Here is a 72,089-nt window from a genome sequence, read left to right as displayed (position 1 = left end):
TCTGAATTGACACATGGCTATGTACTTAACTTTAATAATCATTTGTGTAAGTGACAACATCACTATCCTACTTCGCATAATTAATTACAGAATGAGTGGAGCTCTCCAAGTTTACATTTTTCAACCATAAATGACTTTAACTTAGAGAACATACCTTTCACACTTAGCTAACATAAAAACGAAATATAATTTAATTCAGTTATCTTTATAAGTGATAATGCAATTGTCACATCCTATACAATCAACAACAGATTTGGCAGAATCATCTAAGTTTATAATTTCAACAAAATATACCATTAGCTTTACAAACATACCTTAGGCGTAACTTAAAGGACCCTGCATATCACTGGACTTTTAACTGATCCTAGAGAATGGTGGAGCATCTGTCCATCCATGATTCCACACATCCTTTCCTTTAGCAGTAGATTTAAGGAATTGTAGATGATAATTAGCTTGTGACTGATTGTGGACACACTTGAAAATGCTTTAAGTAACGTACAAGTGTTTCCCTTCTCTTAGATTACCACAATGAGGATGTTGATTGAACATCATAGCTAGACTGGTTACTAATTTACCCAAGGCATGTGATTCAGGGAACCTGACATGGTCGAGGTTCTGTTTAGCATTTAGTTAAATTTTTGGCAGTCCTAATTTACCCAAGGTAGGTGGTCCGAGGAATCAGGCATAACCAAGAATCTGTTTAACACTTAGTTAAATAATAAGAAGAATTAATTTACCCAAGGTATGTGGTTCGAGGAGCTAGGCATGACCAAGGTTCTATTTAACACTTAGTTAAGTAATAAGAAGTATTAATTTACCCAAGGTATGTGGTCCGAGGAGCCAGACATGACCAAGGTTCTGTTTAATACTTAAGCAAATAATAGAAAGTATTAATTTACTTAAGATATGTGATCCGAGGAGCCAGACATGACCAAGATTCTGTTTAATAATTAAGCAAATAATAGGAAGTATTAATTTACCCAAGGTATGTAGTCCGAGGAGCCAAGCATGACCAAAGTTTTATTCAATATTTAGACGAATAATAGGAAGTATTAATTTAACCAAGGTATGTGGTTCGAGGAGCCACGCATGACCAATGTTATGTTTAATACTTAGAAAAATAATAGGAAGTATTAATTTCCTAAGGTATGTGGTCCAAGGAGCCACGCATGACCAAGGTTCTGTTTAATTCATAGACAAATAATAGGAAGTATTAATTTACTAAGGGTATGTGGTCTGAGGAGCCAAGCATGACCAAGGTTCAGTTTAATACTTAGACAAATAATAGGAAGTTTTAATTTACCCAAGGTATGTGGTCCAAGGAGCCAGGCATGACCAATGTTCTGTTCAATACTTAAGCAAGTAATCAATGCAACGAATAATATCACAAGTAAAATATGGCAGAAATTCCTTTCATTAATAGTAATACCTTCGCAGGTTATTTACATTCCAGGGGCATGGTACAACTTTTCCATCTAGATCTTCCAGGAAATATGCTCCTATACCAGTTACCGAGGTGATACAGTATGACTCTTCCCAATTGGGCCCTAACTTCCCCTATGCTGGGTTCTTTGCAGTACCCAAAACCTTCTGCAATATCAAGTCTCTAGTAGCTAATGGTCTTAACTTCACATTTGAGTTGTACCCCTGCTTAAGCTTTTGCTGATAATACACTAACTGAACCATGAAATTTTCTCTTCGCTCTTTAATCAAATCCAAGCTCTTCTCTAAGAACCTGTTATTGCTGTCCGGAGTAAACAAGATTGTTCTCAGTGTTGGGAATCCAGATTCTCGAGGAATTATAGCATCGGCCCCATAAGTCAAAGAGAAGGGAGTCTCCCCCGTGGACCTACGAGGGGTAGTTCGATATGTCCAAAGAATATGTGGCAGCTCTTCCACTCATTTGCCCTTAGCATCATCCAACCTTTTTTTGAGCCCATTAGTTATGATTTTGTTCACAGTCTCGGCCTATCCATTTCCTTGGGGATAAGCCGGAGTTGAATATCTATTCTTAATACCTATTTCACAACAATACCTCCTGAAAGCTTTGCTATCAAACTGTAGCCCATTGTCTGAGTGAGGGTGTGAGGAATCCCAAACCGAGTGACAATATTTTTCCACACAAATCTCTTAGCATCCATATCTCTAATGTTCACTAGGGGCTCAGTTTTAACCCATTTGGTGAAGTAATCAGTGCCAACCAAAAGCCATTTCTTGTTTCTTGCTACTTTAGGGAAAGTTCCCACAATGTCCAAGCCCCATTGAGCAAAAGGCCAGAGACTAGAGAGAGGATTAAGAACGCCCTCAGGCTGATGAATGTTTGGGGCAAACTTCTGACATTGGTCACACTTCCTCACATACTCTTGCACTCCATTTTGCATACCTGGCCACCAATATCCTTGAGTGAGGGCCCTGTGAGATAGTGATCTGCCCCATGTATGACCTCCATAAATCCCTTCATGTAATTCTTCTAGGAGGGGATCTATTGCCTCGGGATGGACACACAACAAATATGGCCCAGAAAAAGAGTGCTTGTACAATTTTTCGTCCTCGGACAACCAAAAACAAGAAGCTTTTCTTCGCACTTTATCAGCCTCTCCTTTCTCCTTCGGAAAAATGTTATCCTTAAGGAATATAACAATGGGATCCATCCAACTAGGTCTCACTCTAATTTGGGGAATCTGTGCCCCCTCTTTCTTCACCTCGGCAGGTTTATACAAATCCTCAACCAGGATGACCTGAGGTAAACTTTGGGTTGAGGAGGTTACGAGCATCGCAAGAGAGTCAGCATGAGTATTTCTGCTTCTAGGGATTTGCTATAAGGCGAAAGACTTGAACCCTAATTGTAAATGTCTGACCTGACTCAAATACTCTTGCACTCTCAGATCCCTAGCTTCTAATTCTCCCCCTGCTTGTCCACCAACCAGCCTGGAATATGAAAATACCTCTACCACCCTTCTTCCCATTTTCCAAACCATAGTCATCCCTACCAACAAAGCTTCATATTCCACCTCGTTGTTTGTAGCTGAGAAGTCCAACCTCAAGGATTTCTTAATAACAATCCCTTCAGGAGATACCATGACTAGCCCCACCCCGAATCCTCTTTGATTAGTAGCACCATCAACATATACCCTCTAGGATAATAGTTCTTGAAAGGAGACCATTCCAACTGAATTTCCATCCATGTTCTGCTTTTCTCCTCTTTCTTCCAAGGGAGGTTCAGCAAACTCGACCATCAAATTCGCAAGGACTTGGCCCTTAGTAGAGGTGCGAGGCATATACTTGATATCGAAAGCCCCTAGAATTATCCCTCATTTGGCAATTCTTCCTATGTAATTAGCTCTCCGAAGTAGAAATTGAAGAGGAAGTTAAGTCAACACCACTACCATGTAGGCTTGGAAGTAATGAGGGAGTTTACGCATAGCATGCACCATTGCCAATATGACATTTTCCAATAGTAGGTACCAAACCTCTGCATCATGTAAGGACTTGCTTACAAAATAGACTGGTCTCTGCATCCCATCGTCAACCCATATTAGTACCAAGCTAACTGCATGGTGAGCCATAGCAATGTAAGTAAACAAGACCTCATCCTCCTCGGGCTTGGACATGATGGGTGGTCGAGAAAGGTATTCCTTCAATAGCTGAAAGGCCAGGACACATTCCTTAGTCCATTCAAACCCTGTCCACTTATTCAACAACTGGAAGAAATGTCTGCACCTGTCTGCTAACCGAGAGATAAATCGGTTCAAGGTGGCAATCATTCCTATTAATCTTTGGACTTCTTTGAGGTTCCGAGGGGGCTGCAAATTGTTAATCACTTTAATCTAGTCAGGATTAACTTCAATTCCACGATGAGTGACCATGTATCCCAAAAACTTTCTTGAACCAACCCCAAAGAGCACTTAGTAGCGTTAAGGCGGAGCTTGTGCTTCCTTAATATTCCAACGATGTTTTTAAGGTCACCAAAGTGGTCGAATTCTAACTTACTCTTCACCACCATATCATCTATATAAATCTCAATATTTTTTCCTAGTTGTGGCTCAAACATCCTAGTTATCATTCTTTGATAGGTGGATCCTGTGTTCTTTAAACCAAAGGGCATCACCTTGTAGTGGAAATTTCCAGTAGGAGTAACAAAAGCTGTTTTTTCTTGATCATTCAAAGATAGGGGTATTTGATGGTAACCATGGAAGGCATTTAAAAAACTCATCCGAGGATGGTCTACAATGGCATCCACCAATTGATCTATCCGAGGCATGGGAAAGGGGTCCTTGGGGCAACCTTTGTTCAAATCCGTGAAATCTACACATACTCATCATTTCCCATTTTTCTTCTTCACCACTATCATGTTGGACAACCATTCAGGGTAGAACACCTCCTTAATAGCCCCAGCCTACTTGAGCTTGATCACCTCCTTCTAAACAGCCTCAGAATGCTCTTTAGATGATCTCCGAAGTGGTTGCTTTTTAGGGATGATGGCTGGATTGACATTTAAATGATGACAAATGAAATTTGGATCCACCCTAAGAGCTTCGTAAGCACTCCAAGCAAACACATCGATCTTCTTCCTAAGAAACACTATCAGCTCCTCCTTCTCTCGAGGAGATAGCTAAGCCCCAACTTGGAAAATCCTTTTCGTATCATCATCTATAAAAAAAATTTCTAACTTCTCGCACTTTGCCCCTTCCGTTGCCACATCCACAAATAACACCGACATTTTTTATTGCTATAAGTCCTCTCTAAAAGAGGTCGAGGACTCCATCAATCTAATGCCTAATTGTGGCCACCAAGCACTGCCTAGCCATAGATTGGCTTCCAACCACTTCCTCTACCTTGTCCCCTGATAGGTATTTCACCTTGAGATGTAGAGTGGAAGAAACGGCCCCCATGACATGAAGCTAGGGTCTTGCCATAATGGCGGTATAGGGGGAGTAAGCATCAACAACAATGAAGTCTACCTCAACCACCTTCAAACCTGCCTAGATCGGTAGTCTAATTTGACCCATTGGGACAACAACTTTTCCATCAAAACCTACCAAAGGTGAATCATAATATGCCAAATCCTTAAGTTTCAACTTTAGCCCTTGTACAAATCAGGGTACATGATTTTTGCTCCACTGCCCTAATCCACCAACACCCTCTTCATGTCATAGCTCCCTATTCTAAGAGTGACCACCAGGGCATCATTGTGTGGCTGTACGGTTCCAACCTTATGCTCATAAGAAAAACTCAATGCTGGTCGAACTTCCATCCTACTCCTCTTTGGCTCAGGGGACGAGTCCTCTGCGAGTGGCTGAGCTATGGACGGAACCCTAGAGGGGTGAAAAACAGTCCTTCCCAGAGTGGCAAGAATAACACTGATTGTGCCTAAAGGTGGCTTTGAAGAAGCATATCTTTGAGACCCTGACCCTGCCTGGCCTCTTTGCCCATTGGGGTGATATAAAAATTGTTTTAACTTACCACCTCGGACGAGCTACTCTAGGTGATTCCATAAAGTTCTGCAGTCCTCCGTAGTATGCCCTCGCTCCTGGTGGTATTGGCAACGAAGGCTTTGGTTGGGCTTCGTGGGGTCCCCTCCCATCTTATTTGGCCACTGAAAATATGGTTTATTCTAAATTGTTTTTAAGATTTGATGCACTGGTTCTCGGAATACCGTGTTAACCACTTGAGCAGCAGTAGACTCGAATTTCCCAGAAAAATCCCGTCGAGAATGATTGTTATTGTACTTGTCCGACCTAAAGTCCCTCTTATCCGAAGGGACCACCTTAGCCTTGCCTTTACCCAATTATTGGTTCTTCTTGACCTACTTATACTTTTTAATGCGGTCCATGAATTAACGCACATTTTTGACAGGATTTCCAGTCAAAGACTTCCTCAAACCGTGCTCGGCAGGTAGGCCGACCTTGAATGTCCTTATAGCTACGTTGTCAAAATTCTCATCTATTTCGATGAACATTTCCCAGTATCGATCAAAGTACATCTTCAAGGTTTCCTCCTTTCGCATAGTCATAGACAACAGGGAGTTCCGAGGTCGAGGAACTCTACTACAAGTGACGAAACGAGAACCAAAGGCTCTTGTGAGCTCTTTAAAGGAGGCAATAAAGCCTTCCTCTAGACCATTGAACCATATCATTGCCATGGGCCCCAAACTGGATGGGAACACTTTGAACATCAAGGATTCATTCTTGGAGTGAATAGCCATCTTCTGGTTGAAGTGGCTTATGTGCTTTACAAGGTCTATCCTACCATTGTAGATAGTGAACATTGGCTGAGTAAATCATTGAGGAAGCTTCCCTCTCTCAACTTTTCGAGTAAAGGGTGACTTAGAAATCTGATTCAAGGCCCTGCTCATAGCATTGTTGCCCAGGGCCCTATGAGACGGGCTTTTCCCTCCCCGCTTATAATGGTGCTCCTCGTCACACGAAAAGGACTCACTAAGGCGAGTCCTTGACCTAGGCCGGTAGCTGTTGTCACTATTAATGCCAAAAGAATGGTCAGAACTAGAGGGAGTCCCCCTATGTCGCTCATGGCATAACCTCCTACATAACCAATCAATCTCCAACTGCATGCTTCTAGTATTTTCCTTATGGGAGATATGACTCCCACTACAAGACTGGCTCCTACTAGTGTGTGCGGTGTGCACACTAACCTCTCGGTCCCTTCTCCACTCAAGATTGACGAAATGATCCTGGCGTTGAGACCCAACAAACTCCTTCTGGTTTGACCTCGTGCCTACCATAACTGAACGCTAATCTTACCAAAGCTCAAGTATTTTCCACATACGGCGCCAATTGTAAGGGCGTAGTTTGATGCCTAAGCCCCAAAAGGAAAATGATCTAGGTGTAGGATAAATACATGTTTGTATCTCATACGAAACATACGCAGTAGAAAATTAACGAATCTACTTAATTCGCTATTGTTAAAATGTACTGTGCAAATTTCAGAATTAAAGAACAAGAGAGCGTACCTTGATGTGGTGAATTTCAAAAATAAAGATTAGAAGTACTTGGGAACACTTTTAATCTTCACTTCAATTCCACTTTTCTCCTAAAAAGTGTGGTCTCTCAATCAGTTATATGTGTTTGTTCAAGAGAGAATGTCAAAGTGTCTAACACTCACATACACCATTTCATGTTCTTACCATTCATACAAAAAATTTTGTATGTTTCTCTCCTTTTAACTGATTATCTAATTGGTCTAGCCTTTCCAATTAGGGTTTAGTGTGTGGTTTGGAGTGGGACCAAAATGGACCAATAAGACACTAGCTCCAATGGGTCTTGGACTTTTCTGTCAACTCTTGATAAGTCCAAAGTTACCATTAACTATATTTAATACCACTATATAAATATAATTGCACTCTAGGCCTTATTTACAAATTATATCCTAAGACTTTATTATACATGCAACCCCTTCATAAAATATTCACAGTAATACAAAGTTATGAATGTAGACTGTCACTTTGTAAATTACTACATTTTAATCCTTGAGTACCCGGTTTAATCCTTTAAGTTATTCATCATATATTTATGAAATCCAACTCCATAAATATATACTTTAGTAACTCCTTACTAAAGTGGTTATGCCTTACATTCTGAATAATTAAACCCATTAAACTTATCTTAATGAAATATTTTATATCTCCGTTAAGAGACTATGAATTCTATCTTGAAAATATCTGTTCTATCAACACTAAATGTGGCTGTCCAATATACTGAGATTTTGATCGTGACTTTAGACCTCATTCCTAATATATCAAAGCAACCTACACTTCATGATCAAGTCCATTATTCTCTCAGGAATAAGAGTTCATGTAAATAGAAGTCGTTAGTTTATTATTCATTTAATAGTCATTAGGAGAATAATAAATCTCACAGCGGTCCAGTTCAATATGTTTTAACTCTTAAAACATATCAACATACCAACTAGAGATCTCCATTTCCATAATCAATACAAGTCATCTTAGTTGATTTGTTATAGTCTTCGCAGATGAAATGCCCAATTTCATCACCGACTACGAACTAAAATTTCGAGTTTACAAAGAACTTGTGATTTATATCTTTTGTGACTAAATCACATAAATCACATACTATGCATTTCATGGACTATATGATAATGTCCAAATATTTATGTTATCATTATTTTTAGATAATAATAAATCAACTTTATTAACCACAACATTAAGTCATACATAATGTCATACATAGTATCATACAAAAGGATTTAAGGGCACACATCCTAACAATCTCCCACTTTTCCTAAAGACTATTGTGCACTAATCTAACTCCCATTTCCTCCAAATATGACTTGAAAGTCCTTTAGGGCAAGGCTTTAGTAAAAGGATCCACTAGATTTTTTGTACTATCAATCTTTGCCACTACTATATCTCCATGAGTAATAATGTCTCGAATGATGTGGTACTTTCTTTCTATGTGCTTTCCTTTCTTGTGATTCCTTGGATCCTTGGATTGTGCAACTACTCCACTATTGTCGTAGAACAATGTAATACGAACTTGCTCAATTCTCACAACATCAAGATCAGAAAGGAATTTCTTAAGCCAAATGGCTTCTTTTGCCGCTTCACACGCAACAAAATATTCAACGTTCATGGTGGAATCGGTAATATAATATTGTTTAACACTCCTCCAACTTATGGCTCCACCTCCCATAGTGAATACACAACTTGAAGTGGACTTTTTGAAATCAAGATCTGATTGAAAATTTGAATCTGTATAGCCAATGGGAATCAAATCCTCACAACGGTAAACAAACATATAATCTCTTGTTCTCCTTAGATACTTGAGAATATACTTTACAGCTTGCCAATGTTTAAGTCTTGAATTTGATTGATATCGGTTGACCATGCCAACTGAATAACAAATATCCGATCTAGTACAAAGCATGGCATACATGAGACTTCCCACTACAGAAGCATAAGGAACTTGTCTCATCATATGTTCTTCTTCTTGAGTCTTAGACCTTTGGTCATCAGATAGAGGAACTTCATGTTTGAAAGGAAGTAATCTTTTCTTGGAGTTTTGCATGCTAAACAGTTATAGAAACTTATCTATATATTCAACTTGTGACAAGCCTAACATCCTATTCTTTTGATCTCGCCAAAGCTTGATCCCTAGAATATAGTTAGCTTCGCCCAAGTTCTTCATATCAAATTGGCTTGACAACCAAACTTTAACCGATGACACTACCCCTACATCATGTCCAATAAGTAGAATATCATCAACATAAAGCACTAGGAACATTACTACTTATCTCGATGTCTTTTGTACACACATGGTTCATCAAGATTTTGTTCAAAACCAAATGACTTGATTGCTTGATCAAATCTGATGTTCCATGACCTAAATGCTTATTTAAGTCCATAAATGGACATTTTCAACTTGCATATCATATGCTCTTGGTTCTTTGCTAAGAAACCTTCCGGTTACAACATGTAGATTTCTTCTTCAAGATTGCCATTAAGAAATGCAGTCTTGACATCCATTTGTCAAATCTCATAATCATAATAAGCAGCAATGGATAAGAGAATTCTGATAGACTTAAGCATGGCTACTGGCGAGAAAGTTTCATCATAGTCAATGCCTTCTTTTTATGTATATCCTTTCGCCACTAGTCTTGCTTTAAAGGTTTCAACCTTTCCATCTATCCCTCTCTTCCTCTTGTAAACTCAACCAACAGGTTTAATGCCGTTAGACGCCTTTACAAGATCCCGTACATGGTTAGAATACATAGAATCCAATTTAGATTTCATAGCTAGGACCCAATGATGTGCATCTATATTATTCATGGCTTCTTCATAAGTGTAAGGATCAAATTCAGCCTCTCCTAAGATAGCTTCATAAGTTTTTCCCAAACCTATAAATCTTATAGGTGGCCGAACAATCCTCCCACTAAGACAAGGCACCTGTGTACTAGACATCTCATGAGTAGTATATTGTGGTGTATCTAATACAACTACATCATCCGTAGTTTCATCTGTTGGTTGTTCAACTACAGGTTCATCTATTTTAGTCAAAACAACTTTACTCGTAGGATTAAAATTATTCACATAATCATCTTCCAAAATTTGGCGTGGGTACTAACAAACACTTTGTTATCCTTATGATTATAGAACAAATAACCCTTAGTTTCCTTTGTGTTAGGTTCTAAGACCTTTAGGTTTAAATGTATTAGAACTCTAATGTGTATTGTTGGAAAACCATGATTAAAATGCTTTAGTCTTGTTTAGACTGCTCAAAGTATGTGCCTTATATATAAAGTTGGAATTGAGTTGCTGTAGAATTTACTGTACAATTCTGCCTGGCTCGATCGATTGAGAATTAGACTCGACCGATCGAAAATCGTACAAATTATTTTTCTGCAAATTTTTCCAACTCAGCCCAAGCCCATTAAGGATTAGGGTTTCTGATTTACTTCTCCCACTATATAAAGGAAACCCTAAGCATGCTTTTAAAGGCTTCTAAGAGAGAGAAGAGAGTGCCTCTTTTTGTATCTAGGGTTTGTACCCAAAAGCACTCTAGAGCCTTTGTTGTTGTTATTGTTGTTGCTGTGTATGTGAATCTCTTGCGAGATCTAGAGGTGTTTGCCTTCACATATACTTAGGGTTATTAAGAATCAAGATTATGTCAAGACTTGATGATCATTCAGTTGCTGCATTAAGAGCTTATAGATATAGAAGCAGGAGTGCTTGTGCTTGCTGGGAATCCAAGAAGGAAGTAGTTCGTGAACTCAGAGCTATTACGTGATCATGGTAGTAAGTTTCCTACTCGAGATTACAATAAGATATTAGTGGTCTAAGTCGCTATTGTGTAAACTTCAATTTCTTCATAGTGGATTCAGTTTTACCTTAAGGATAGCTAGGTTAAATCCTCCCCAGATTTTTTACCGGTTTGGTTTTCCTAGGTCATCATATCATTGTGTTCTTTATACTTCCGTTACTTTGCATGATATGATATATTTGTGTTAACCTAAATTTGCATAATTTACCTAAGTTAATAATTTGGCTAAATAACTAGGTTAATCTAGTTGTTTTAAGGGGTCTAAAAATGTACAAGTGGTATCAGAGCGGGTTAACTCTAATGTTTAGATCTTTTGATCTGAGAGTTTATCCTTGATCCCTGATCCCTGTTATCAAGGATAATTTGAAGTGTCTTTCTGCTCATGTTTTTGATGATTTGAATAAAAAGGACACTATTGTTTCTGTTGATCTTATTGATGCTTCTGAAACTCTCTGTAAGGAATTATTGAAATATATGAAAATTTCTAAGAAATTCAAGGAAGAGTTAAAATTGGCTAATCTTGAAAAAGAGGAATTGGTTGTTAGACTAGATGAATCTAATAAAAAGAATGAATTTTTGAGAAATCAAATTTTCTCTCAAGATGAGAAGATGAAAAGCTTGGAATAAGACTTAGTTGAATCTAAGGCTAAAATTGAAAATTTGACTAGTACCAAGCTTGCTGTTGATAACAGAAGTGTTTCTGTTTCTTTTAAGCCTAAAGCTGAAAAAATTTATATCCCTCATTTCAAGAGCAATTATAAAGAAAATGTTTATTTTGTTAGGTTAGACAAAGGTAAAAGTTCTGATGTAGACGCTGAAGTTTCTAAACCTATGTCTAAACCTACCGTTAGGGAGCATAATAAATTTGTTTTTGTGCCTACCTATCATCTTTGTGGTGTTGTTGGTCATATTAAGACCAAATTGTTTTTGGTTAAGGCAAAAACCAAAATCTGAGACTAGATTTGCTATTAGGAATACTGATATTCCTAAATTTGTTCCTATTTGTCACTTTTGTGGTGTCTCCAGTCACATTTGTCCTAATTGTCATAAATTGAGATTTAAACAATCTGTATTTCAATCTAGGATATGTGATGATATTTTTCCTGCCATAAGTCCAAATAAATTGTTTCATATGCTTTTGAAAAATATAAACTTGTTTGCTTGAGAAAGGAAATTGCAGGATTTTAGTCTTTCTCAGAAGATTGGTGTAATCCATCAAATACACTCTGGTTCTCATGGATTTTCACCTACAAAGTCAAAGACTCGTGCTATATGGGTGAGAAAAGACTCTCTAAGGTGAGAGTTGTTTACTTGTCCTTGATTTAATTCTTATAATTATTTGTGGACATGTTTACTTTTAGTTTTTGGTTGTTTTATTTTCTTAGGTTGTTTTGATTATTTAGAAATCCAAAAGCATTGAAAAATTTTTAAAAGACAAAAATATTTTATTTTGAGTCTTGTTTTATTTTTCTTGAGGATTACATGAATTATGATATCTCTCTCTTGATATAGAACATGCTTGACATTGTGGAGAAACTTGAATAGTATGTGTTATATAAGTGCTAAGCTATTTCTGATTTTGTGTGAGTATGTACTAGTTTATACATGTACTCATAGGTTAATTAAGAAATTAATATTTCTTGTTTGTATACCCTCTATAGCTTAGTTTAGCACTGTCATGCAATGCATTTGCACTTTTAATCATTTAGCATAATGTGTGGTTTTAGTTTTGGTCATAAAATTTTTTTAAAACCAAAAAGATTTTTATTTCTTTTGTATTACATATCATGGAAATGTAATTGAGGTTGGCCAATTTATTTTTACATAACATGTTTATGTACCTTGTTTAGCTTGGATGAGCTTATTTTATTACACTTTACTAGTTTGACCTTTGTAGTGCATGTTGTGTGAGAAGATGTTTATAGTTTTTGATCACATGATCTTGATCTTGAAATCACATGCCTTTGATTGTCAGACTTGATCTTAATGAGAAAGGCATAAATAATCATCTCATCACTGTTTACTAGCCAATCATGAACACCATAGTGCATATTGTAAGATTTTGTGGTCGAGAAAGTGTAGCACATGCACAAAAAGAATATAAGGTGTAGCCTCGGTTTAAATGCTAAAATTGGTGTGTACATTATTGGACTTTAATAATTTCAATAAATCAAAATTGGTGTGTACATTATCCCGGCTAATTCTTAATAAGTTTTTGATAAAAAAAAATTGGTGTGTACATTATGAGGCAAAATCAAGAAGCTTTCATGATTGAAGCTTTTATTCTAGGAGATGTGAGAGTTATATGATGTAACTCTTTGAGGGATAGTCTCTTTCAACTGTATGTGATGGATTTTGTAGAAATTGTGATTGATTACTATCTACATATCACGTCACATGTATCTCAAGCTCTTGCTAGTTGCACACACTTCATAAGTTACTCTTTACTAAACTTGGTACATGCTATTGTGTGTGATTTTGTTGTGGCCATCCAAGATTATGTTTTCTATGGTGTTTGATGCAAAATATGGTTAAAAGTATGAAAATCTTATTTTTGGAAAATCAGGGTTGAATACAAGTGTTCTTTTGAAAAACTTTTAATCTCATACTCATGCATTTCATTTGTGAAACACTATGCTTTGAGGAGTTTCTGCATTAAATTGCTTTGTTTTTCAAAAATTTGATTTTTCCAGATTTTCGATCGATCGAAAATGCGTTAAAATTTTTGGTTAGGTTTTGCCCGACTCGATTGGTATTCGATCGATGCTCGATCGATCGAAACTGAAAAATTTTCAGTTTCTAAGTTTTTGACCAAATTTTTTTTTCATGTATCATTTGTGTTTAGGATTCATATGCATTGCATTGTTTTTTGTATTCATCTTGCAGTTTTGCAGTCATATCTCTCATTATTTTCACACATAACATGCATACACTTTGCTAAATTGAGTACTCAACTTGATTTAAAAATTGATTGATTAATTTTTGAGTCCTTTGTACATTTTAGTATATGCTATTTTTTATGTGTGAATTGCAGAAAATAATTTTCTTAAGAGATAGGATAGATAATCAATGTGCAAATATTTTCTCTACTCATGCAACTGTTTATGGGTCACATAGTGTCAAGTTTGCATATATTGAAAGTGAGTATTTTTCTTCATGTGAATCCTCATTTTTTTTTTTTGATCTATGTTTTTTTTTATCCCCACCTCCTAAATTTTCCCCAAAACTGTTTTTCCCAAAACGTGTTTTGTTTTTCTTATTTTTATAGGGGGAGAAATTTTTTTTTTTTTACCTTTGTTGTTCTTAGGGGGAGTTGTTGCTCTTTATAGGGGGAGTTGCCTCTATTTTCTATAGAGCTTGAATTTTGTGTTCCCTTTATTCTCTATTTTCTCTTATCCTTTGTTGCGTATGTTTTCTGTTTACTCTTTGATTGGGTTGTCGTTGTCAATACGTGACAAAAAGGGGAGAAATATATGAAATAGGGGAATCTTGTTTGTTTTGTTTAGCGGGAGTTGATATTGTTTTTGAAAGCGGGAGAATATAAATTTTTTTTTTGATGTATCTAACTCAGGGGGAGAGTTAGTTTGCATATTTGTTGATTTACTGTTTTTCTGTCTTTCTTTCCACACATGCATTTATATGTTTGTTAAGTGTTATAGGAATATATAGGTTGATTTAGTTGTGCTGCTATCTACACTTGCAACTGATGGATAGTAGTTAGGTTGAATTTGTTATGTTGGGCTTTGTTTTTGTAATGGACTATTTATATGTAAACTTTGAGCATTTTGTTGTGTTTGTGTTTTGTCACGGATTGCCAAAGGGGGAGTTTGTTAGGTTTTAAAACCTTTAAGTTTAAATGTATTAGAACTCTAATGTGTATTGTTAGCAAACCATGATCAAAACGTGTTAGTCCTGTTTAGACTGCTCAAAGTATGTGCCTTATATGTAAAGTTGGAATCAAGTTGCTACAGAATTTACGGTGCAATTCTACTTGGCTCGGTCGATCAAGAATTAGACTTGACCGATCGAAAGTCGTGCAGATTATTTTTCTATAGATTTTTCCAATTCAGCCCAAGCCCATTAAGGATTAGGGTTTCTGATCTACTTCTCCCACTATATAAAGGAAACCCTAGGCACATTTTTAAAGGCTTCTAAGAGAGAGAAGAGAGTGCCTCTTTTTGTATCTAGGGTTTGTACCTAAAAGCTCTCTAGAGTCTTTGTTGTTGTTGTTGCTGTGTATGTGAATCTCTTGTGAGATCTAGAGGTGTTTGCCTTCACATATACTTAGGGTTATCAAGAATCAAGATTAAGTCAAGAACTTAATGATCATTTAGTTGCTACATTAAGAGCTTAAAGATATACAAGCGGGAGAGCTTGTGCTTGCTGGAAATCCAAGAAGGAAGTAATTCATGGACTTGGAGCTGTCACATGGTCGTGGTAGTAAGTTGCCTACTCGAGGTAGCAATAGGATGTTAGTGGTCTAAGTCGCTATTGTATAAACTTCAATTTCTTCATAGTGGATTCAGTTTTACCTTAAGGATAAATCCTCCCCAGGTTTTTTACCGGTTTGGTTTTCCTAGGTCATCATATCATTGTGTTCTTTATATTTCCGTTACTTTGCATGATATGATATATTTGTGTTAACCTAGATTTGCACAATTTACCTAAGTTAATAACTTGTCTAAATAACTAGGTTAATCTGGTTATTTTAAGGAGTCTAAAAGCGTGCACTTTGAATACCCTAAAAATATGCATACTTCTATTTTTGCTTCCAACATATCAGACTTCCCTTTCAACACATGTGCTGGACATTCCCAAATGTGGAGATATTTCATACTAGGCTTGCGCCCACTCCACAATTCCTTGGGTGTGTTGTGAACAGATTTTGATGGAACCAAATTCAAAATATGCATTGCAGTTTTTAGTGCATATCCCCAAAAAGAAATTAGTAAAGTTGAATGACTCATCATGGATCTAACCATTTCCAAAAGAGTTCTATTCCTTCTTTTCGCTACACTATTTTGTTGAGGAGTTCCAGGTGCAGTCAATTGGGATACAATCCCATTTTGAACTAGATAATCCTTGAAATCCCCAAGAAGTTATTCACCACCACGATTATATCGAATGACTTTTATGTGTCTACCTAATTGATTCTCAACTTCAACCTTAAACTCTTTGAACTTGTCAAAGGCTTCGAACTTCCATCTCATTAGGTACACATACCATATCTTGAGTAATCATCCATAAAAGTGATGAAGCACTCATAACCTCCTTTTGCTTGGGTAAACATAGGACCACATACATCTGTATGAACTAATTCAAGCAACTCTTGGGCTCTTCTACCTTTTGCATTGAAAGGTCGTTTAGTCATTTTACCCTCCAAAAAAGATTCACAAACTGGAAATTCATCAAAGTCCAATGGCTCTAAGAGTCCATCTTTGATCAATCTTTGAATTCTATTTGAATTAATATGACCCAAACGCAAATTCCAAAGATATGCATCATTAAAACGAAACTTTCTCTTTAATGATTTTACATGAAAGTTATTATCTAATTCAGAATTGTATAATTCATGCTTATCAGGAGTTAAATATAAAGACCAACCACAATATTGCCAGAATAGATAAACACTTTATCCTTCTTTATTACAACATTGTCTTTCAGGATAACACAATACCCATGTTTAGCTAAATAAGTTGCTGAAATTAAATTCCTGCAAAGATTAGGTACATATAAACAGTCTTCCAATATTAAAACTCTAGAACTAAAACATAAATTAAACACTCTAATAGCTAAAATTGGAATCCTGCTCCCATCAGCCAAAGTAAGAAATAGTTCTCCCTCATTCAGTCTTCTGGTCTCTTGGAACCCCTGCAAAGAATTGCAAATATGATTAGTACAATCTGAATCTACACACCAGAAATCCGTGAGATTTTGTACGAAACATATTTCAAGAAGGAATGAGCATTTTATACCTTTATTTTTGGCAGCTATGAATTTTGGACAATTCTTCTTCCAATGCCCTTTCTCACCACAATGAAAACACTTTCCTTTGGTGTACTCCTCCTTTTTTCCCTTGTTGACAACTCCTAAGGCAGTTTGTTTACCATTTTGCTTGGTGAAGTCCTTCTTCTTCTTCTTACCCTTGCCTTTCGACTTAGATTGAGAAGAAAAAGCTTCACCCAAATTGGCTTCAACACTGGATGTACCAAGAATGCCTTCCGCCGCCACTAACTCATTAATTAATTCAAATAATGAATAAATCTTTTTGTTCAGGTTATAATTAAGTCTAAATTCCTTGAATAATTTTGGTAGTGACTAGAGTATCATATCCACTTGGGATTCTCCATCAATGTCGGCATCTAAAACTTCTAATGTATTCAGATTATAGATCATCTTAAGACAATGCTCCTTCATTGAACTACCTTCAGCCATTTTGGTACTATAAATTTGCCTTATAGTTTCTTGCCTTGCATAACGATCTTGCTCACCAAACATCTCCTTCAGACTTAGCATAATGTCCGAAGCTAGTTCTACATCTCGCATTTGATGGTGTAGAATATTTGAAATAGATGCTAGCATATAGCATTTAACCATCTCATTAGGTTTCTGTCAACGATCATATCGCTATTTTTCCTCAAGAGGAGCATTTAATGAAGGAAAACTAGGACATAGTTGAGTAAGTACATATTTGTGCTCTTCAACAGTTAGAACAATGTCCAAATTTCTTTTCCAATCAACATAGTTGGATCCAGTCAGTTTGTTTTAATTAAGAATAGCAACAAGTGAGCTAAATGATGCCGTGATAAAATCTGAAAACAATAAACATGAATATAATAAGTAAACTAGACATTATCAATTTAGCATATAAGCATATAATATGGAACCCTAATAAAACCATAATATAATATATGCAACAACAACCCAATCTCATGTTTATAATTCCTTGGTAGCAAGTTTATTATAGACACTATGATTGATTGAGAACTATTCTCATTATTAGTGCCATCAGGATAACTCTTATCAAACACTAATAATATGCCTTATTACCTTTAGCCTCTAAGTAATAATGACATAGCTCCTTTGGGAGGTTAACATTATACTTAGTATAGTGTACACCATTATCTAAAATCATGTGTAGCCACATTACATCTCCCTTTATAGTGTTTCAACTTGTAGTACCATAAAACAAAACACCATCCTTTGGGATCACAAGACATATACGCCAAGACGAGGTGGTTGTCCAAACTACTTTAAACGGGTAAGTTCAATCTTGTAGTACTATGAAATAAACACCCTCCTTTGGGATCGCAAGACATATACGCCAAGACGAGGTACTTATCCCACACTACTATGAACTAATAATGGAGGCCGTGAGATCCAACCCTTTTACTCTCTCCCATTAGATGTTTTAAAAGAAAGGTTTTTAATTTAAAACATGTGTAAACTAATTATACATACCCTTGCTCTTTACACATGTAAAAAAAATACTTAGAGAAAATTCAGACTCTTCAATATTCGATTGATCGAGAATGTATGTCGATTGATCGAGATACATTCTTCTTGCTCGATCGATGCTCGATCGATCAAGCTTTGCGAATTTTGAATTTTCTAGAATTTTTCTAAGACAGTTTTTTTAACATTTTTTATGAACAAACAACCATCATATGAACATAATTGACAAAGATTGATATCAAAACTGAATTTCATTGATGCTATAACTTTAAAGTTCAATTTAACATACTTAAACTCAAATTTAAACAACATCATAACATCAATATCAGTTTTTATCAAACAATAATTTCAACAACCATGCGGAAAATTATTTGTAATAACATGAAACTATTGTCACTAATTCCAAAACTTAAAAAGCATGTTATACAGATACGAAAATGAAGACCGCTTTGATACTAATTGTAGGATAAATACATGTTTGTATCTTATACAAAACATAAGCAGCGGAAAATTAACGGATCTACTTCATTTGCTATTGTTAACATGTACTATGCAGATTTCAGAATTAAGAACAAGAGAGCGTACATTGGTGTAGTGAATTTCAAAAACAAAGATTAGAAGTGTAAAGTTTTAGACCCCTTCAACACAAACAGATTAACCTAATTATTTAGCCAAGTGATTAACTTAGGTAAATTATTCAGATTTAGGTTAACACAAGTAAATCATATCATTGACAAGTGCAAAAAATAAAGAACACAGCGATATGATAATCTAGGAAAATCAAACCGGTAAAAAACCTAGGGAGGATTCAACGTAGCTATCCTCAAGGTAAAACAAGATCCATTATGAAAGAATTGAAGTTTACACAATAGCGACGTAGACCACTACCATTCTATTGCTACATCGAGTAGGAAACTTACTACCATAACCACGTGACAACTCCAAGTCCACAAACTACTTCTTTCTCAGATCCACAGCATCCACAAGTACACCACTTGTATTTCTTGAAGTTCTTTATGCAAAAACTGAAACGATCACTAAGCTCTTGACATCAATCTTGATCTTGATAACCCTAAGTATGTATGAAGGCAAACAACTTTAGATCTCACAAGAGATTCACACACACAACATAAACAACAACACTAAAACGTGGCTAGGGTTTTCCTATTTATATGAAACATAAAAAATAAAACCCTACACATCAAACGAGCTTGGGCTAATTTGAAAAAATTCTACAGAAAAAAAATTTGCATGAGTTTTGATCGATTGAGTCTAATTTTTGATCGATCGAGCCTTGCAGAAAGTGAACAGTAATTTTTTGCAATCACTCGATTCCAACTTTATATTAAACATACTTTGAGCAGCCTAAATCTAGACTCTAAGTTTTGATCATGGTTTTCCAACATTACACATTGAAGTTCTAATACAATTATATCCTAAATCCTTAGAACCTAACAAACTCCCCCTTTGGCAATCTGTGACAAAACACAAAATAAACATAAAGCTCAAAGTTACAAAGACAGCCTAACCAAACACAATTCAACCTAACCACTATCTATTAGTTGTAAGTGTAGACAACAACTTGATTGAATCAACTTGTATATTCCTGAAACACTAAACAAACACATAAACGCATGTGTGAAAAATACAAGTAAAACAAAGTAAATTCTTGATTTCACATAACATAAAATAAAAGACATATATCATGAATAATCTCATAAATATAAATCAATAATCAATGTAGCACAATGTGAAACAAGAAATAGAAATAAAAAATATAATGTCTCCGCTTATCATATACAACTCATAAAAAGGAAAGGCAACAAAAAAATAAATAAATAAAACATGAGCCAAAAAGAATAAGTACAAAATGAAGCACCTAGATACAATCTAAAGCTCCAAAAGCTCCAAAAATCTCCCCTATAACAAAAAATCTCCCCCTGTAACAAAAATCTCCCCCTATCTCCATCCATATGTACTCCCCCTTTTTGTGATGAATTGCCAATGGGCAATTAAGACTCATCATCAAAAAGAGGTGGTGGAGGAGACCGTCTAAGGCTCGCCAACTCTGCACGTAAACCCTAAAGCTCTATGAGGACATCCACCAAAAGTTGACCATGAGTCACTTGAATGGTCATGACAGTGTCCAACATACAACGAATGCTAGAATCATCCAAAGTAGAAGGTGGAGGATCAGCAGCAGCAGTAGCAGTCGGATCAACAAACTCCTCAACATCGAGATCACCTGAAGGAGGAGGAGGAGGTGGAGGTGCGACACCCGAAGACGACTAAACTCTAGGGTGTTTAGAGCTAGCTCTCATTTGAGCAGCCCTCTGCCTAAGGAAGGTGGCACCTATAGGATCTATGATGTGTACGAGCTCAGAAGCAGGAAACTCATCTAAACCTAGATGCAACAAAATCCGATGAATAAAAACCGGGAAGAAAAGAGCATGAGAAGAAGAACTACTCCTTTGGACCTCAACCAAAGATCGAATGAAAAGATGAGGAAAACTCATAGGAGCATCTGTGACAAGGGCATACAAAAACGCACATCTCTCTATAGGAATGGTATGCAAATGAGATGGCTGAGATAATGAATCTCAGTCAACTCATGAGAAGTGATCCAAGGATCAGAACCCCATTGGATAGAAGTACTAGTGATATAAGACATGATATCATCAAGAGGAGGAGACTCATCATAAGGATACACAAGATGCTGTACTAAAGGCACCCCAAGAGCAAAAGCCACTACTAAAGGAGTAATAGTAAACTTATCTCCCCTCATCCAACTCTTCACAAATTGAATGTTGGAAGAAATGGATTGAACAGAGAGGATCAAGTCGAGCTCTTTAATAAAGGTAGCTGGAGGGGGGTGGTCAATATCTATCAAAGGCAACCAGCCCCTATGCTCCAAGTTTCTCCTAATCTCTAGATCAAGCTCATCTAAAACAACTTTCTTCGTAGCCCACACAAATATAAGAAGGTTCAGCTTCTCATACGTCTCTTGGTTTTTCTCACTCAGAAACCTCTCACTATCAAAAGGAGCTGAAGAAGAAGAGGAAGTCCTATGGGTTCTAGTCTTCCTAACCATGATTCTAAAGATCAGAAAGGATAGACAGAAGAGAGACAAAAAAAAAAAAAAAAAAAAAAAAAAAAAAAAAACCCAAAGGCTGGCTGCATCAGACACAGTTAGAGCAAAAACAATATAGAAAATAACAATCTATATGATGCATGAATAGAATAAACACATGATGCAGGCTCTAATGCAGTGAGAATAGTTCAATTTTACTTTAAAATCACAGAATTTGGCTTGAACATAGAGTTTGTATAAAAAAAACCCCCGAATTTTGAAAACCCACTTTCAAAAATCCTAAAAAATTGATCAATTTATCATTACACAACTTAAATAACAGTATATAATGACAAAATGAATCAATGATACAAGCCAATTTCATTAATATATGCTTAATTGAACAAAATCCCTAATTCGGGTAGTTTCAAGCCCTAGAAATTTCAATTTTTCCAAATCCATCAAATTGATCAAATTAAAATATGAAGAACATGTTAATATCATCCAACAACAAAAACCCATTGATCAATTTTGAAAGAAATCATTGAAAACAACAAAAAATCCCAAATTTCTATAGGTTCGAATTTCTCCCTAAAATGCATGAAAAATGAAATAAAACCAAAAAAACAAAGGATAAAAGGGTCTTACCAGTGCTAGAAGAAAAAACCTTTGAAGAAAATTAAGGGGAAAACGACAAAAAAACAACTTTGAATCTGGACCGATTGAAGAGAGAAAGAATAGCTTTTGAAACTTTTAAAAAAGTGATGAACACGTGAAAAGCTAATGTTTTTTTTTTTTTTTTTAAAACCCTCTGAACGATTTTCGATCGATTGAAAAACACATTCCATCAATCTAGCATCAATCGAGCAGTGATCGAGCCAGGCAGATTCAAACCTAATTTTTAATTGCAATTTTGATTGGTTGAGCAACAGGTTCGTTTGATCGAAAATCTTGAAAAATCAATTTTTTGAAAAACCGAGCATTTTAATGTAGAAACTCCTGAAAGCACAGTATTTTATGACTAAAATGCATGAGTATGAGAAGAAATTTTTTTCAAAAACTCTTGAATTTAACCCTCATTATCCAAAAGTAAGTATTTCAATCAATTTTTCCTCAAAAATACTTTAAACACATTTTGCATCAAAATCAAGGTTCTTTCAATCTCAGATGGCCATAACAAGATCACACACAATAACTTGTACCAAGTTTAGCAAAGAGTAACTTGTAAAGTGTGTGCAACTAGCAAAAACTTAAGATACATGTGAGGTGATAAATAGATAGTAATCAATCACAATTTCTACAAAATTCATCACATAAATTTAAAAGAGACTATCACTTAAAGAGTTACATCATATAACTCCCAAATCTCCTAGAATAAAAGATTGCAATCACGTAAGTTTCTTGAATTTGCCTCATAATGTACACACCAATTTTATTTGTTTTGAAACTTATTAAAATAGCCAAGATAATGTACACACCAATTTTATGTGATTATGAAGTTATTATAGCTCAATAATGTACACACCAATTTTATTATTTAAACCGAGGCTACACTTTATGTTCTTTTGTGCATGTGCTACACTTTCTCGAGCACAAAATCTTATGATATGCACTAAGGTGTTCATGATTGGCTAGTAAACAGTGGTGAGATGATTATTTACACCTTTCTCATTAAGTTCAAGTCCAACAATTAAAGGCATGTAACTTCAATATCAAGATCATGTGATAAAAAAACTATAGACAATTCCCACACAACATGCACTACAAAGCTCAAACTAGTAAAGTGCAATAAAGTAAGCTCATCCAAACTAAACAAAGTACATAAACATGTTATGAAAAGATGGTTTGACCAACTTTGATTTCAAAATCCAAGAAAAATAGTGCAAAACACATTTGTTTTTCTTTTCCTTTTCTTTTATTTTTTTATGTTTTTATTTTTTGAAAAACAAAAACAACCTAGCATGAAATGCATGAATATTATGCAATGCAAATCCTAAAAATAAAAACAAACCAAAACAACAAAAGAATAATGGTCACAAAGAGTAGAGAGATGAAGCACAAGGACCATGTTAGAAAGACTCAATTTGATTGAGCTTTTTGCATCTAAAGCTTTTTAGATGCAACTCTAGCATTGGAGTTATTATTCTGATTAGAATGATGAGCAATTTTAGGATTGAAATAAAGGTTTAAAGTTTTTACCAATTCACCAATAAGTATCATAGGATCTTGTACTTGAGACACAGAAACTTTGCTCTTATTTACTCGCTTAGCAGCTTGCAACTTGAAACAGTTTGGACGGATGTGCCTAGACTTTCCACAAAAATGACAAACCCATGCAGGTCTATCATGCAACTTATCCTTAGGAAGGTTAAGAGTCTTAGGCTTGGATTCTTTGAGATCAACCCTAATCTTCCTAAGAGGAGCAACTTCCACTAGTTTGACAATCTCCCTCACAGAAGGCTCAGAAGAAGGAACAAAATTTGTGAAATGAGTTTTCAGATACGTAGATGCTTTCTACAAAACCTAGATTAGTTTTGTCTAAGGGAGACTTTTGTACACTTAGCATGTGATCAAGTTTAGAACTAGCAGACCTCTTAGTTTATTCTCTAGCAACAGATAATTCATGTTCTAAGTTCTTAACTTTGTCAAGCAACAACATGTTCTCAGTCTTTACCTTATCAAGCAATTCATTAGCATCAAACAATTTCAAGAGCAAATTCTTCTTATCAAGTTCAAGAGAAGCAATTTTTTGTAAGCCTAAATCAACATTCATAGCATCTTTAGCATCAACCTTGCATAGTTTATTATAGGCTTCTTGCAAATCAGCATTCTCAGAGAGTTCCCCAGCTGAAGGGTTCTCATCAACCACAACACTTTCATCAAATACAGCAGTAGCTGTGAAAGCAATGAAGTTTCCATCCTCATCACTACCAGACTAATTATCAGAAATTTCATTATCACTAAGGGTTACAGCCATAAACTTACCCTTTGATCTCAAATATGTAGGACATTATGATTTCACATGACCAAATATGTAGGACATTATGATTTCACATTATGATTTTACCTCTTGCCCTTTTGTTATTGTTCCTAAGAAAGTTCCTAAAATTTGGCAATATAAGCAATCTCTGTAGTGGAAAGCTCGTCATCAAATCCATTCCCTTCAACATCGTCAATTGACTTAAGAGCCATTGATTTGGATTTGTTTGTCTTGGGTAGGTCTAACTAATAGGACTGAAGAGATCCTACAAGTTCATCAACAGGGATGGAGTCAACATCCTTACTTTCAATGATGACAGTCACTTTTGGTCTAAAGTCCTCAGTCATGGATCTAAGTATCTTCCTAACAATCTTAGGTTGATCATAGATTTCACCCAAATTATAAGCGGAGTTAACAATATCATTCAATTTAGCATAGAATTCATCAAAAGATTCATCATCAGACATTCTAATACTTTAAAATCTAGAAGTTAACTGCTGCAACTTATTAATTTTGACAGTCTTTGTGCCTTCATGCATAGTTTGGAGAATAGTCCAAGCAGTATAAGTAACATCAGCATTAGAGATTCTCTTGAATTCCTCCATAGAAATAGCATTAAAAATAGTATTCATGGCTTTGCTACTAAAAGCGGCTGCTTCTTTCTGAGAGGTTTGCCACTTACTAACTAAAGTAGTGGGCTTCTCCCATCCACACTCAACAGAATTCCAGACTCTCTCATTAATGGATTTCAGGAATACTTTCATCCTTACTTTCCAGTAGCCATAGTTGTTCCCATCAAAGTGAGATTGGATCACAAGAGAATGACCGTTTTCCATGACAACAGGGGTCAAGGACCAACTCTTTGATCAAAGGATCTATACACTAGAGCTAACTTGCTCTAATACCACTTATAAAGTTTTAGACCCCTTAAACACAAACAGATTAACCTAGTTATTTAGCCAAGTGATTAACTTAGGTAAATTATTCAGATCTAGGTTAACACAAGTAAATCATATCATTGACAAGTGTGGAAAATAAAGAACACAACGATATGATAACCCTAGAAAACCAAACCGGTAAAAAACTTGGGGAAGATTTAACTTAGCTATCCTCAAGGTAAAACAAGATCCACTATGAAAGAATTGAAGTTTACACAATAGTGAGTTAGACCACTAACATCCTATTGATACCTCGAGTAGGAAACTTACTACCATGACCACGTGACAACTCCGAGTCCACGGACTACTTCTTTCTCAAATCCACAGCATCCACAAATACACCACTTGTATTTCTTGAAGTTCCTTATGCAGCAACTGAAACAATCATCAAGCTCTCGAAATCAATCTTGATCTTGATAACCCTAAGTATGTATGAATGCAAACACCTCTAAATCTCACAAGAGATTCACCCACATAGCATAAACAACAACACTAAAATGTGGCTAGGGTTTTCCTATTTATATGAAGTATAAAACATAAAACCCTACACGTCAAACAGGCTTGGGTTGAATTGGAAAAATTCTACAGAACACGAGCTTCAATCGATCGAGTCTAATTTTCGATCGATCGAGCCTTGCAAAAAGTAAACAGTAATTTTTTGAAATTACTCGATTATAACTTTACATTAAACATACTTTGAGCAGCCTAAGTCTAGACTCTAAGTTTTGATCATGGTTTGCCAACATTACACATTGAAGTTCTAATACATTTAGATCCTAAATCCTTAGAACCTAACAAGAAGTAATTGGGGACACCTTTAATCTTTACTCCAATTCCACTTTTTGCCGAAGAAGTGTGGTCTTTCAATCAGTTATATGTGTTTGTCAAAGTGTCTAATACTCACATACACCATTTCATGTTCTTACCATTCATACAAAAAAATTTGTATGTTTCTCTCCTTATAACTGATTATCTAATTGGGCTAGCTTTTTAAGCCTTTTCAATTGGGCTTTATTGTGTGGCTTGAAATGGGACCAAAAGGGACAAATAAGACACTAGCTCCAATAGACCTTGGACTTTTCTGTCAACTCTTAACAAGTCCAAAGTTACCATTAACTATATTTAGTAACACTTTATAAATATAGTTTCACTCTAGGCCTTATTTATAAATTATATCCCAAGCCTTTATTATACATAAAACTCCTTCTTAAAATATTCATAGTAATACAAAGTCATGAATGTAGGCTGCCACCTTGTAAATTACTACATCTTAATCCTTAAATACCCGATTTAATCCTTTAAGTTATTCATCATATATTTATGAAATTCAATTATATAAATATATACTTTAGTAACTCCTTACTAAAGTGGTTAGGCCTAATACTCTGAATAATCAAACCCATTAAACTTATCTCAAGGGAATCTTTTATATCTCTATTAAGAGACTATGAATTCCATTTTGAGAATATATGTTCTATCAATACTAAATGTGACTGCCTAACATACTGAGATTTTGATTGTGACTTTAGACCTCACTCTTGATATATCAAAACCACTTACACTTCATGATCAAGTCCATTATTCTCTCAGGATTAAGAGTTCATATAAATAGAAGTCGGGAGTTTATTATTCATTTGACAGTCGTTAGGAGAATAATAAATCTCACAGTGGTCCAGTTCAATATGTTTTAACTTTTAAAACATATCAACATACCAACTAGAAATCTTTATTTCCATCATCAAGATAAATCATCTTAGTTGATATATTATAGTCTTCGCAGATGAAATGCCCAATTTCATTACTAACTACGAACTAAAATTATGAATTTATAAAGAAGTTGTGATTTATATCTTCTGTGACTAAATTGCGTAAATCACATACTATGCATCTCATGGACTATATGATAATGTTCAAATATTTATGTTACCATTATTTTTAGATAATAATAAAACAAGTTTATTAACCATAACATTAAGTCATACATAGCATCATACAATAGGATTTAAGGGCACACATTCTAACACTAAGCCCAAAGAGTCCAATACAATGAATTTGTAGAGAGTGGGCTAGAAAAATAGGCTTTAATGAATTAAATAGTAATTACAGTGAGCCCAAATGATAAGAAAACAAGAACAAACTGGTTTTTCACAAAGAAAATCGTCTTCGGCACAGTCTGAGGAGACTAGTTCTTATGTATATATCTTTTGAATTTAGTTACAAGTCCAGTTCTTGTTGCTACAGTGTTTTTTCTTTCAAATCTCCGATCCCCCCTGCAAGGGGCTTCTTTCTCTATTATATATACCCCTTTCTTCTTCATCTCCACCGTCCACATATAGGTCAAGTTGTTGGCTTTGATCCTTGTCTTATTAGCACCTTCCTGAAGTCCTTGGGAGTAGTTGTAAGGCTGCTGGCCACTGTTTAGGTATCACCTTCACATTAATGCAGCTAAAGGGTTAGCTGCAGAGCATTCAATACAGTGGTAGCAGCTTTCTCTTATTTCTTAGCTTCCCTTTATCCTATATTTCCCTGATGTTTATCCTTATCAGTAGAACATTTTTAAGCGTTGCCCTCGAGGGTAGAGCAATACTTCTAACCTCTACTTTGCTTAGCCAAGGAGGTATTCCTCCTTAGACTACCTTCCCAAACCTTCACAGTCATAGTTTGCTCGTGGGGCTCTGACTTTTATGTCTTTCCTATCGTTTATCTGTCCTCAGACTACTAAATGTCCTCGGACAAAGCCCACGGCCCAATATATACTCTTGGGTCCTTTATCCCTACACTTACATTGACCAGAGAATCAAGTTGGACTCAAACAACTTGAGTCTTTTATTGTAAAATGCTGATTAGATTTTTAAAGTGCACCAAGTGCCAATAGGAACTGAAAAAACATCAAATGACACTTAAGTACTCTGTTTTGAAATTAAGTCTATATTTTTAAAGTGCATCGAATGCCAATTGGCACTCAAAAAACATCAAATAACACATAAGTACTCTGTTTTGAAATTAAGTCTTTATTCTCTTGATTTAGTTGAGATGCAACTTGATCTAGTCATTTTCAAAGATAAATGCCAAATAATTTAAGCATTGAGGAGCATATAATTCACTCCAACTTATCTACCAAGGATTTTCACCTATATAGATTGAGGAGGTATCCTCAAATTCAAAGCACATTCAACATTTGAGTCCAAGAGATAGATTTCAAGAAAGTGTCTTAGAATCCCTAAATTTATCTTGAATTAACTCCCAACCGCCTCCATAAATCTTAAACATAAAATAGTCATTGCATCATTTAATAAGCATGCATATTTATTGACAGACATTTAATAATTAAACTGAAAGTATTTTATTATTAAGTATATTTAATGAGTGCAACGTCATTTAAAAAGCAAGTATACTTACTGTTACACATTAACTACACATATTTATTAATGTAAGAAAAAATCGTTATTGCAAATCATTTCTCAAAAGGTAATGCTACAACCACAAACTATTTTACAATATCTTTACAAATTATTAATGTGGCAAATTCTAACTAGTTCTCATCTAGCTCTATTACTAACATCACATTTTGACTTACTAACAATCACTCATATCATCATCATTTTGTAAAAAGTTTATGAAATAGTTTGTAACTTTAGCTTTTTCCTTTTTCGAACAAGCATGTTTTGGCTAAAGATATTACTTAATTATGATAAATTAATTATCATCAAGATATTTTACATGCAAGTATATTTAATGTAGGAGCATTAATTATGTGTATTTATTAATGTAAGACAAATTAATTAGTGCAAGTATTAAACAAGCATATTTATTGCAATAAATTTTTTGATCGATTTATTGCAAGAAATTTAAAGGAAAATGTTAACGAATGCCTTAATGACATTAGTTTAGGAATTATTTTTACAAACATTTTATGGGAAAATGATAAAGAAATTAATTATTCTATTAGCTTTTTATATTTCCCATAAAAGTGGTATTAAAACTTTTTAAATATGATTTATTAGCAATCTCTCTAAAAGAACCCCTTAACATGACCCAGATTTAAAATCAATATTTAGAAAAAATTATTTTCAGATACATTTAATGAGTCAAGAGATTTAATAATCAAGTATATTTAATGTTGAATATTTAACAAACCATTTGAATTAGGTTAATGAGTGCCAAAAATGAAAAGTAAAAAAATTGCATTTACCTTCCTTGATTATTGAAATTGCATTAAACTCCTTGTATTTCAATGTTACAAAAAAGTCATTGGTTTTTTTTTTTTTAAATAATAATTATCTTTCGGACAAAGTTTAGTTACAAAATTAGTTGTAGCGCATGCTACAACCTTGCTCAATAAAATAAACATTATTACATATTTTAGAAATATAATCTTTGAATTGCATATTTTTTACGCTCTTAATACACATGTCAAATTTTGTGCCAATTGAATATTATTTACTATATGATCTATAAACTTATATTTTATGCATAATTTTAAACTAAAAAAATTTTCAATTTAAACAATTTATTGATGACATAGCTTTGATCTTAATTTTCTAGAAATTTCGCAAGTATGAAGAATATAAGAAGAAATGTGATTTAATGGTGGATTTGTCAAAATTCACCTCCAATAAAAAGATATTGAGTAAGGTTGTGTAGCCTAAGACTATAAACAATTTTGTAATTAAACTTTGTCCTTACCTTTCTTACGACTTAAAACAGATACATCCACTAAAGGAACTTTAAAAAAGATTATAATATTTGTATATTTTTGCATTAATTCTCCTTTCCAAATGGAATTCCTATTTTATTATCTATTACTAATGGATTAAAATATAAGCTTATATTCACTAACAAAATGTGTTTTCAGTGATGAAAAAATTCGTCACTAAAAGTCTAGTTTTTCATATTTAAGGACCTTTAACTACGAAATCTACTAATTAGTGATAAAACTCATTTCGTCGTTGAAACCCCATCACTAAAAGTCCTGGCGACAAAAAATTTCGTCACGATAAGTCCGATTTGTTTATAAAAAAAATACTTTTAGTGAAGAAAATGTTTCGTCGCTAAATGTTTTCCTCGCTAAAAACAATATTCAGTGACGAAAATATTTCATCACTAAAAACACTTTAGTTTATTAAATCATATTTAGTGACGAACAATTTCATCACTAAAACTATTTTTGGGTATATATAGTGATGAAAAAATTCGTCACTAAAACTATTTTAAAGAAAACCCAAGCACATATAGAGATGAAATTTTCGTCCCTAAAACCATTTCTTACAAAATTCTGCTACATTTAGCGATGAAATATTTCATCACTAAAACAATTTTTTGTTGCTATATTTGTGAAGGAAAAATTCGTCGCTAAAACTTATTTTCTATTTTTATTTTTTTCATGGCTTTGATATTAACCTGTAACCTGTCATTACATTATTAAAACCTCACATTTGAATAATACTTTTTATTTCAATAACACATTTATAAAAAAAGATCCATTCATTCCACAAGTAAAAAATAAAACAAGTATTCAATTCAAACTCCTTCCATACAATAATTGTTTGCAACACATATAATAACTCAAGATGTTTTATAACAATACAAAAAGTGTAGCATAATATAATTAGAACTAACGGATGATGTCCTCATACGTCTTCAAGTACTGCCAAAAGTAAATCCCTTAAAAACCATCAATAAGAAATCTGCACAAATATAAAAACAATACTACATTAAAATCATAAAGTAAAAACATTAACTATGTTATAAGAAACATTTCTAACAATGCATTAAGTGTATCCACACCAATGAATTAAAATCACAACCCTAATATATAAGTTGTAGAAAGCAAATATAAATTTTCAAGTGTAATATAATACAATTAGTTTCAAATAATGCATCAAAAAAAGTAGTCATACCATGTAGTGTGAGTCAATTGCTAAAGTAAAGTACTAACTACTAAGTGTTTTAACTTGAAGATGAACCATTCCCATAGGTAAGAGCGTCATCATAATCCTTGCTCCTCAAAGAATATTCTTTTGGACCTCTTCTTGCTTAGCTTGTGCCTCTTGGTCCCTAGCTCACTCCTCTTGGTCCCTAGCTCTTGCCTCTTTGAGCTCAATTATCTCACTTTCTAGTTGTTGGATATACTCCACTGAGGAACTAGATAAGGCGGTGGTTACTAGAGAAGAGGAAGGTCTCATGCCAAGTCCTTCTATAATACCGGACTTCTTCTTAAAAATCAAGTTTGAGATCTCCTCTTGTGTAAGGGGAATTGCATTAGGATCTTGACAATGATCCTCTTCCACTTTGAGAATAGTTTCCTATCATTTGAAAGAGAGAAAGAAACAAACAATCATAACATTAATACTGCATATGTTATAGCTTTACAAACATGATATGAATGGAATGATAGGGATGGAATTATACACATACATATGCCACTTCATTCCCATGGTGTATCCACATATTTGTATTTGGATTGAAATGAACATCTTTGAAGATTTTTGCCAACTCAGGAACTTGACCGCCATTATTATTTTTCTGATTAATTAACATTCAAGTGTTAGATAGATATAGTTAATTAATCACAACATGTAATATATTGAGGTTTAACAAAATGAAAAAACATGCACCTTCTCATCAACCCTAACAGCAAGTGCCTTTGTCCCGCATCTATGTTTGTCTGAAGTTTTCTTCCTATTTTCAGAGTTCTTTCTTGATTTTTCCTAATAAGGAACATTCAAGATATTTATTAAATCATGAATAAAACAGTATACATTTACTTCATCTAAGTATTAAGCTAATCATTTGACAACATAATATAGTAAACATTGGATAATAATAATATACGTATAAATAATTTACCATCCAATCCTTATTGGTCCATTTCCCATCAATGAGTCCAGTCCACTGCTCAAGAGTGGCATTCTTTGGCAGGTGGCTTCTTGCATAGTCAGCACCATGAGATTGTATGAGCTTTTTATAAGCTTGGTGCAACTTGTTGGAGGTGCAACTTGTTGGAGCTGCAACTCAATAATCTTCCACATTTTGTATTTAATGCTTTCGTTACCAAGTTGGAATCTCCTTGTAGCTCAAATTGATCCTGTAAAATGAAGTGTATATGTATTATAAAAATATTATTATATGAATTTAATATGCTTAGTGACAACAAAGATAAGTTAGACGTTATCAATGTAAATTTAACGCTATATTTTGAAGCACCACATCTCTAGTAGCAACATCAAGACTTTTCCAATTTTTCACATTGTAATTGGGCAAATTACTTCGCACTTGTACGCCAATTTAATCGACAAGCTTGCATACATTCTTCCCAACATGAGCATCATACTCTATAACTATACGTACTGGCAGCTTACCACTTTTTCAACAAGTGCCCGTACTGCTATACCACGTGTTGTTTCATGGGTATTTCTTCTAGAAAATCCTATTTAAACATTATCAATATTAAATTAAGTGAAGTATAATCTCAATAGTAAAGACAGGGTGCAGTTGTAATTAAGTATGTTCTATGTAATTACTAGTCGTGCTAGTAAATGCGTCGGTAGCTTGCGCCTCTGCACTAGAAGAACTTTGAGCGAGAGGATTTGCTTCAGGAGGTGTTTTCGTAGATTGGACCACCGGGATAGATGCCTCACCTCGTGAGCGTGTAAGCCATCCTGGTGCCATCTGTAACTAACAAACATACATATAATGGAACAACAAAGTTATTACAAATAATGGAACAACAAAGTTATTATCATCTATTGTACCCTATGGAACATCTATTGTACCTTATGGATTATAGAATTAGATGACTTATCATCATTGTCATTGTCACCAATAGGTGGTATATAATCATCATCTACCTTAACACTAGCTCTACTTTTTTTTCCCTTTTGCACAATTGGACTAAGCAGAATCCTTTAGAGAAGTTGAGATGTGCTTCGATTCCAAAGCATCAATTCTCTCTTGGTTTTGCCTCATTCTATCCTATTATTATATATTGTGAGATTCATGTTTATTTAGTTATGGTTAGTAATATATTGTTATATATTGTCTTCACGTTTACTTATACCTATAGCTATATATTACGTGTACTGATAATCTTTAAAATGCAAGTATTGTTTCATTACAATTAAGTTTGAACATGCATATGTAGTACTGATTCATTAAAATTGTGTATGATAATATATATATATATATATATATATATATATTTATGTTTATATTTAGTTATTTAATTTCTTACGTAATTATATATTTATATAGATGTCAAACCTTACAAAACTTGAATTTGCTGCCCTTGACATCTCGGGCAAGAATCACTTGTCATGGACCCTTGATGATGAGATTCACCTAGAGGCAAAGAACCTTGGAGATACAATTAAGGATGGCAATCAAGCATCCCTGCAGGATCGTGCAAAATCAATGATTTTTATTCGCCATCATCTCCATGAAGAATTAAAATCTGAGTACCTTACAGTGAAAGACTCTCTTGTCGTATGGAATGATTTAAAAGAAAGACATGAGAATAAAAAATCTATAATCCTCCCAAAAGCTTGTTATAATTGGTTAAACTTGAGGTTGCAAGATTTTAAAAGTGCGAGTGAGTACAATTCTACACTTTTTAAAATAATCTCACTATTAAAATTATGTGGGGAAAAAATCACTGAGGAAGACATGTTAGAGAAAATATTTACTACATTTCATGCCTCGAATATGCTCCTGCAACAACAATATCGAGAGTGTAAGTTCACAAAATATTCTGAACTGATATCATGTCTTCTAGTGGCTGAACAAAATAATGAGCTTTTGTTGAAAAACCACCAATCTCACTTGACTGGTTCTACTCCATTCCCTGAAGTGAATGGAACTCATCTTGATATCTTTGATTTTTTTTTGAGGATGTTGATGGAAATTTTGATAATTTGATTAGTGATGGAAATGTCCATACCAAATAATTATTTCTCTTTCATTATATTATGGCATTGTAATAAGTATTTGATATGTTTTATTTATGTTTAAAGTAATAAAGTTTAATTTATGTTTTGCATATATGAAGATGCATGGGTCATACTAGTAGAATCAATTCCAAGATAAATAGAGAAGATTTTTGTCTAGTAGACAGTGCAACAACTCATATGATCCTTAAAGATAAAAAATATTTTCAAATTATGCAAAGCCAATGTCAATACCATATCAGGTTCATCAAACTTAATTGAAGGCTCTAGAAGAGCGATTATCATGTTGCCAAAGGGCACAAAACTTTGTATTGATGATGCTTTGTATTCTTCTAATCAAGCAGAAATTTACTCAGCTTTAAGGATATATGTTATAATGGTTATCATATTGAAACTAATAACAAGGCAGTAAATAGTTTCTTTATATTACTTCAATAGGATCGGGCCAGAAGCTCATTAGAAAAACTGTATATTTTCTCTTCTAGGTTATATTATACTACAATGAGAGTAGTTGAAACAAATGTTACAATACACCAGAAGTATTCGGACCCAAAGGTTTTTATGCTTTGGCATGATCATCTTGGACATCTAGGATCAATAATGATGTGTCGAATTATTGAAAACACTCACAGACATCCCTTAAAGAACCAAAAGATTCTTTTACCTAGTGATTATCCATGTAGTGCATGTTCTCAAGGTAAATTAATTACCAAACCATCACATTCAAAGATTGTTGTTGAATGTCCATCTTTCTTAGAAAGAATTCAGGGTGATATATATGGACCAATACACCCACCTTGTGGTCCATTCAAGTATTTGATGGTTTTAATTGATGCATCAACTAGATGGTCACATGTATGTTTACTTTCTACTAGAAATGTTGCATTTGCTAGGCTTCTTGCTCAAATAATTAGGTTGCAAGCATAATTTCCTAATTATCCAATTAGGAAAATTCGTTTAGATAATGCTGGTGAATTCACATATCAAGCTTTTGATGACTATTACATGTCAATTGAAATTGATGTTGAACATCTTGTTGCCCATACACATACATAAAATGGTTTAGCTGAATCACTTTTTAAGAGACTTCAAATTATTGCTCGACCTTTGCTTATGAAATCAAAATTACCAGTTTCTGCTTAGGGTCATGCTATTTTACATGCTGCATCATTAGTTTACATTAGGCCATCTGCTTATCATAAATTCTCACCATTGCAACTTGTATTTGGCCAACAATCAAATATCTTTCACTTGCACACATTTGGTTGTGTTGTATATGTACTTATTGCACCCCCACAATGCACTAAGATGGGTCCTCAACGAAGACTTGGAATTTATACGGGTTTTTCATTAGATATCTTAAGCCTCTAACTAGTGATGTTTTTAAGGCACGTTTTGAGGATTGTCATTTTAATAAAACAATCTTCCCACCATTATGGGGAGAAAAGTCGTTGCCTGAAGCACGACGTGAGATTACTTGGAATGTTTTGACTTTATCTCATCTTGATCCTCGTACAAATCAATGTGAACTGGAAGTTCAAAGGATTATTCATTTACAAGGAATTGCAAATCAATTACCGGATGTATTCACCGGCAATAAGAAAATAGTGAAATCTCATATTTCGGCTGCTAATACTCCAGCACGGATTGAAGACCCTATAGGACAATCAGTTAATACAGCAACAAATGAATCAAAGCCACACTTGAAGCATGGAAGACCTGTCGGTGTTAAAGATATAATTCCCCAGAAGAGAAAAATACAAGAAAAACAAGTTGCAGCCCATAAAGAAGCTATTCCTAGGAAACAAGTTACAGAAATAATTGATCTATCCAAGACTTATGAACAAAAATCTCCTGAAAATAAACCTCTTGAAGAGTTATCCCCTAAAGAGGATTAGGTACCTGAAAATAACGAGATCTCAATACATTATGTACATACAGGAGAAATATGGGATAGAAATAAAATCGTTGTCGACAACATATTTTCATATAAAGTTGCCTTTGATATTACCAAAAGTAATGAAAATGAATATGAACCACAAACTGTTGATGAATGTCAATGTAGAAATGATTGGCCAATGTGGAAAGAGGTGATTCAAGCAAAATTAAATTCACTAAGTAAACGTGAAGTTTTTGGACTTGTAGTCCGAACACCTAAAGGTGTAATGCCTGTTGGATACAAATGGGTATTAGTACATAAACGAAATGAGAAAAATGAAATTATAAGGTACAAAGCGCGACTTGTAGCACAAGGCTTCTCGCAGAGACCTAGTATTGATTATGAAGAAACATATGCTCTTGTAATGGACGCAATTACATTTAGATTTTTAATTAGCTTGGTAGCAAAAGAAAATTTAGATATGCAATTAATGGATATTGTTACAGCATATCTGTATGGATCATTAGATAATGATATCTACATGAAAATCCCTGAAGGATATAAAATTTCTAAAACATATAATCTTACATCCCGAAGTATGTATTCTATCAAGCTACAAAGATCCTTATATGGGTTAAAGCAATCTGGGCGAATGTGGTATAATTGCCTCAGTGACTATCTTTTGAAAGAAGGATTTGAGAATAATCCAATTTGTCCATGTGTTTTTATTAAAAAATCAGAATCTGGATTTGCTATTGCTGCAATATATATGTTGATGATTTAATCTTGTAGGGACTCCAGAAGAGTTAACAAAAACAGCAAATGGTTTAAAGAATGAATTTGAGATGAAAGATCTTGGTAAGAAATTTTTTTTTGTCTTGGCCTGCAAATTGAACATCTTCCAAATGGAATTCTTGTTCATCAATCAACGTACACAGAAAAAGTCTTGAAGAAATTTTACATGGATAAAGCTCATCCTTTAAGCACTCCAATGGTGGGTCGGTCACTTGATATCAAGAAAGATCTATTTCAACCACAAGAAGATGATGAAGAAACTCTTGGTCCTAAAGTACCATATCTTAATGCAATTGGTGCTTGGATGTATCTTACAAATTACACAACCTGATATAGCATTTGCAGTTAACTTACTAGTTCGACACTAACTCGAAGACATTGGAATAGAATTAAGCCTATTTTACGTTATCTTCGTGGGACTACTGATTTGGGATTATTTTATTCAAATGGATCAAAACCATAGTTAGTTGGATACGCTAATGCAGGTTACCTTTCTGATCCACACAAAGGCTGATCATAAACAGGATATTTATTTACTTATGGAAATATTGCTATTTCATGGAGATCTGTTAAGCAAACAATTTCTGCTACTTTCTCAAATTATGTAGAAATTAATGCAATTCATGAAGTGAGTCGTGAATGTGTTTGGTTGAGATCAGTAATTCAACATATTCATGAGAACTGTGAATTATCATCAATAAAGAATAATCCAACGATATTATACAAAGATAATGTCGCTTGTATCACTCAAATTAAAGGAGGCTATATCAAGGTTGATAAAACCAAGCATATTGCACCAAAATTCTTTTATACATATGAGCTCTAGAAGAGTAGCTATATTGACGTCAAGCAAATACAATCATGTGATAATTTGACTGATATGTTCACTAAGCTATTACCAACTACGACTTTTAAGAAGATGGTGCATAACATTGGCATACGTCAACTTAAGGATATTTTTACCATGAACAATGGAAGTTCTATGTACTCATGAGGGGGAGTAAACTTTCTAAAGGATGTATGCTGATTGTACTCTTTTTCTTTCGCTAAGGTTTTTTCCTACTAGGTTTTCCATTGCAAGGTTTTAATGAGGCAATCCTAAGGCACTAGAAGTTATACAAGAATATTGTACTCTTTTTCCTTAGCCAAAATTTTTTCCCACAGGGTTTTTATTTGGCAAGGTTTTAATGAGGCATATTCTTAGAAAGTGGTCATCCAAGGGGAAGTGTTAGAAATATTGGAATGTGTAAACTTTAGAGAATGAAAAGGTTACTTGGGATGTGTAAAGGGTGAAATGTATTAAGCCTATAGGGTAGATGTATATTCATAAGTGTACTCATTATTACAACCTTATCTCATAAACTCTACAAGCATTCTAAGGTCCTATAAATATGTGGGATTACTTTTTTGTTATTGTACACACATCTAAGAGAGATCAAAAGAATTGTGGATGACCACTTGAATATAAGAGTTTATTAATATATATTTCTTGTTCCTTTTACTTTGTTTTATATATTTCTATGATTTCACAACACCAAAGATTTATTTTGAAATTTTATTGACCACCCCATATCTTTAAAGGAAATACTAATGAATGCCCTCAGGGTATTGGTTAATAATCCATTTGAATAAAACTTTTATGAGAAAAGGAAAAAAATAATAATTAATGTTTTGACAGCTTTTTTTCATTTCTCATAAAAGTAGTATCAAAACTTTCCTAAAATGGATTGTTAATCAATTCCCTAAAGGTACTCGTTAGCATGACCATATTTTAAATATACAAAAACCTCCTTAGTTTTTGCAAAATAAACTACAATCACCTCTCCTCCAACTTAACATTGCTAAATCCATTAAATGAATTTATAAAATTTTATATTTCCTCTTTATCCTCAGTTTCAAATGAAATTCTCATTTTTGAATCTATAACTAATGGGTTAAAAAGCAAAAAGATGAATTATTTAACCGAAATTCTATAACAACCTAAAATAAGAAAAGTTCAAAAATATAATATTGCAAGATTCAAGGAAATATAATATTTTCCATCAAGAAATCACATTAGGAAAATATAAAAAACTTATGGTGGAGCACTATGTTTTCCCTCTTAATGAATTTGAGCTAAATTAAGAGCTACAAATAAACTACGAGAAGTGTTCGCATCATTCATCGAGTTGCAACAGTGCTCTTTCTGACTGTATGTTTACAAAAACTAATGAAGGGCAGAGGCTGAAGGGTGTTTTGGAGGAAATTGCTTGAATTGTATCCTTTAATCATTGCCAATTATCAATACATAAGGGAGGACTATCCCACCATTAATTTTGGAGCTTATTGTTGACCTTTAGATTAAAAGGAAGTAAAAGTGAAAGGAAAAACATTGCTTAGTGTTAGTGGATCACTAAGCATGGGGCAGGGGGGGGGGGGGGGGGTGTATTTTGTCTTGCTATTAGTCTGGCACCAAAGCCATTGACAAAAATAACATCAACATTCTTCCTTAGAATTCCCCAAAAAATATTATGTTTCTTTGATGACCTATTTTGAATCTTGCAACATTCTTGTCCTTTTTGTATTTTTCTTTGTTATTGAATTTGGATTAAAATAAATTTATCTTTTCTCTTTTCCATGAATTTAATGAGAGAGAGAGAGAGAGAGAGAGAGAGAGAGATTTTCATTTAAAAAGGAAGGGCAAAAGAGGAAATATGCAAAATTTAAGGAATTTTTTCTTTTTTGTTAGTATATATAATGTTCTCCTCGAGCAATAGGGAGGTGAGTGTAGTTTATTTTGAAAAAATATGGAGGTTTATGTACAATTTGAATCAAGGGAGTGTTTATTATGGTTTTAGAAAATCTGAAGGAGGTCAGTGCAGCTATCCTAATGTAGAATTAAGGTGAATTTAATACATTTAGTAATACATAGAATATGAATATGCTTTGTATACATATAACTGAATAACCTCTATTATAAAGTAAGCTAAAAAATGCATTTCAAATGTAACAAAAATATTTTCTTTTTTTTTAGAAATAATTACAACATGCTGTTAACCATGCAGCTTGAACTTTTTCCCTCTAGACCTCCAACTACTTTGTACATGGGGAGGTGCCAATTCAGCTACAAGGCCTTTGGCAACAAAAATATTTTCTAATCATCACAAAATGAAATAAAGGATAGCATTCTAGTTTTATTGTTTTGTCCTTGTTCTTGCCCTTCTTTTACCAACCCATGGCCTGCCCCATTAGGCTAGTGAGCTATCCATGGGCCTCAAAAGTATTGAGTTGGATTGCTCATTAGCCCAATGGACTAGCAGGTTATTGGGTCGGGCTATAAACCATGAACTATTTGATGACCTTTATTCACAGTACTTGCAACAATGCTTACAACAATAAGCATGAATTTTCTAGACAACAATTTTGAAAAGTTCTATGAATTTTCTTTATAGTGTGTATTACGAAAGTTGTAGTAAAATATATTACCAAGAAAGATGTCAATAAAATGACAAAATTGAAAAGCCACTATTAACAAGACACAATCTTCAAATCACTTGTTAAAATGGTCACTAGTCGTTAAGAGCCGTTAACTATCACTTTGGCACCTTTTTTTATTTTTTGCAAAATTCGGAAACCTTCACTTAATCTACCTGCGATCTCGATCGAATGAATTTCATTTTGCTTGAGTGAATTGTCTTTCACTTGAGCAAACTATTCAATAAATCTAAAAACCCTCAAATAGGGGGTAAATTCAACACAATCCGCAAACCCGACACGACATAATATGATGGATTGAGGTTTAATGGGTTCGTGTCATAAGAAAGTTTATTTGTCACATATACACACACGCACAAGCTCATGTAAATTGCATTTTAGATCCCTCTAAATATCAAAATCCATTCATATAAGTCATAAGTGATATTTTGACAGGAAAAAAAGAAAGCTTTAAAAATTGTTTACTTTCGTGCAAAATGTAAAATTTTAACAAATAGATGCGGTTTAATGAAGATTTGTAAAATCTTCTTTTGACTAAAATGGTGTTTCACATTCACAAAAGATTTACAGTGACAAAGATTCACCCAGAAAATAAAGCTACAAAGCGGATTTATTGAATATTCTGTAATTATCACAGAAAAATAAAAATTAAGGGCATTTCTGAAATATATGGAATAGATTGGGACGAGATTTTGTGTCCTGAATCCTGATACTTTTAAAATGTCTTACTGATTGAGCTCTACAACATAATTAAAAAACTAATTTTTGGGATATTATTTAGATGATCGCATGGTTCCAAACTTCCAATATCATGAATTGCAATGTGCTTTTTTTAATGGTAAAAAGTTATGAACTCTAAGTGGTCAGTTTTCTCTTGAGATCGTTAGAAACCAAAATCATGTCTATTATAAGTTAATCTTATATTTTCCTTTTTCTTTTATTGGGAAGAAAAAATACTACTCGTATATTGAACCAGCTAATAAGAGGAGCATGATTTGATGTCATCTTCCTTAATGTTAATGCTTATATAATATTTACATTTCTTCATGGATGCCAGAGGTCTCATGGGAGAAGGAAGTGGATGCCTCATAAGTTTCACATGGTTGTTAAAGCAAGACAGACTAGATCATAAACTTGACAAGCTCTGAATAATTACTTCTTAGATTGAGACTAACAAGTAAAACTCTAAAACCTAATTACACTAGAGTAACAAGTGACTTCAAAAGAATGATATTCCATAGGAAATCAAATTACTTTCTGCAAGCCAATCAAGAAGGTTTAAATTCCAGATCCACTAAGGAGAGTAGGAAAACAATTGCCAAATATGATCACTTTCAACCTTTGAAAAGTTCCAATCAGAACTTGTGCATAGGAACTTAATGCCGTTCAGATTTACAAAACTGAAAGAAAGAAACGACCTGTATCTACAAAATGTAGTTTCAAAAGCTCAAGCCAGTTCTTCAACCAAAAAATATGAAAATCTGAAAAGGGAGAAGAACATCACCATCACAGTGATGACATATTCCAACAGTCCAGCACCTATGTGAGTTATCCGGTAAGCAAACATCTAACATATATACAGCCACAGTAGTGACACCCATTGAAAGATTCGAGTTATTCAAATATTATGGTACTTACGGAAAATTGATTTGACTTTGCTTAAAGCTTCTAGTCATGCACTGAACTACGATTAAGATTTCAGCACCCTCTCAATGGCAGCCACATAGAACTCCTTTGGCATGGTACCTACCACAGAATCACGTTTCTCCCCATCCTTAAACAGCAAAACCACAGGTACAGCCTTAATTTCGTAGTCCTCAGCGATCTCTGAGTCATTATCAGTGTTGAGCACAAAGCATTTAAGTTTCCCAGAATACTCTGCTGAAATCTCATCAATCACCCGGTGGACCATCCTGCAAGGGCCACACCAACTCGCATAAAATTCAACAAGGACAGGGATTTCACTCTTCAGAATCGACTTCTCCCACGATTCTTTTGTAACTGGAGCTGCACATATTAACATTATATTGTCAGGAGGGACATCCAATGTTTTAATCTTTGTGTCTCATTAGCCTCACCTACATTTCAGAAAAAAGCTACTCTAAGTAATAGAAGCAGTATACCAAACCACAGATGCGTCAAGGCAGCATGTATCATTGCCTTGAGTACACATTCAATATTGCAGGCAGAAAACACTCAAAGCAGAGAGATATATTTCTCACTCTCAAAAATGTCATACCTTATGTGAGTGGAAATTTTTTTGGCAAATCATGATCTAATCTAACACATTTATTGAGGAATTATACAAGATGCAGAAAAAATCAATGATCCCATCACCCTCAGTTGCTGCTCTTTAGTTACCAAAAAGGTTGCTATTCTTCCTTTGTTCTCTCAAATGCATTCAGATCTCACCCAAGGAATCCAAATTCAGAATTCAAACAGATATAATATACCAGAGTTTAACAAATGACAGAAAAATAAAGTGAGGAGAACTATAGGAAATAGAAATAAGAAAACTGGGAAATCCATTTCAAGAGAGATACTAATTAACATTTTTTTTATGATTAATTGATTCATTGAAAACGCACAAAAGGAACAACCCTAATACACGGGAAAAATACAAGAGAAACACCAGATTTGTGAATGAAAATTATAACTATCAATCAACTCAAACAATTAACATATGAAGGAAGTACATCCACAATAGGGAGCAATAATTTTATGGATCGAAGACCCAAAGGAACATTCTCACCAATATCTTTTCCAGAAGAAAGAATTCAACAAGAATTATTACTTTATTTCTAATGGAGACAGATATGAGAAAACAGGGATAAAGCCAAAAACAAATATTGCTCATCTTTATAGATAAATATAAATGAGAGAGAGAGAGAGAGATCCACACCAATCCAATATAATTGACTAACTGAACCATTAAAATTTTTGAAAATGAAAAAGGAAACCAAATCAAACATGCATTAGCTAATACATGCAACATCATTCCACCTTATAAATTGTAGATTTGAAAATCTAGCATGTAATAATCCATTGCTTTTTTAAGTTCTTAGGATAGTGTCATATGGAGTTCCGAAAGATAACTACAAGTGTTATATGAAAATGAAGTTTAAATTGAAAACCTAACATCCAAATATCCGATGACTGATGAAATCCAAAATGTAAACTGACAGCGGTCTTCCTATTTCTGTATCTAAGAAATCTCCAATAAAGGCATCCTGATTTAATAAACCATTGCATGCATTACTTGATCCCCTCACCATATATACCTTTGCTGTATCACAAGCAAAAATTATATTGCTTTTTTTCCCCTGAGATTGAATCCACCATCCACAAACAATTGGACCAACAAATAGGACACAATATACAGTTTAAAAATCATATTTTCACAAACTGTTATATTTGTAAAAATTTCCTATAAAATTGAATCAACTATTCCATTTAAACCTTTTATTCATTTATTTATTTTATGATGTAGATTATGTAGAACCTCAGCAAGGCAGGGCACTTTGGACCCATCCCTTGGGAAGTAAACCAAGGATACACGCCCCACCCGCTAGAACCGTGTATCAGGTAATCCAAGGGAACTCTTGTGGGGATCAAACCCAGGATGTCTTGGGTCTCACCCTGATTGGTCCTTCAAATCTTTTATGTTCACAGTTCTAATTAAAAGTTGGGCAACATGTCATTTTAAGCCCTACTTGTGTGACTTCAAGAGAAGCATTTTGAGAATTCTATTATCAATTCGCCACATATAGATTCACATTACTTCATTTATTCATTACAAAACAATCCAATCCAAGGAAAATGATCCTCTCCGTTTCAAATACTGTCCATTTGATCCATTTCATGGTCCAGGTTAGATTTCCCAAAGAAAAAAGCGTACGGCCAGTCACATCATTGATGTGTCAATCTATACATTGTTAGATGCAGAAAATTAAATCCGAACCATGAAATGGTCGAAATGAACTGTTTTTGAAATGAAGTGTGGATCATGTACCAAAATCCAAAGGCAAGGTGAATATATTTTGAGAAGGAAAAATAAAAAGAAAACAAAAATAAAAGCAGTATAAAAAAGCACCTTCCAAATATCAATTCGCAATTCTTTCGATTCAAGGCAGTTTAATCTTGATCCATTCGTTTCGACTTTTTTTTTTCTTATTGACAAGATACACATGCACAAGGCGGATCTTGAACCCTAAACTACTAATCCTCCAATCTGTTCCTACTAGAGAAAGAACTCCGAGCTCATTGGCCTAGTTTCTTGCTAAATTTTAATCTCAATCTTCAGTTCACAGTTCTACGACTTTACGATTTCGATCCAGTTACCAATGATCATGGCACACGATTAGACAGCAAGAAAGATGAAAAGAAAGTAAAGATTACAACTAAGACTTCTTTTAATCAAAGGTTTAGCAGCAGCAGAGAAATGCAATATGATCTACAAGTTTGTCTTTCTTTTTTTGTTTTCTCGGAAACCAAACAGAGAGCAGTAACTAATATTCACATGCATAATCATAAATCAAAGGCAACAAAATAGGTTGAATCAGACAGAGAGAGAGTACCTTTGGATTCGCGCGAGCAGAGAAGCTTGAGAGGGAGATGAGGAGATGGAGATGGAACCCTAGGGAAGGTGCGGGAATGGAAAGGGAATGAGGCGGGTCGGGTCGGGTTGGGCGAGAAGACGAAGGGGCGTTGAAGAGCGCGAGGGAGAGGGAGAGGGAGAGAGAGAGGAGCCGAAACTGAAAGAGGAGGAGAGGAAGCCATAGGCATTTGATTGGGCACCACAAACACAACACAAAGTAAGCGAAGTTGTTGTTGTAGCAGGAAAAATGAATGAGAGAGAGAGAGAGAGAAGACAAAATGGTGTACACTGCTCGGGTGCGATTTGAGTCTGATTGATTTGTATGATCAAAAATTGAAAAAAAAAAAAAAAAATACAGAGAGAGAGGGAGCGAGAGAGTGGTGGTGCACTTTTTTTTCTTTTTTTGGGGGGGGGGGTGTCCTGATCTGGTGAGGGTGATTGGTTGAATTAACAGACGAAATGGGTTTTCGTATATAGAGGGTCGGTAGGTAGGTAGGTAGAGTGGGAGAGTGGGAGAGTTAACGAGTTGTTACTGCAGCAGAGTTTGGAGTGGGAGAGGGACAGTTAAAAAAACACATAACTGAAAACAGGACACGCCCGGTGGGACTCGAACCCACAATCGCCTGATTAGAAGTCAGACGCCTTATCCATTAGGCCACGGGCGCTTCTTGGAAGTAATATCCCAATCAGTCATTATTAACTCATTACGTTCATATCTATCAATCAAGTAAAATTATGAAAGCCAATTGGACAGCTCCAGCAAAAAATATGTCCAATTTTTTTTTTTTTAACAAATCATTCTCTCTCTTAGATTACCCCTCTCATTAGCTCTCCCCCTTTATCTCATGTCTCTTCTTTGATAATTGATAGAAGCATTTGGGATAGGTGTCGTTGAAGCGCAATAGCCAAAATTGATCGTGGGTGGAGTTGAGTAGCCATTGGCAAGGTCGGCTGAACAATAGATACAATTTATGCAATCGCCTAAGACCCCCAAATAAAAAAAGGCTCTCACTTTTATATATATATATATATATATAGGAAAATTACACTTTACCACCCTAAACTATATCTCATATTACATTTTGCACCCTAAACTTTTCAAATGCACATTTTGCACCTTAAACTATGACAATTGTTACACTTTACACCCTACCGTTACATTTACTGTTAACTTGAATGAAAATTCAAAATTTATAGTGTAATAAGGAATATAGTTTAGGTGGTAAAACATAATTTATCTTTTGCTTTTAAAGCATTGAAAAGAGGGGAAATTAGGCCTTTCACGTGTTGTCATACTTTTCCATCTAAGTTAATAGCAAACTTAACGTTGAGGTACAAAATGTAACAATGGTCATAGTTTAGGGTGCAAAAAATTCATTTGAAAAGTTTATGATGCAAAGTGTACCATGAGATATAGTTTAGGGTGGTAAAGTATAATTTTTCCTATATTTTAATTAAAAAAATTGTCATTTTACTGGTCAATAAAATGTATTAAAAATGCCCCATTGTATCCTAATGTGCGGAAGATTAAAGGGAAAAAAATAGTCAAAATTTAGCTAACAAAATTAAATTTTAGGAGACAAATTTATTAACTCATTCTTGAAATATGCTAAAATCAAAATTAATACCAGACAAATTCATTAATAACACAATGTAATTGTCTTGAAATATGCTAAAAGTAGAGATTATAAATTTCTAAAACAAAAGAAAAAATCTCTCATCTCTCTATCTCTCTGCCTCTCCATCTATATTCTTACCTTTCTTTTCTTCATCTTGATTCTTGATCTTTTTCTATAAGCTTAATCATTCTTTGTTCAGCCAACCCTGCATAACAGAGGTAACCCATCTCTCCATCTTTGTCTTTCCAATATTTAAGATTGAAATGTTTTCTATTTATTTAATTTTAATATTTTAAGTTAAATTTTTTAACCCACTTCATTGATAGGACAAGGACAACACGCTGGTCTTGCTCTTGCACTTGCACAGTCTACTCACACTCCACAGCACTACATAGTAATAATGCACACTGCACATAGCTTGATACTTGATAGAATGATAAGACTCAACTGTTGAGTATATAATATTTTATAATCTAAAAAAGTGGAAAACAATTTCATAGTTGGCCCCCACTCACACGACTACACACTCACTAACCCACACGGGCCACACCCACACCCAGTGTATACCTACTCAAATTAATATATATATATATATATATATATATATATATATATGCAAGCTTTTACTTTATCAATTATTATAAATTATCACACCAATTAATAATTTGATGTATATCATATTAACTCTTTTTTTTATATACAAAATAGAATTTCTACTCTAACTTAATCTAAGTGTATATGTATGTGAAACTCCATCCTGAAGACTTGAACCCTGGCCTTTGCCCCCCACACCTCACAAACACTTATACTTGTGGAGTGACCACCACACCAAGGGTGCGCGATGGTTCATATCAACTCATTTGTATTATAGTGATACTAATTTATTGAACCTTGTAATAAATTAATTTTTATTTGTGTAGGTTTAGACTTTAAAGTATAAAGTGGTCACAGCTTTAGAAAAAATTGCAATAACCAGGTTTTATTATTCTATACTATATCACAAGAAAGATTAAGTGGATTAGTCATATTATCAATTGAAAAAGAAATGTTAGAGAAACTTAAATGCAAAAACTTATTAGTAATTTTGCATCTTAAAAAGCAAGAAAAATAGATTTTAAATAAAAATTAAATATTTTTACATAAATGTTATTTAATTAATATTACAATATATTTAAAAAAAAAAAAAACTCACTTAAAACTTTCACCTAAGGCCCCCAAAGGTGTTAAGCCGGCCCTGGCCATTGGGTGAAGAGTTGATTGTGGGTGCTGATCTTGGCTTATGGATGGCTAATCTTAATCGTGGGGGCATTCAATCCAATAAAAATGAAATCCTAACTTTTCTTTTTGTTTTTTTTAATTAAAAAAATAGAGTAAATAAATAATATTTAATAATAGAAAGTCGACTTCTTGTAAAAGTCAGAAATAGTAGAAACATAATAAATAAATAAATAAAAAAAGACTTTAAAGTTAAATTATTGAAACTTAAGAAATAGTAGACAACTAGACATTTATCTTCCACTTTTAGTATTATATATAAATTCGGATTGGACTATCAATCCCAAATTCTTAGAACCATGTCCTACAATTATTAAAGAACAACTAAGCAAATAAAAATAACACACACAGAATAACAAGTATAATAAATCCTTTTTGATATATATATATATATATATATATATATATATATATATATATATTTATTGATAACTAAAAGAGCCATATTAGAAATTTTTATTGCCACAAATCAAGGGCAATGCAACCTTAATTCTTCAATTAAAGCATTCAAATCAGAGTAGGGTGATCCTCCTTCAACGGCCGCCATCTCCCTGAGTGCCTTAGCTTTGGCTACTTCTGTTAGGTGCACGGCACCTAATGGTAATCCAGCCCACTTAGAGCAACTGCATCAGTTGATGTAAATTTTTCTTCTATTTTGCACAAAAAAACTACTTTTTCTATTTTATACACTCATTTTTACAAAACATTCACATCAGTTTATCTATTCTACACATTTATTCAATAAAATACTCATTCTTTTACCATTTTTTATTATTCTCTCTCTCACCGCCTCTCTCTCACAGACCCAATCCGAAACCCATCTCTCCCTCACCGCCTCTCTTTCTCACAGACCCAATCCGTCTCCCTCTCACTTTCTCATCAACCAAACAATAATTACAATCCTCTCGTTGTAGCAGCCCAATTCCTCAATCTCTCTTTAGCTTTATTGTGAATCCTCATTGTTTTTGAATCATTCTCTACAACATCAAAGCAAGAAACCAAAGGCTATGGCAATCACTGAACCCCATCACGAGCATAGAGAAGAAGAGGAAGCCCTAGCCAATGAGGACGAGGACACCAGAGCTCAGGTTGCTCCGATCGTTAAGCTCGAGAGATCGTTGTCACCACCGATGAGGAGGATGAAACTTCCATTCTCCGATCGTTTACCGATTCAATTGCTCTGCTTCGATTGCTTTGATCGTTAAACTCAGGTTGCTTCGATCGTTTACCAATTCGATAAAGATGGGAACCAATGGAAAGAGAGAGGCGCTGGTTCTGTCAAGTTTCTCAAGAACAAAGAGAGAGAGAGAGAGAGAGAGAGAGAGAGAGAGAGAAAGCACCAGAGACAAGAGAGAGAAAAAACTAATAAAATAATAAATGCAAGTGCTACAGTAACCATGCATATATGCACGGTTGCTGTAGCAATTGTGCATAAATGCACAATTTTACACCCATTGATGTGGGTGTTTTTTTGCTCAAAATGTGTAAAATGAGCACCTTTTTCTATTTTGCACAACTTTACAATTGCTCTTAGACTTCTATTGCAAGTGGAAATAGGTGAAGTAGGCTTCCATAAGTGAAACTCCTATTCCTCATTATACTAGGAGTGTCAGGTGGAGGTAGGTGCCGCATAGTGAAAAAAAAAAAAGGTGGGTGCCACATAGTGAAAAAAGAAAAGAAAAAGGATTGTTGCCTTTGAGAGAGATAATTAGTGTGTGTGAGAGCAAAGAAAAAAGAGAGATTTTTCTTTATCTATGAGACATACACAAAAAATTATTGTAATTGATTTGATAATAGTGAAATTATTCGGAATTTGTCTTGTAATTTTTCCCTTAAAAAAGAAAGGGTTTTCCACGTAAATATTTGTGTTCTTGTGTGTGATTGCTATTGTAGATTGCTAATATATTGATAATATAATTTGGGACCGTTGGTATCAGAGCTAGGTTAGAGTGGAAGCGATGTCTGGAGAAGAAGGCAAGGGTTCAAGAATTGAGAAATTTGATGGAACAGACTTTACCTATTAGAGAATGCAGATTGAAGATTATATCTATGGGAAGAAATTGCATCTGCCTCTTTTTGGGATGAAAGCTGAAACTATGAAGGATGAAGACTGAAACCTTCTTGATAGACAGGTATTAGGAGTTATTTGATTAACTCTGTCAAGATCAGTTGCGCATAATGTTGTGAAAGAAAAGACCATAGTGGATTTGATGAAGGCTTTGTCTAGCATGTATGAAAAGCTGTCGGCTAACAACAAGATGTACCTGATGAAGAAGTTATATAATCTGAAGAAGGCAGAAGGCACTCCTGTAGCTTAGTCTGAATGAATTCAATACAAACACAAATCAATTATCCACAATGGGAATTGAATTTGATGATGAGGTTCGTGCATTGATACTTTTGGCCTCTTTACCAAACAGTTGGGAAGCCATGAGAATGGCGATGAGTAATTCTGCAAGGAAAAGCAAACTCAAATATGATGATATTCGAGATTTGATTTTAAGTGAAGAGATTCGTAAGAGAGATGCAAATATAGACAATGCACAAGATCAAGCATTTGTCACAGAGAACAAGAGTAGAGGTAGAAGCAAAAGACCTAATGATCGAAAATTCAATGGTAGGTCACAATTAAGAGATAGATCTCAGTTCAAGGAAACTAGATAATGCTTCCATTGTGGGAAAAAAGGGTCACTAAAGAAGAGATTGTTGGCATTGGAATAAGGAACAAAATAAAGGAAAATATTAAAAGAATGATAGTGAGCTGTTGTGATTGATGAAGATGTTGTGGTGCTCTCTATTGAAGAGCAAAAGTGTGAGCATGTTGCTAATAATGATGTTGAGTGAATTGTTGATTCTGCAACCTCCCACCATATTATCCCTATGAAGGGATTGTTTACCACGTATAAAGCAAGAGACATTGGTACAGTGAAGATGGGTAATTCTAGTTACTCAAAAATTGTGGGAATTGGTGATGTGTGCATTGAAACCAATGCTAGTAGCGCTATGATGTTGAAGGATGTGCGAAATGTTCCATATTTAAGGATGAATGTGTTTTCTATATTGGCTATAGTCAAGTGGGTTATTGTAACCACCTTGGTAATGGAAGATGGAAATTTACTAAGGGGCCATTGGTTGTTGCAAGAGGACATGCATGTTACGGTTTATACAGGACTCATGTGAAGACCTGTAAGAAGAAGTTCAATGAGATTAAAAATTTTGAGAAAACTCCAAAGATGAGTGTTGGGATTAATGGTGTTAAAACCAAGAGGGTGAAATTCTCATTGCCTAATAGTGCTTCAGAAGAGGAAGTGGTAGGTGATGAAGAATATGAAGATGTTAAGACTACATGGGATGACGATGAAGTGAAATATCTTAGAAGGCTTGAGCAGGGGGAGCAGTATCCTCCACTAGAGATTGTTGAACCTCATGAGAAGAGGACTACTGGAAAATATCATACTGTTAGCTTCAAGAATAATTGGGCTTTTGATAAGGGGGAGCCAAGGGATTGGATTAAAGAAATCCAAGATGAGATTAATTATTTGAGAATGAAAGGGATTGACGTTGATGAGGTGTTCTCAGTATTGGTGAAGATAATGAAGAAGGTCAAGCCTTGTGTTGGCTTGATTGACACAAAATTGAATTGAAGAGATAGAATGTAGATCTCCTCCCATCGATGGGCTGGAGGGGGAGATTGTTAGGTGTACGACACCTAATGGTAATCCAGCCCACTTAGACTTCTATTGCAAGTGGAAATAGGTGAAGTAGGCTTGCATGAGTAAAACTCCTATTCCTCATTATACTAGGAGTGTTAGGTGGACGTAGGTGCCGCACAGTGAAAAAAAAAAGATGGGTGCCGCATAGTGAAAACAGAAAAGAAAAAGGATTGTCGCCTTTGAGAGAGATAATTAGTGTATGTGTGAAAGAAAAGAAAAGAAAAAAATTTCTTTAGCTGTGAAACATACACAAAAAATTATTGTAATTGATTTGATAATAGTGAAATTATTTGGAGTTTGTCCCATAGTTTTTCCCTTCAAAGAGAAAGGGTTTTCCACGTAAATATCTGTGTTCTTGTGTGTGATTGCAATTTTAGATTGCTAATATATTGATAATATAATTTGGGACCCAACAACTTCTTCACCCACCAAAATTTGTCTCATTGCCTTCTCTATTGCTTCCCTCTTGATACCATCTACCACTCTAGTCCATTGCTTAGCACCAACACTAATCCCAATTTTCAATACCTGAGTTACTAACTTCTCATTGTAAAATTGCTCATCACCCATAGGCCATATGACCATGGGCACTCCTGCACTCACTCCTTCCAAGGTCAAATTCCACCCACAATGAGTCACAAATTCTCCAACTACTTCATGATCAAGAATCAAAACTTGGGGTTCCCAACCTCTTATAATTAGTCCTTTACTTTCTATTCTTTTCTCAAATCCTTTAGATTGCCAATCTTCCTCCTCTTTCTTGTTTTCGCCTTTTCTCACAACCCAAATGAATTGTTGTTCCGAAGCCTCAAGACCCATTGCAATTTCAAAAAGTTGGGAATTAGTGAAGTTTGGCATACTCCCAAAACAAATATAAATAACTGAATTGAGTTTCTTGTACTAAATATAACCCCCCGACCCAACTTTATAGTTAACTATTTGTTTGAGTGGTTAATTATTATTTTTAAGCCATTTTTTTTCCTTTTTATAATTAATAGAAGAGTATTTAATAAACATATTATTTTACAATGCCATTGAATAAGAATTGTAAAGATTATAAATGATTGAATGGCTAATTGTATTATAATGTATACTAAGTATGTACAAAATTATATTAAGTGGTTGAGTTATTAGATATATAGTTGTTGGTGTTTAATTAAGTGTTGGGTAGGTATATATGTTTATTTTCTGTTATGGGTATTTTAATGGTGGTATATTTTGCTTTAGTTTCACTTCTATGTTCTAATATGATTGTTAGAAGCTGAAATTTGTGGTTTGTAAAATTAGAAAATCATGAATTTGTAAGTCTATATATATATATGCTGTTTTAAGAAGCTTTGAAACTGTGTTGGTGATTTGTTGAAGGTAGATTAGGGTTTTTACTAATTAATGATTTTATATGATTAAAGATGTAAGAAAAAGTTAGGATGAGTACTTTTGATGTTACTGCTGAGATTTTTGTTGTATTTAATTTTGCTCTAAAGAGTTAAATGACTGTATATAAGTGTTTTCTAACATGTCTAATGAGTGTATAAAAATCCCCATATGATAATAAGACTATTTGCAATCATTTTATAATTTTACAAGAAAATGTTTCAAAGCTGTCACTGTGACAGATTCTGTGTTTACACATGGTTAATTATGTATTAAATTATATACAATGAATTTGGATGCTAGGGATATTTCCTATGAAATCTAAGATACATGTGGTTGTTATGGAAGTAGTCTCATAGCATTTGGATCAATATAAAAAGAATGGTTTAATTTCTAAGTTGCATGAAATTATGTCAGGACAGATTTGAGCATGTTGTTTTGTATGATTTTTAATAAATCATGGTTTTATGCTTTGACTCTGAAATTGATATGGTATATACTAGACATCCAGGGAGGTGGCTCTGTAAAATTACATGACGTTTGGAAGTGTATGGACAGCCCATTTGTATTTTACAAATGAGGCATATGCTGCTAAAATGACCAGTAAACAGTAATTGTTAACTCTGGCTTTGAGGATTTAATTCTAAAGTTAGGGTGAATGTTTTGAGCTATAATTTAATATGCTTATCTTTTGGTATGTCTATATCATAAACTTTGTATAACTTGGTTCAAGGTTTAGTACTCAAAGGAGGGGTTCTAAACCATTCTACTGCTTTTTCATGTTGTCTTGTTCAACATGTTGTATGTTGCCATGCGAGTGTATATGGTTACATGACCATGCTTAAAGGATTTTATGTTTATGCATGCATTATTGCCCTAATCTTAAAGCACCTTTTGAAATGAAGTTGGCCCTTCTGGAGATATGATATGAATATGAGAATATGGGTTTCTTTTTAGTTTGGTACATCATGGTGTTGATGAATGTATCTTGTATTTGGGGAACCTCTTTGAGGTAGGATTATGACTTCCTTGATTTTAAGAGATAGGCTTCGAGATGAATGTGTAAGTTTATGATAATAAGTAATAAGTTTTGATATTTGGTTTAGGTGTTACCAGTTCCCAAGTCTAAGCTCCTTCGACTGTAAGCTTTCGGTTCTTCTGCTTTTAGATAAGGGATAAGTTATATGAGCATTTGGTAAGTCATGAGTTTATTTAAAAGTGTATTATGCATTAAAAGGTTGATTAGAGATATGACGTATAATCATGTTTCAGACAAAGATATGTTCATGAGCTTTCGAAACCTTATGTATTAGATTTAAGCATATTGATGCTATTATTGTGAAATGTTATGCAAACTATGAATTTTAGTATGATGTATGAGTATGAAATGTTTTCGGATTATGTCCTCTGGTGATCTAAACTTGGCCAGTAGGGGTTAAATTACTGGTTTTCCATGAAAAATGTTATTCGTTTGGCCATTTAAAGTGGAGGAAATGGGGGTGCCTGTAACTCTAATCTGAATAAGGCCTCTTCCCCAATGTGTACGGACAGTGGGGAGGAACAAAACCTTGAGGGGATGTCCCATGAGGCCTCCCAAAGAGGACAATATCATGCACACAAGGGCACCCAAATGTGATGAGGCCTTCTCTGTTGTGCACATGCACGAAGTACAAAATTTATCAGATATGGACTAACCAATATGTTATGAGCAGCTATATTATTTTATCGATTATGATAGAATGAATTGTTTAAATGCATTATGAAAAGTTAAAAGCTCTCTTGAAAGGAAGTTTATGATGAAAAGAAAAGATTTTCTTTAAAGATAAAAGTTTCTGAAGTTCTGTTGTGCTTTAAAGATAAAGAATTTGATGAGAAGGTTTTAGTGTTCTATAAAGATAAAGCTTCTAATGAAAATAAAAGTTTATATTTAAAGTCATCAGATATCTGTTCTTTATGAAGCGTTAAGTTTTATGACTATGAAAGCTATAATATTTTATGAGAAGAAGTTTATAAAGAAAAGTTTTCTTATTCATCAAGATGTTTCTAGTTTAAGACAAAGTTACCAATTACCTAATTTAAGTTAAAATGATCATTTTGTAATGAGAATATATATATATATATATATGTGTGTGTGTGTGTGTGTGTGTGTGTGTGTGTGTGTACATGATTTTAAACAATCAATATTATATTTGGTGACTTTGTAAAAAATGAAAGAAATTCAATCCGAAAGGTTTTGGTAATATTATTTTGATAAGAAAAGGGAGAACAATTATTTTCCGATGAAGAGTGTATAATTTATTATTATGAATAGTATAAAATACTATGCATGAAAAGATGTTCTCCTATCTGATTATTTATAATATGAAATGATTTGATTTACATGCATTTTTATTAAATTCTTATGTATCTTACCCTTACTGAGTTGTGTAGCTCACTCCTTCCACTCTTTTCAGTCAACATGTTTTAGTTTGGAGCAGAAGAAGCCTTAGTCGGGTTTTGGAAGGAGCTGGTTTTAGTTTTAAAAGTATAGATCCCAAATTAACAATTTGATGTTTAGCTTTGTAGTATTGTGTATTTTAGGACCTAATGAAAGTTGTGTACCTTAAAGCGTTAAGAGATGTATTCTGTGAAATTTAGAATTTGAGTAATTGGTGGATTATGTTATTCTTTGAGTACAGTGTAGATGCTCTAAATGTCAAGTGAAAAGTTATATCATTTAAGTAAAGAAACAAGAATGAAAAGATAGAAGGAAGCTTTTGTAAAAGTTAAGTTAGTTTTTGTTAATTTTAGGTTTAAGCTTGATATTAGCATGCTGGTCATGGTCACAAATCCGGATATCGGGTTTGGGGTGTGACTCTAAGCCTCTTTAAACTTTTATTTTCATCTATGGAAGCTTCCTGTCCCCTTTGGGCTTTATCTTCTGTATCCTTGTTGCATAGTGAAACTGGACCTATATGCCATGTCTTTCTTCCCATGACTTTCCTAAAATGATCTACATAAGTCGGCTCAAGCTCATAGAAGCTGTTAACAACCTATGAAGCATGGGTGCATTTTTGGATTCGGGTGTGAGTGCGGGTGTGGGTGCGGGTGCGGGATTTGGCAATTTTTGAAAAAGTAGGGTGAGGTGCGGCGAGGTGTGGAGATTAAAAAAATTCTAAAAGTATTTTTATTTATATTTTTAATATATTGCTAAGCATACTTTTTCACATAAAACTAACAACCATAAGTAAATAAATAACAGCAACAAGAAAAAGCAATATACAAAACTTATTTCATACAATTTTTAACCCCCCCCCCCCCCCCCCCCAATTCTCATTTTAATCCATGACTCCTCCACCTTAGAAAGAAAGCAAAAAAAAAAAAAAAAAAAAAAATCAATCTGACAAAAGATTAACCATGCATATCACAATCAAAATAGACGTTTATCAGTATCATTACCTCAAGTTAGTGGCTTTCAAACTAGAGAGAAATTCAGATAAACCTTCAAATTCCACAAACTACAAAGCAAAGCAGTGAAAGTACAAACCACCCCACTTCTATTACATAGTTTCACACCTATACGCATTACATAATTTACAACACCCACCCAATTCAAAAAACTCTCTCTCTCAAGTTTCAAGATACCCAAAACTGAACAGTGTAAAGAACAAATTTTTTTCACATATATAACAACAAAAACTCAAACAAAACAACAATAGCATAAACTCATATCAGCGTATAACTCTATGTAGAGAGAGAGAGAACTTGAAGATTTTGGCCAAATGGTGTGTTTTGTACTTTTTTTTTTTTTGAATTTCGGCCTGAATCGGTCTGTTTCGGCCGATATGTACCGAATCAGCCTGAGTCGGCGCCAAATCGACGTGTATCGGGAACAAAAAAAAAAAAAAAAAAAACTAGTTGCAGCACCGACGCTCGGGTAGTGGCGTCGCCCGCTGCACCCCTCGTCGGATGCGGGTGCGACACCCATTTTGCCACATCCGTGCTTCAGAGTTAACAACTACCCCATAACTTGTCAGCTCTAATTCCATAGCTTCTTTCCACAACTTGATAAAGTCCGTTTCAACTTCTAGCTGAATGGTGTCTAGCAGTTGCTTCCTTGTCAACTTTATCTCCCCTAGAAAATTAGGAATGACAAAAGTTTCCAAATCAGATGAAACTTTCTTGTGAGGTTCATATAGTCCTATAGCATGGGCTGCAGCCATAGAAAAAAAAATTGGTCCCCTCGTAAACAAGCCTAGGAATACCAAATTTAGCTACAACATCAGTTGCCCATGGAATGAACATGTCAGCAGCAAGGCAACTAGGTTGTTACTCTTGTAGTAGCGTTGCTCTAGTGTTTGTTGGAGCATCTTTGTGGCTTTGATAAATTTGTGAGCCATTTCTAGGGAAGTCACTAAGTCAATATTCTCACATCCTTCAGGCCGGTGAGCCTCAGTAGCCGGGAACTTGATGATTTGGATATCAATGTTGATGCCATGAGTTTTGGAGAATAATGGCATGTTGTGAGGAGTGGTGACAATCGTTGCCTTAACACCTCGAGCCGTGAATAGCTTGGCCATGTCCATAATTGGTATCAGGTGGCCATGGCCCATGAAAGGGAAGAAGAATATGTGAAGCTGAAGACTTTTGCTACCCATAGCACCTGGAACAAGCGTAACTAGAGAGGTTATTAGGTTAGGCTATATTTTTCAGATTTGGTATGAGAAATTTGTTAGAATGAACCTTGTTTATAGTAGCCCATGTGCATGGACTTGAGAAAGATATTTTGGAATAGAGAAATGATATGTCCACAACATTTTCACAACAAATCTTAAGTGGTAAGTTGTTATTGGTTGTTATTATTGGGGCAAAAAAGTAATCTTCGTGTTAGGTTCAAATTTGAACCAATAACAACTAACTACCTGTAATTTGTTGTGAAAATGTTGTAAAAATGTTGTAGACGTAGCATCTCTCTTTGGAATAATATTCTTCTTTAGGTGGTAATAAATGTCATATGGTAAGTTGTAATCGGTGAAATATAAAGTAGAACACTAAAAAATGATAAAGAGGATTTGTATTAGTAATAAAATAACTCAATAATTTTTATTTCCCAATGCCTACATGTTCTTGTTAGCGTATGGTCCTATATATAATGATAGTCAATCAACATCACATGATGCATATTGATTGATTAGTTTTACCCAAATACTCACCATTAAATTCAAGTGTCCATTTGGGAATAACTAATAAAGTTTTTTGTTGAATTTTTTTTTACAAAAAGTGTGCTAAAGTATACTTGTACCTTAAATTTTTTTGAAGAAGTAAGAAAATGAGGGAAAGAGTGAGGATTTAAAAAGTTGTACATCATATACTATATAATAAAATTTGTGCTTAAAAGCCATGGTTGCGCCAAGTGATTTCACTAAATTACAACAATATTTTGGATAATTTTTTTTTTGAATAGATATAACAAATTATTTATTGTTATTAATTTCTTTAGATAAAATAACAATAGTGTTCTAACAAAACATGCAACATGCATATAAATTTCAACTGATGGAGACAACAACTTAAATGTTTTAACAAACATGCAACTTATTTATTCTTATTAATTTCTTAGATAAAGTAACAATAAATTTTTTAACAAAACATGCAACATGTATTTTAGATAAAATAATAATAAATATTTTAATAAAACATTCAACATGCATCTAAGTTTCAATTTATAGAGATTTCTTTAAATAAAGTAATAATAAATGTTTTAACAAAACATGCAACATGCATCTAAGTTCAAAATTTTAATTCCTACTCCAACTAAAAATCTGTTATTAAAATTTCAAAACATATGTATATATTAACCAATGGTTTTTCCTTAAAATCTATCTTGCACCCACGTTTTGTTTTGTTTTTTTTTTTTTTTTTTTTTTTTTTTTTTTTTTTTTTTTTTTTTTTTTTTTTGTTTTTTTTTTTTTTTCTAGTTGCAACTTATGCATATGTATTTGTATTGGGAGGATATACATGTTGTATAGATTCATAGGAGTTGATACATTTATATGACTCTCTCTCTCTCTCGCTAGAACAATTTCTTTTCTTTATAAACAACTACCCTCATTAATTATTAGATTAGTTTTTTTTATTAATTGTTAGGATATATTTCCTCAAATTAAGGGATAAAATTAAAAATAGTTTGATTTACATAAAACTTTATCATTTAAATTTTAACAAATTTAAATTCTATTCAAACTAAAAGTTTATTATAATTTTTTTTAACTTCCTTCCCTAGAAAAAAAATGTAAAAAAACGAAGAAGAAGAAAAACTCTAAAATGAAATCTGAAATCCCACACAACACCCCACGCTTTTATCCCCTCAAGTTGCATTTTTTATTAATTATTTAAAAAATTATTTTATTAATTGTTAGGATATACTCCTCGAATCAAGGGATGAAATTTAATTTAACTAAAACTTTTATCATCTAAGTTTCAAAAATTTAAATTCTACTCCAACTAAAAATATATTATCAAAATTTCAAAACTTATATATAGTCACCAATGATCTTTACATAAAATTAATCCATCTTGACTTCCATTTGTTTTTTATTTTTTTTATTTTTTTAAGTTGCAACTTATGTACGCATATGTATTTGTATATGATAATTTTGATTAAATAAATGCATCTTACTTATTCTTATTTATTTATAAATTTTCATGTATGGATATTATGTCAAAGGAAGTCCACTATAAAGAAGCGAAACAAGGGACAACCATTTAAGTTCTTGGTTTCTCTTATGTAAGTTTTTTTTTTTAATTCTCAAATTTTGAACTATTTTGTATGTTTTAGGTTTTGTTTATTCTATGTACCTAGTTTGTAATTAAGTTCCAATTAGCTCAGTTAGTAAAGTCTCTGATGGTTGAATAAGATATATAGGATTCAGTCCCTGCCTACACCAAAAATTGATTGGTGTTTTGGTTTGATGATAAATGAGCTATCATCAAGAGCGAATGCCATTGATTGAAATTCTCTGGAAAAAAAAAAGTTTGTAAGTATTTTGATTTTTTCAATTGTCTATCACTATGAAAAATTTGGTTCAAAATATGCCTTTCATGTGCTATAGTGCAATCTGATTCCAAGTTACTTTTACTTATTGATTATTAAGACTTTACGATGTTTATCTATTTTATATTTCAAAATTCTATTTATGCTTTGTATTAATTTCTTAATATGTGGAATTTCTCCCATATTTCTTCAAAAGTCGATCTAACTAAACTCAATTTAGAATTCCTCCTATATCCTTTTTGATAATATGTAATAGGTTAAATTAAATTCATTGATCCAAATTCCTATGTAAGTCTATCTTTACTTAACTTCTCTTTTATTTTTTTTAAGTTCTAAAATTTGGATTGTTTTTCATGTGCATAATATTAATATATGTGTTCTTAAAGGCTACAACACAATATAATTAGAGGCATTACTCAGGTTATAAAATTTAGGGTGTTAACCATTTGAATAAAATCAATACTAAAACAGATGATTTAAATATCAGAATAAAATTTAAAAATGAAATTTCTTTTAAGTGTATTACCATCTTCATTAATAATAAGGAATCATAAAAAAATAGAAAAGTTTTTATTGATCATTTCAATTCGAGATATTATATGTAAGGGCAAATATACAAAATTATGCATTTTAATAATTTTATATGCTAATAATAATTCATTTAGCTAGAAACGAGTTCTAAAATTATGTAATAATAACTCATTTAGTCATTATTATTATTATATATAATTCATTATTAAAGCCATGCAACGCACGAGACTTTCACTAGTAAAAGTTAAAAGTTAGAAAGTTGAGCTTAATTATAAGCTTTTTTTTTTTTTTTTTTGAGGGGAAGTTGAGCTTACAAGCTGATGTCAAATAAACATGCATATTCATTAGTTTTCAATTACCAAGTTCTTACTGCCACTCTTTCTCAAAAATTAAAAATTAAAATTGACAAAGGTTCGTAGTGTTCACAAGGAGAGTTTTCTTTAATATCCTGGTAGTGTTTTCGGAGACTAAGGCTTGGGGTGGCACTATACAGGCTATTTTTTATTTTATTTTTGCTGAAACTATATGGGCTATTTTGGAACGCAAGAGATTGACTATTAGTCTGTTACATGAGGCAACCCAGGTGCACCCCCAGGGAGATTATGAAAAAGGAAAATTGATGCATGTCAATAACATAGTAAATAAATGTCAAAATTATTATTTTATGATTAGTATTTGTAAAAGTTATGCAATAAAATTTATATTATTTTTAACATTACATCCCAATTGCTTTAACTACTAATGAGAGGCAATTGGGGTGTTGCTTGTACCTATATAACTTTTTGAAAATCTTTGAATAAATTCCCTTTGATACTTTTTTATTTTGTAAAAAAAACTGCAATATGTATTAAACTGATGTAGGACAAAATCTACAATTTAACTTTTGTAATTATTTAATTTTGGTATTTTAAAGTAATTTTCGTTATTTTAGGTCTAGGTTATTTATTTCCTTAATTTTAGGTTCTTTTAATACTTTTTAGGTCAAATTTGGTTCCTATTATGGTTAGATATTAATTCAGAATTATTTTTAAATATATTTTATTGTCTGTCAAGTTTTATGGAGCCCTTAAATAGACCCCTAAGTCTGTAAATGTTTCTTATAGAGATTATTATCAATAATATTGCAGAGTTCTCAAAACTTTCTTTGGTGGATTCCAGTTTATCACCTGGTGGATTCCAGTTTATCACCTTGTGGATTCAAGGAACACCTCGTGGATTCGAAGTTTACTACTATAAACTAAAAGTATAGTTTCTGTTCCATCAAAGAGAGTATCATGTGTGTGTGTTTTTTTTTTTTTTTTTAATTTATAATTTTTACTTCCGCAACATCATAAACTCGAGAACTTACAAAAGGGCAATCCTCTTGACACGCTGGTAGCAAAGGGGAAGGCAGCAAATTGCCATTGTTAAAACAAAAGGATGCATTAGAATTTAAAGCTAATTTAGCAGAGGTGTGAGCAGCAACATTGCAAACTCTCTTAACCTAAAAAACAAAAGGACTAACTAGAAAAGTCTTTAGCTAAACATAGAGTGTTATCTAACACTATGGAAATGGACCCGTCAACCTGGACAATGGAGGAGCCACTTGAGGATTGAGGGGGGCCTTGACCCCCCCAATTTTTTTGAAAAAAATTAAGGAAAATATACAGATATATTTAAGAAAATCTCAAAAACTGATAAAAAAAGTCTACAAATAAATATAACTTTCATTTAAATAGAATACAATCCAATTAGTGATAACATATGTGTCAAACAATTACAATAATTCGACATTCACCATCTTTAAAATGAACACATTGGTATTTTAACAATTACCTCAACAAATAAAAGGGAAAAAAATTCTAATTTCATACCAACACATTTAGAGCTTACTTGTACCACAACAGTAGAAAAACTGAAAGTTCAGAGGCTTTGTTGAATGTTGATTCGCCGCACCAAGCCACCGTAGGTCTCTCTCTCTCTCTCTCTCTCCATTTGCCTTCTGCTTCTTCTTTTCTTTCTAGTTCTCTCCTTTAGGCTGCTGCAGTTTTGTGATTTGAAATGTAAAAAGTAAAATCTAATAAAGCTTCTATGACTAGACTAGACAAGAAAAGAAAGACAAGCTTGAGCCTTAAAGCTCTCTCTATCTCTCTGTTTGCCTTCTTCTTCTTCTTCTTCTTCTCATTCCAATGCTTTCCTTTGGGCTGCTACAGTTTTTTTCTTTAGGCTGCTGCAGTTTTGTGATTTGCAATGAAAAAATAAAATCTAATAAAGCTTCTATAACTAGACTAGACAAGAAAAGAAAGACAAGCTTGAGCCTTGAAGCTCCTCACCCCTCTGCAGCACTATGCCCCTGAGCTGACCACTTTCCCAATTCCCACTATTTCTTAGATAGTTTATTTTACTTTTCATTTGTTTTCTTTTATTTTTCCTTATAATATATTATTTTTTATTATAATAATCAATATATTATATATCATGGTACATTATAAATGTACTTGATTCAAATATACTACTATATTAACATATATTTAGTAGTTGTTTATTATATTTAATATTACTATATTAACATTTACTTAATTTGCATATTGATTATTAAATTGTATTGTACATTACTATTTTCGATTTTATACACAAAAAAAAAAAAATTTATATATGCCCCCCCAAAGATAGATTCTTGGCTCCACCACTGCGTCAATAAAAATTGCATCAACTAATAAGTGGTCAAAGTAGGTTTTGCAACTTGGCCCACACCTTAATCACTTCACCTTTGTGATTTTGAGCAACAGCTGCTAGAGCCACCCTATGATCTGAAAAAGCAGCATTGACATTTTCCTTTACCCAATTACGCAGAGGGAGGACCCAAATTAATGGAGTGTGAGCAGTTGGGCTAGCTAAGATCGAAAACTCCAGACACTTGTGATTAATCTACTAAAAAAAGAGAGTGATAATTTGTATGAAAATGATCAGGCTACTATATAAATTTTATAAGCTGATTTAATAATGAATGTGATTTATGCCACTTCAATAATTAATAAATAAATATCTAAATTACCTTAAAATAATCGATGAAACATCACTTCATAGCATCAACCTCATCATTTCAACAAAAATATAACTAAAGTCCCAACTCCCGTATATCAGCCTCAATATTTTGTCTCACTTGTTAGGAAGTTTATTAATTCCCGCACTTGATTTAGAAAATTCTTTGACTCCTAGACGTATTAGACAAGAACACGCCTCGGACACGTCTACATGCATGTTCCCAATGTGTCCGGCCAAAAAATAATAATTTTTTCAAGAATTATTTTACTAACTTTTAACTTAACTTAATTTTTTGTTTAGTATATATTTTTTTTAATTTTAAAAATTATAAGATTTGATTATTAATAAATGATGGTCATGTCATATTTGAAGGGTTAGACTTTTTTTAAAATAATTAAATTCTAAACATTACTTAATAGTCAAGAACTCACTTTATTATCTATTATCGTTCTTAAAATGATATCATATTAAAAATATATGAAAAATAAATGCTTAAAAATATATAAAACATATACATAATTTTTTTTAATAATTAATTAATATACGTATCCCGTTGCGCGCGTATTGTATCTGAACTTTTCAAAAATTGTCATATTGCCTTGTTGTACCCATACTGATGTTAACTTTGTAACAAAATCATAATCATCTTTGCATCTACCTTTCAAAAACACACAAAAAGTAGAACATAGATTTGAGAATCAATCTCTCTCTCTCTCTCTAGTGGCGAAGCCACTTGATGACCCAAAATTTTTTGGAAAATTTTAATTTTTTTTGGAAATATCCTAAATAATTTGAAAATTTTTGAATAACCTTATCATTTTGGGCCCCCATACCTGATAATATACATATATATATATATATATATATTTAAGAAAGTCTAAGAAAAACATAATTTTCATTTAAATAAAATACAATCCATAAATACATATGTCAACAAATGACAATAATTAAATATTCAACATCTTTAAAATGAACACATAGGTCTTGTAAGTGCACAATTGCACCTGGACCCAAAGACAATCACGGGTTTAGGCCCAATGAGCCTTAAACAATAAAATTTGTAGAGTATGGGCTTGAAACCTAGGTTAGAAGTACTGGGAGCTCAATAACAGACTTTTATAAACAAATACAGGTAAATAACGAACAATAATTGCAATGAATCTCTTCGGACTCGAGCCGAGGACCACTTCTTTTGTATTTCTCTTTCTTCCTTAAAGATTACAATTTCTTCACTTCTCTCTTAGCTCCCGCCCCCCCCCCCTTTTTTGGCATTTACCCCCCTTTTATACTTCCTTCCTTGATACTTTTTGGATAGTGACTAGAAGTTTCCACCTCACTGTTCAAGGGTCACCTCCCCATTAATGCGGCCAGGGAGGTAGGTGCAGAGCCTTTAATGCGGAGGTGGCAGCCTTTACCCTTGATATTTTCTTTAATACTAGTGCATCTAGAAGATTCAGGATGTCCCCTTTTAACCACTAGTTTTTCCAGAGTTGTGCCTTGACCTTTATAATGAAATCTTGAGTTCTCCAGGATCTGTCCGAGGTGAAACTCTCCCTCGGCTGTGTTCTCGGACCCTCAGCATATGGGCCAACTCATAGAGTTTAATCCTGGATCAGGTCGGCCCTCCATGTTACAGCCCAAAGGCCCATATGCCCACTTGGGCCCTTTTACTCCCCACAATAGCCCCTCAAAACTCTATTTTTTCATCATCTGAGAAGAAAAATAGGGTTTTGATCCAACGAACACTTCCTCCACACTTTTTGCACATAGCCACACGTGTGAAAACCGTTTCGCGTTCTGGAGGATGACACTTGGCGGTTTTATTTTCAAAAACGCGCACATTTATTACCGTAAGTTATACCTTGTCCCCCACGTTCAACGGTGAGATGAGCATCCAACGGTCCTTATCATCCCATGAAAATTTGGGCGGGACAAATATAATTTCGAAGCCACTTCTCGCACGTCGTGACGCTTCGGGAATCTGCGCCTTCATTTATTTCTCCAGAGACTAATCCCATCAAAACATCAGCAATCACCTTTTGTCTACACAACTCCGTGGAAACTCGCACAACTTCAAGTTTCTAAGTTCTTATTCCTTTTTTTCTCTTAACCCTTTCTCCTCGGACCCTGTCCTCGGCTCTCCTTATAATCATTCCCCCTTTTAGAATTTAGCCTTTCGTTCATATTTGATGGGAAAGTTCAAGTGTCTAGTTGATACCGCCGCTGGAATGGAAGGCTTCAGAGCCAAGTATCACATTCTCGGTGATGTAGGTTTAGAATATTGCCCGGCAGAAGCCGTGGCTGGCTCTAGAAAGGAGGGAGAGGTTATCATCCCAATGATAGCCTTTGTAGAGGGTGGGATGACCCTCCCAATGAAGCCTGTAACTAGGGAGTACCTTCGTAACCACCGATTGTGTCCCGATCAGTGCCTCCCAAACGTTTTTAGAGTTTTGGGTAGCGTTGATGCTCTAAACAAGCAAATGGGCCTAAACCTCACCTGGCACGATGTCGTCTTTCTGTACGAGTCCCATAAACTCTCCAACGTAGGCTACTACATTAAATCCCGTTCCAGCGTCGTTAGGCTAATCTCCTGTCTGCCCAAATCCAACAAAGGCATGAAGGATGACTACCTGATCGTCTCTGGGAACTGGCACGACGGCCTCCACTGCCCAGTTGAGTGGGGAGATCCAGGTGCGACACCTTAGGATTAACCTCCCCCCCGCACAAACTCCTCTAACACTCACAAAAATGCGTATTCACATGTATTCATGTTTATTTAGGTTTATTATATGTTGTGTGAATCTGACCATGTTCATTTAATTTGGCGTCTTCTTTTACAGATAAGCAACACGTGCGCCCATGCTTAAGCCACTGCAACGTTGCAGATCTCAACCGAGTACTGCGCTCCGAGGTGTTTGTCAGCCAGGACCTACAACTCAGGGCTGCTCATCTGATTCTGGGGTACACTCCCATTTCTTCGAACTTCCAGGAGATAGAAAACGCCATAATCGTGGGTGACCGAAGGCGAAGGAAGATAAACGTAGCCCGGCCCCACTTTTTGGACGACCACGATCTCCCTGACGCCCCTCACACCATTTTGTACACACAGCCCATAGCGGCAATTCCCCTCGCCGTGCACTCTCAGGCAACCGTTGTTCCAGAAGAGCAGGTGTCTTCTTCACACATGCTAGACGAGGAGATAGAACAGTTCCAATTTGAAGACACCGAAAGACCTCGAAGGAACCAGTTCGTCATACTCTCTGACGAGGAAGAAGAAGCCACTGAAGCTTCTGGAATTGCAGGGTTAGTCATTGCCCAACCAGAGGACGAATCCGAGGAAGATATGGACAGGATGAAGGGTCTCCTAACCAATAGAGCTGCGAAGGTTGTTGAGAGAAAGACGGGGGGGTCCCAAGCTCTTTCATCCTTGCCACCTCCCCTTCCTCCAGCTGAACCAAAACTTCCAGCCGAGGATCCCAAAAAGAAAAGAAAGGGGGAGGTCGAGGGGACAGGCGGCAAGGAACCAAAGAAACCGCGACAACAACCACCAGCCGTTCAGCAGCAGAAGCTGGATAAAGGCAAAGGCAGGGCCCGCTCAGTTGAAAGTGGGGAGATCAGGGACGTGGCCGAAGTGCGCCGAGCACCGACCACCTGGTCCCCTAACTTAAGGCTGGACGGTGCACCCATCTCCTGCCAATCCAGTATAAGGGCGGTTCAACAAGGCCATGCCCACCACTTGGCCGAAGTGTTGGAGCGCCCTCTTTTGCTGCCCAAGGACATGGAAACCTTGGAAAAAATGAGCCAGCCACAACTATTCCTCTCTTTAAAAAGGGATTTAGCGCTAGTAAGTTTAACCCTTTTAGGAAGATTCCACTTTTAACAATATCAGATTATTCATAAGTGTCTTGCTATATCTGACTTCCTCGCACTTTACTGCAGGCCATTCAGGAAGTCTTCGTAGCCGAGAAATTTATAGAAAACACTCGGAAGAAGGCCAGAACTGAGCTTGAAATCAGGCTGGAGACTGAGAAGTCCTTGGGCACAGCCCTTGCTGAAAATGAGAAGCTTACCTCGGAGGTGGCTGAGCTAAAGAGAGAGAAGAATGGGGCCGAGGCGAACCTGAAGACCATGAAGACCCAGATAGAAGGGCAGCGCAAGCTTCTTCGTGAAAAAGATGACGAGCTCTCCCAAGCCCAAAGGGAGTGCTCGGATTTGGAGAAGGAACTTGAGTGAATGAAGGAGGAAGCCGGTGCATTCCATCGTTCTCTAGAAGCCGCCAAGCAGGCGAGTTATGAGGAAGGGGTAGCGGTCACTGAGGAGCAACTGACAGAAGCCTTTGCGGCCTTGTGCCGGGAGTACTGTCAAAAGGTTTGGGGGGAAGCTTTGAACGTAGCAGGAGTTCCTCTATCCTCGGATCTGAGGAAGTCCGAGAATGTTCGGCTTCCCCTGGAGATACAGGAGATTGAAGAGGCTCCTGCTGCTACTCCTACCCCTGAAACAACTCTTCCTGCTCTTCCTGCTCTTCCTCCCATGGTCCCAAAGCTAATTCCAAATCCTACAGAACCCTCGGGTTCCAATAAAGAAAAGGAAGGAGACAGGGATGCCGAGAAGGACCTGAGCCAGAATGTGGAGTCCAACGTCCCTCCAACAAAGGCAGCAGACAAAGGAAAGCAAGTGCTGTCTCCCTTTGAGCTGGAGTTGAGAAAGACCGAGGCCACCAGCACTTCTCAGCAAGACCCCCCTCCAAAAGCTTAGGACTTCTCTTTTTCCATATTTGAATTAAATATGTAATGTATATTTGAATGATTAATGAAGAACAATTTCATTTGATTCTCACCTATGTTGCATCCGTTTTACTTTATCCTTTTTGCATTTGTCATAAAGATTGCCATTAGTACATAGTCAAAAAGGGACAGAACAAACAAATCTAACTCCAAGTATTACACAATCATAACCTCCACACAGTCATTCGCATGTTTTAGTATTAAAAACTTAACAGCAGATGACATGGTTGAGATATTTTAAACAATGCCTTGGTAAAAAAAAGACCTCATATAACGGTTAAACCCTTATAATGTGTGGTTTTGTTTTTAGTAGGATGTAAGATCCAAGGACCATTCCTTACATAAATTTGCTTAACACTTAAAGATATAGAACTTTAAGATCCGATGTAACAAACAGTAAGGCACTAATTTCCAGACGCAATAAGAAATTAACTTTAATCAAGTTTGCGGTCCGAGAACAAGACTTAACCAAGTTTCTGTTTGATTATTTAGATCAGTAACTTCAAATGTTAATTTTTCCAAAGTAGGAGGTCCGAGGACCCGGCATAACTAAGGTTCTGTTTAACAAACGACAAGACATCAATTTCCACAAGGTTTGTGGTCCGAGGACTACACTTAACCAAGTTTCTGTTTGATTCTTAAGAATAGTAACTTCAAATGTTAATTTTCCCAAAGTAGGAGGTCCGAGGACCCGGCATAACTAAGGTTCTGTTTAACAAGTGACAAGACATCAATTTCCACAAGGTTTGTGGTCCGAGGACTACACTTAACCAAGTTTCTGTTTGATTCTTAAGAATAGTAACTTCAAATGTTAATTTTCCCAAAGTAGGAGGTCCGAGGACCCGGCTTAACTAAGGTTCTGTTTAACAAGCGACAAGACATCAATTTCCACAAGGTTTGTGGTCCGAGGACTACACTTAACCAAGTTTCTGTTTGATTCTTAAGAATAGTAACTTCATGCGTCAGAGGTACTCATAACTTTGAAATGTTAACTGACAAAAGCATATTTTATTAATAATAATACCTTCTAAGATTATTTACATTCCATGGGCGTGGTACAATTCTTTCATCTAGGTCAGCTAGCCGATATGACCCTATGCCTGCTACTGAAACAATGCGATAGGGGCCTTCCCAGTTGGGTCCTAGCTTACCCCAAGCTGGGTTCTTAGAGGTGCCCACAACTTTTCTTAGCACAAGATCACCAGGTGCAAGTGGCCTTAGCCTCACGTGGGCATCATATCCTCGTTTTAGCTTCTGTTGATAATAAGCCATTTGGACCATAGCTGCCTCGCGTCGTTCCTCAAGCAAATCAAGACCTTTCTCCAGGAGTCCCTTGTTATTCTCTGGGCTAAAAGAGCTCGTCTTTAGGGTAGGAAAACCAGATTCCAGAGGTATCACCGCCTCGGCTCCATAAGTCATAGAGAATGGCGTTTCTCTAGTGGACCTGCGCGGTGTGGTCCGATACGTCCACAGAACATGAGGGAGCTCTTCTACCCATCTGCCTTTCGCATCGTCCAACCTTTTCTTAAGCCCACTGACTATGACCTTGTTAACGGCCTCGGCTTGCCCATTTCCCTAAGGATAAGCTGGGGTGGAGTATCTATTTATGATACCCATGTCACCACAATACTTCCTGAAAGCTTTGCTGTCAAATTGGACACCATTATCTGATATAAGTGTATGTGGTATTCCAAATCTAGTGACGATGTTCTTCCACACAAACTTCTTGGAATCAACATCTCTAATGTTTGCCAAGGGCTCCGCCTCGACCCATTTAGTAAAGTAATCCGTTCCTACAAGCAGCCATCTTTTGTTACCCGCTGCCCTCGAAAATGGCCTCATTATGTCCAATCCCCACTATGCGAAGGGCCAAGGACTGGAAAGGGGGTTAAGAACTCCTCCAGGTTGATGGATGTTAGGGGCGAACCTCTGGCATTGATCACATTTCTTGGCGTAGTCTTGAGCCTCCCTTTGCATATTGGGCCACCAATAACCCTGAGTCAGAGCTCTGTGGGCCAAGGACCTTCCCCCAGTGTGGCTGCCACAAATCCCTTCATGCAGTTCTTCCAGAAGTGCTTCCGTTGAGTCAGGGTGCACACATAGCAAGTACGGTCTTGAAAAGGATCGTTTATACAGTTTCTGATCCTCGGACAACCAGAAGCGTGGCGCCTTTTGACGTATCTTATCTGCTTCCGATTTGTCCTCGGGAAGGATGTCATTCTTAAGAAAAGACATGACCGGGTCAATCCAACTAGGTCCAGGCCTTACTAGATGGATGCGAGCCACATTGATGGGGGTAAGAGTTGGCTTTAGCAAATCCTCCACAAGGATAATCCTGGGCAAAACCTGAGTCGAAGATGTTGCCAATGTGACTAAAGAGTCTGCATGGGTGTTTCCACTCCTAGGAATGTGAGCTAAGGCAAAGGAGTCAAATTCAGATTGCTGACGTTTGACCTGGGCCACGTATTCCTGCATTCTGGAGTCTCTAGCCTCCATGGTCCCTATGACTTGGCCGACCACTAACTGAGAGTCCGAGAACACATGGATTTCCCTTCCACCCATCCTACGTACCATCTGCATGCCTACCAAGACTGCTTCATACTCGACCTCATTGTTAGTAGCCGAGAAGGCCAATCTTAAAGATTTTTCGAAGACAATTCCTTCAGGGGACATTAGAACAAGTCCAACACCAGACCCTCTCTGATTAGCAGCCCCATCCACATACACTTTTCAAGCCGAGGGCACTGCGGCCGTGATCACTCCAACTGATTTTCCACCCATGTGTGCTTCTTTTAGAGTTTCTTCTAGCAATGGTTCAGTAAACTCTGCCACCAAGTCAGCGAGGATCTGACCCCTCACTGAGGTGCGAGGCTTGTATTTAATGTCAAAAGCCCCCAGGATGGTCCCCCACTTTGCTATCCTGCCTGAGTAGTCGGCACTACGTAGCACTGCCTTGAAGGGCAATTGGGTCAGGACAACCACGGTGTGGGACTGGAAATAATGAGGAAGCTTTCACGTGGCATGAACTACGGCCAAAAGTGCTTTCTCCAAGGGTAGATAACGCACCTCAGCATCGTTTAAAGATTTGCTAACGTAGTATACCGGCCTTTGCACCCCATCATCATTCCTTATAAGGACCAGGCTGACCGCGTGGACAGCCACTGCCAGATATGCAAACAAGACCTCGTCCGCCTCGGGACGAGACAAAATGGGCGGCCGAGAAAGATATTGCTTGAGTTTTTGGAAAGCTAACGCGCAGTCCTCGGTCCATTGGAACCCTTTCCATTTGTTCAACAACTGAAAGAAAGGACGACATCGGTCAGCTGACCGAGATATAAATCTGTTCAAGGCGGCAATCATTCCGGTTAATTTCTGGACTTCTTTTGGGTTCCGAGGAGGCTGCAAGTCCTGAATAGCCTTAACCTGTGTTGGGTTTACCTCTATGCCTCTATGAGTGATCATGTACCCCAAAAACTTTCCAGACCCCACACCGAAAGAACATTCGAGGCGTTAAGGCGCAGTTTGTACTTTCTTAACACCTGAAAGGTGTCAGCCAGGTCTCTCATGTGTGAGGGTATTGTTTTGCTCTTCACCACCATATCATCCACATATACTTCAACGGTCTTCCCTAGTTGCTGTTCAAACATTCTAGTCATCATCCTTTGGTAGGTAGCCCCAGCATTCTTCAAACCAAATGGCATGACCTTATAATGATAATTCCCCGTTGAAGTAATAAAAATAGTCTTCTCTTGATCCTCCAATGCCAAGGGAATCTGGTGATACTCTTGGAAGGCGTCCAGAAAACTC

The 72,089-nt window shown here is 35.0% G+C and overlaps 2 protein-coding genes, 1 non-coding gene and 1 pseudogene across 3 annotated transcripts; all 4 read right to left on the bottom strand.

The window, feature by feature from the left end:
- Positions 1-1,557: 1,557 nt before the first annotated feature.
- Positions 1,558-3,080, bottom strand: LOC142644311 (uncharacterized). The gene is made up of 4 exons (XM_075818951.1): positions 2,859-3,080; positions 2,124-2,738; positions 1,960-2,018; positions 1,558-1,849 (listed from the first exon to the last, which is right to left on the bottom strand). Exons 1-4 carry the CDS (start codon positions 3,078-3,080, stop codon positions 1,558-1,560), a joined length of 1,188 nt encoding a protein of 395 aa, XP_075675066.1.
- Positions 3,081-41,636: 38,556 nt separating this feature from the next.
- Positions 41,637-45,468, bottom strand: LOC142642262 (thioredoxin M3, chloroplastic). Its single transcript, XM_075816597.1, has 2 exons — positions 44,910-45,468; positions 41,637-42,339 (listed from the first exon to the last, which is right to left on the bottom strand). Exons 1-2 carry the CDS (start codon positions 45,115-45,117, stop codon positions 42,023-42,025), a joined length of 525 nt encoding a protein of 174 aa, XP_075672712.1. The 5' UTR covers positions 45,118-45,468; the 3' UTR covers positions 41,637-42,022.
- Positions 45,469-45,521: 53 nt separating this feature from the next.
- TRNAR-UCU (transfer RNA arginine (anticodon UCU)) lies at positions 45,522-45,594 on the bottom strand. The gene has a single exon. It is a non-coding gene; the product is annotated as a tRNA-Arg (tRNA).
- A 6,323-nt stretch (positions 45,595-51,917) lies between these two features.
- On the bottom strand, positions 51,918-57,547 carry LOC142644310 (scopoletin glucosyltransferase-like; annotated as a pseudogene).
- Between the last annotated feature and the right edge of the window lie 14,542 nt (positions 57,548-72,089).

This window comes from Castanea sativa, chromosome 7 (genome assembly GCF_040712315.1).
Source record: "Castanea sativa cultivar Marrone di Chiusa Pesio chromosome 7, ASM4071231v1".
NCBI lineage: Eukaryota > Viridiplantae > Streptophyta > Magnoliopsida > Fagales > Fagaceae > Castanea > Castanea sativa.
This window is presented reverse-complemented; position numbering and strand designations above follow the sequence as displayed.

Bases quoted from the DNA above. Each gene is read 5' to 3' on its own strand.
- LOC142644311 (XM_075818951.1), bottom strand. From the start codon at position 3,080: ATGGTATCTCCTGAAGGGATTGTTATTAAGAAATCCTTGAGGTTGGAC. The intron at 2,019-2,123 runs GTGTGGAAAAAT...GTTGTGAAATAG, and splicing joins ATATGGATGCTAAGAGATTT to GTATTAAGAATAGATATTCA. The intron at 1,850-1,959 runs GTGAACAAAATC...TACCCCTCGTAG, and splicing joins GAAATGGATAGGCCGAGACT to GTCCACGGGGGAGACTCCCT.
- LOC142642262 (XM_075816597.1), bottom strand. From the start codon at position 45,117: ATGCCTATGGCTTCCTCTCCTCCTCTTTCAGTTTCGGCTCCTCTCTCT. The intron at 42,340-44,909 runs GTACTCTCTCTC...TAATATGTGCAG, and splicing joins CTGCTCGCGCGAATCCAAAG to CTCCAGTTACAAAAGAATCG.